The sequence below is a fragment of the Oncorhynchus nerka genome, linkage group LG16 (assembly GCF_034236695.1).
Source record: "Oncorhynchus nerka isolate Pitt River linkage group LG16, Oner_Uvic_2.0, whole genome shotgun sequence".
NCBI lineage: Eukaryota > Metazoa > Chordata > Actinopteri > Salmoniformes > Salmonidae > Oncorhynchus > Oncorhynchus nerka.
Genome location: NC_088411.1, coordinates 19,098,890 through 19,169,870, shown reverse-complemented (window position 1 = coordinate 19,169,870; position 70,981 = coordinate 19,098,890). Strand labels below are relative to the sequence as shown.

The following is a 70,981-nucleotide window of genomic DNA, read 5'->3' as shown; positions in this document are numbered from 1 at the left end:
AGACTCATATTAGTCAGTGGTCCTCTTCTCACTGTCCCCAGAGACTCATTTTTAGAGTCAGTGGTCCCCTTCTCTCCCCAGAGACTCATTTTTAGAGTCAGTGGTCCCCTTCTCTCCCCAGAGACTCATTTCTAGAGTCAGTGGTCCCCTTCTCTCCCCAGAGAGACGGATTTTGGAGGCGGATATAAAGGCTTTGAGAAACCCATCAGTGTACAGTGAACACATGCAGTTTTGTCTTGAAGTGGAACAATGGAAGACAACATTTTTTTTTATGTATCCCCCAGAAAATCTTGAAATCATGTTTAAAAAAATTTGGTCAGTGATATTAATTTGTCTATTGCATAGCACCATATTTCCTCATCACCGCCATCTTCTTGCCGTTTGATTTCTTACAGAGCAACCAGCTCTATTCATACACTGGAAGATTGTCTACATTCCAGTTAGTGCTACGTATGTTTAGTTTGTATAAAATAAAGCTTAAATCAGGAAATACATTGAATTATATCTACTTTACCAAACTTCTCATTTCAAAAGACATAGCCTAATTATGTACAGGTGCAATCATAATATACAATTCTTATTGGCATTTGCAACAAACTGATTTTGAGCACTGATTGCCTGGAACTAAAGATTATACTAACCCTCAGAATTTGTCTTACTCATTTCCAAAACGCCAGACTTTTTACTCCTTCCAACTCAACCGTTTTGTAAAATGCCAAACAAGGCAAGTGAATCTGTTACTATGTAGACTATTAAATACAAATAAATAAATGCAATTTAGCAGCACTTTTACCCAGAGCAACTTTCATGTTTGTACTGGTTCCCCATGAGAATCAACCCCACAACCCTGGTGTTGCACACATTTACACAGTAGGAAACAGCAACTTAGAGTCCCACCATGCTCTGCCCTCCATCCTGTCCCTTCTGCAAACTGAGAGTTGTTTCACTGTCTTGTGATTATGTCCCTCTGTGTATAAACTGGTTTGTTAAAATTGCATGGGTGATGATAGCACCTTGACTAGGCATGTAATAACTGACCAATGGAAACACAGAATCCTCTCAGAGTTTGCATTTATCAAAGATGACGCATATATTTGACAATATTTTGGTATCTAATACAGTGAACAGGAACTACTAATAGCACTTGTTATACAGTGGCAAGCTACATAAAGTGTCAGAAAAGAACAACGATCCCTGTGCAAGTCTTAAGTGCATCTCAATACAATGTGATTTTACAGTGATGTCCACTAAGGATGTGGCTATCATTAGGATAGCATGAGTTAAAAAAAAAACATTTAATTAACCAGACAGTTTCTGACAAAGAATCGGAACAGCACTTATGAAATGTCTACATTGTCTGTCATTGTATTCTTAAAGCACATCAATATCATAGCACCGTACAGTATATAGCTGAGTTTTGGTATAGCCTCAGTAGATTATCACTAGCTACTACATTATTCATTAACAACTCATTCTTCGTACCCAATTACTTTCGTTTTTAAACTTCAGGATCGGGCAAAACACTTTGAAGACGTACAGTACAATTGAGAAAGAGAGTTCCGGAAATTATAGTGCAACTTGGACCTTACGTGAGCACCAAAAACCATCAGGTGTTTTTTTCTGGTAAAATATTCAGAAACTTTTAATAATGACAAAGTTCTAGGCCAAACATTTCATAGCTACAGCTGTTCATAGCTGTAGCTGATGTTTATTGTATAGCTGCACTGAACAAAAGCGATAACAAGCTCTCCCTTTTTAAAATTCACACCTTGCCTTGCAAGGTAACTCATTACCAAGAGTAGGAAACAGTGGCATTTCTAGGCACACAAAGATGGTAAAAAGTTCCCGTTTTGACCATCAGGCTCAGACAAGTCACTTTAAAAGGATGTGCAACTTTTGATTTAACAGTGCAGAGGTACCATTGAAAAGAGCTAGTCCACAGAAATATTTTCCAGAGGTCCTTGGTTTCTCAGTGTACAGTAAAGTTGCCCTTAGATGCTAAGCAACTGGCTCAGGTATACCTGGGAGATAGAGGCAGAATTATGTACAATAGACTGAACGTTAGGCACTGTTGTTTCCATGCATAAGAGCTGGTGTATCTTGCCTTTCTTTAGCTGTGCCAACGTCCATAGATAACGATGAGCCCTTTGAGAAGGTTATCAATTCATCTTAACTTCTACCAGATTTAACACATCAGTTCCCAGGCACACTTTTAAAGTCTTTCAAATAGTTTAGAGTAAGGTGTTTTGCTTGCTTAGTAGCTTGCACATACAGTATGTCCCAGCTCCAATTCGGGAGAAAAATAGCTTGTTCAGCACAAACCCATTTTTCTACGTTTATTTGCGAAAGTAATGCTACTTCAGCTGCCAAGACTTTCCCCTGTTCTCACTCAGATCCTCTTTGGTTTTCTGGATGCAGGTAAAGATCTCCTTGAAGAGGGCCTTGTACTCAGGTTGGTGGAGTTCATCCTCCTGGCCCTGGTGGAGGGAGGCTGGGTTTCGTGGGCGGACCAAGGGGGCTCCGCTGGGCCTTTGGACCTCCTTTTGGCTGTGCTGCTGGCTTGGGTCCGGCTCCCCCTGGTGGCAGCGCCGCAGCAGCGCGTCATATTTGACCTGCAGGGCGCTGTACTGAGCGTCAACCTCGTTGAGAAGGGAGATCCCACGCTGCTTCACCACCTCCGAATGGCGGATGCACGAACGCTCGTGGTCATGACTCTCGTATACGTCTGACCCCTCACCCCGCAGCGACCTAAGCTGCTTCTCGCTGTTGCAGTGCTTTAGGACATCACAACCTTTCACCTTGCTGACCTCCATCAGGCTGACCTCCATCAGGTCTCCCTCACTCTCTCCATCCTCCCCCATCCCCCTCTCCTGGTTCAGGTGGAAGAATAGGGCATTGGGCAGCATGCCCAGGCTGACCCTTGACCTCAAAGCTTTGTTGCCGTAGTCGGCTCTCCACAGCTGACGAAGCTCCTCAGCCTCACACTCCAGCTCCACTAGTCTGGCCTGGACAGAGAGAGAGAGAGACAGAGAGAGAAGGCGGAAGAGAGAAAGAGACCGGATTCAGTAATGTCACATGGAACTCTGGACTTTTCCATTTCCCTACAAACTATTTGAATTTGAAGCACGCATCTGCTTCAAAATAATTCTGTGTGTGTTGCTTCTCTTCCTCACCTGGCACCCCTCCATCATTCCCAGGCGCTGCTCCAGTGCCACATTCTCATTGGCTAGGTGGTCTGCATCTCGCTCTGCCCCCTCCCTCCGAGCACGTTCATTGGCCAACTGTGTCTGTAGGGAGCGGAGCGATCTCCGTAGCGACTCCTGCTCCTCCTCCCGCCACGAGACGTCAGAGGGAGACCAGGGGTCATCCGAATGGTCTCCAGAGTAGACACTTGAGTACCATGGAGGGGTCAGAGAGAATCTAACCAATCAAACTTTAAAAAGGATGGGAAACAGCTTTTGTTCTAGTCCAGACCAGCACTTACACCTAATTAGTGTAATAAAGTCACTGATAAGATGCCAATAAAACTAATCAGGGAGTGATCTTTAGTGAAGGCAGAGATGAGTGGCCTTACGGGTGGAAAATGATCTAAAATCAAATCAAATCAAAATCAAATCCTGTGGGTGACAACTGTGACCAGTGCTCAGTGAGCTCAGTAGGGAGAGAGTACTATAATCTGCTTGGCATGTGTGTTTATCAGTGACCTATGAGTTTAGGCCTGGATTAAAGGAGAGGAGCCCATCCCTAACTCCATAACACGGTCTGAACTGCTATGGCATCAGAGGACAGGAATAGGGCTAGAGTACTAGCAGCAGCACTAGTCCCCTTCAACAGCTGCAGTGTACGGCAAGAGAGAGGTAAGAGAGCGAGAGAGAGAGCCAAACCGCAATGCTAGGGCAGGGCCAAGAGACTTGTTGAAACATAGTGGTATTGAATGAACGCAATCTAAAGTGGGGCACAGGGCCTTAGGCCATCAAGAATAGAACAAACTAATGGCAAATTCAGTGGGGCTACGTCTTATCACAAAACAATTTCTACCTGCAGCATAAAAACAATTATTAATGCACAAGCTATTCAGCTGTAAATATCTCAAATGTTAATACATTCAGGTCCTTTAGCCATTTTGCCACAACTTTAGAAGTATGGCTTTTTTATTGTGGTTTTGGAGCATTACTGTGGCATAGATACTTTTGTACCCGTTTCCTCCAGCATCTTCACCAGGTCCTTTGCTGTTGTTCTGGGATTGATTTGCACTTTTCGCACCAAAGTATGTTCATCTCTAGGAGACAGAACGCGTCTCCTTCCTGAGCGGTATGACAGCTGCGTGGTCCCATGATGTTTATACTTGTGTACTATTGTTTGTACAGATGAACGTGGTACATTTGGAAATTGCTCCCAAGGATGAACAAGACTTGTGGAGGTCTACAATTTATTTTCTGAGGTCTTGGCTGATTTCTTTTGATTTTCCCATGATGTCAAGCAAAGAGGCACGGAGTTTGAAGGTAGGCCTTGAAATAAATCCACAGGTACACCTCCAATTGACTCAAATGATGTCAATTAGCCTATCAGAAGCTTCTAAAGCCATGACATCATTTTCTGGAATTGTCCAAGCTGTTTAAAGGCACAGTCAACTTAGTGTATGTAAACTTCTGACCCACTGGAATTGTGATACAGTGAATCATAAGTGAAATAATCTGTTTGTAAACAATTGTTGGAAAAATTACTTGTGTCATGCACAAAGTAGATGTCCTAACCAACTTGCCAAAACTATAGTTTGTTAACAAGAAATGTGTGGAGTGGTTGAAAAACTAGTTTTAATGACTCCAACCTAAGTGTATGTAAACTTCTGACTTCAACTGTATATACACAACAGTATGTGGACACCCCTTTAAATGAGAGGATTTGGCTATTTCAGCCACACCCGTTGCTGACAGGTGTATAAAATCGAGCACCCAGACATGCAATCTCCATAGAGAAACATTGGCAGTAGAATGGACCATACTGAAGAGCTCAGTGACTTTCAACATGGCAGTCATAGGATGCCACCTTTCCAACAAGTCAGTTTGTCAAATTTCTGCCCTGCTAGAGCTGCCCCGGTCAACTGTAACTGCTGTTATTGTGAAGTGGAAATGTCTAGGAGCAACAACGGCTCAGCTGCGAAGTGGTAGGCCACACAAGCTCAAAGATTGGGAACGCCGAGTGTGTGTATTTCATGTATGAGTATTGTGATCTCACCTGTGTGCGCGTTGCAACTCATTCAGGCAGGACACACTCTGCACCCCGTAGGGCCGCCATGATTCTGCAAGGGGTTTCCTATGGGGATTAGCAGGGGCAGTCTTCAGATCCTCTACCTGACGTTGCAGATCCTCCACCTGGGTCTGCAGAGCCTCGATCATCTCTGTGAGCCTGGAGAGAGACTGACTAATCAAGTTGCTTTTGCCCTCACACATTTAGCTCTCCTCTCACCAACTCAAGTCGTTCACCATTTCATCTGTATTCTCTGCAGAAAGACTCAGGCTGTGTCCCGATTCTCCACCCAGTCATTGATTTAGATGCATATGATTGGTATAAGCATTGGCTGAAGGGAGTTTCCACCACTGTTAAGATTAATTTGAGAAATTGTGCGAGAAGGGTGAAGAATTGGGACGCAGCCTCAGGTTTCAACCCACCCCTGGATCTTGTGCTGGGCGGTCCTGTTGTCCTGTACCAGGCGGGTGTTGCTCTGCTCCTGTTCTCTGGAGGACTGATCTAACTGCTCGTACACCTTAGCATGCTGATCATTCACCTGTCTCAGGAGGTCCACCTGCTTAGTCAGGTACTGGAGGGAGGGAGGGAGGGAGGGAGGGAGGGGATGGAGGAGAGAACCAGGACTCAGTATCATCACATAACCGGCCACCTTCAAATTCACAATTAATTTCTACTTTGAATCCAGATTACATATTGGTGTAAAGTACTTAAGTAGAAATACTTTAAAGTACTATGTAGTAGTTTTTGGTAGTGTCTGTACTTTACTATTTCAATTTTTGACAACTCATACTCCACTACAGCCCTTTGCTGTCCGTAAAAAAAAAGGTGCCGTCTTGTTGGCTTTAATATAAGGAACTTCATGTATAGCATTTGCTTTTATTCAATTATGACAATTTAGTACTTTTTACACCACCGTACATTTAACTATACTGAACAAAAATATAAAATGCAACATGAAACAATTTCAAAGATTTTACTGAGTTACAGTTAATTTAAGGAAATCAGTCATTTGAAATAAATAAATTAGGCCCTAATCTATGGATTTCACATGACTGGGAATACAGATATGTATCTATTGGTCACAGATACCTTAAAAAAAGGTAGGGGGGTGTGGATCAGAAACCCTGTCAGTATCTGGTGTGACCACCATTTTCCTCATGCAGTGCAACACATCTCCTTTGCATAGAGTTGATCAGGCTGTTACTGTGGCCTGTTGTCCCACTCCTCTTCAATGGCTGTGAGCATTTGCTGAATATTGGTGTACACATCGATCCAGAGGGTGACATGGGTGACATTTCTGGTGAGTATGCAGGCCATGGAAGAACTGGGACATGTTCAGCTCCAGGAATTGTGTACAGATCCTTGCACCATTTTTTTACCCTTAATTTTAACAGGTAAGTTGACTGAGAACACACACTCATTTACAGCAACAACCTGGGGAATAGTTGCAGGGGAGAGGAAGGGGGATGAATCAGCCAATTGTAAGCTGGGGATGATTAGGTGACATGATGGTATGAGAGCCAGACTGGGGATTTAGCCAGGACACCAGGGTTAAAACCCCTACTCTTACAATAAGTGCCATGGGATATTTTAGTGACCACAGAGTCAGGACACCAATTTAACATCCCATCCAAAAGACACCCTACACAGGGCATTGTGATATTTTTTTTAGACCAGAGGAATGGGTGCCTCCTACTGGCCCTCCTACACCACTTCCAACCGCATCTGATCTCCCATCCAGGGACCAACCATGCTTAGCTTCAGACGCAAGCCAACAGTGGGATGCAGGGTGGTATGCTGCTAGCATGGGACTGTGCAGGTGATGGCGGCGGATGAATGGCACGACAATGGGCCTCACGATCTCGTCACTGTACCTCTGTGTATTCAAATTGCCTTTGATAAAATGCAATTGTGTTCATTGTCCACAGTTTATGCCTGCCCATACCTGAACCCCACCGCCACCATGGGGCACTCTGTTCACAACGTTGACATCAGCAAACCACTCGCCCACACAGCGCCATACACGTGGTCTGCGGTTGCGAGGCCGGTTGGACATACTACCAAATTCTCTAAAATAACGTTTGGGGCAGCTTATGGTAGAGAACTTAACATTAAATACTTTGGCAACAACTCTGGTGGACACTCCTGCAGTCAGCATGCCAACTACACACTCAAACCTTGAGACATCTGTGGCATTGTGCTGTGTGACAAAACTAGACATTTTAGAGTGGCCTTTTATTGTACACAGCATAAGGTGCACCTGTGTAATGATCATGCTGTTTAATATGCCACACCTGTCAGGTGGATGGATTATCTTGTCAAAAGAGAAATGCTCACTAACAGGGATGTAAACAAATTTGTGCACAAAATTAGAGAAATAAATTGGGTTTTGTGCGTATGGAACATTTGACACATTTTTATTTCAGCTCATGCAACCAACACTTTACATGTTGCGTTTATAGTTTGTTCAGTGTAGATACTTTTAGACGTTTTAGTCAAGTAGTATTTTACTGGGGGAATTTCACTTGAGTCATTTTCTATTAAGGCATATTTACTTTTACTCAAGTATGACAAGTGAGTACTTTTTCTACCACTGAGATTACACCATTGTACTTGTTCACGTCAATACGATTGGTTTTAAGCCACTACATACAAGGCATACACATTATTTAATTTGGCTGCTTGTTCAACCATGAATGAGATCAATCAAACTTGGCAGAATCAATGACCACTACCTCCTGGCTGGGAGACTATCATTGCTTTGATAGCAGCATGTCTGTAATGGCGTTTGAGTGGTCTGAAGGAGTGTCTGTAATGGCGTTTGAGTGGTCTGAAGGAGTGTCTGTAATGGCGTTTGAGTGGTCTGAAGGAGTGTCTGTAATGGCATTTGAGTGGTCTGAAGGAGTGTCTGTAATGGCGTTTGAGTGGTCTAAAGGAGTGTCTGTAATGGCGTTTGAGTGGTCTGAAGGAGTGTCTAATGGCGTTTGAGTGGTCTGAAGGAGTGTCTGTAATGGCGTTTGAGTGGTCTGAATGAGTGTCTGTAATGGCGTTTGAGTGGTCTGAATGAGTGTCTGTAATGGCGTTTGAGTGGTCTGAATGAGTGTCTGTAATGGCGTTTGAGTGGTCTGAATGAGTGTCTGTAATGGTGTTTGAGTGGTCTGAATGAGTGTCTGTAGGAGCGTAACAATTCTGGCGAGAGGCTGACTCCTGAGGAATGTAGAAAGGCACCAGCACAAGGTTAAGGTCAGGCTCTTATTAACACAGGTTGATTTAGACTGAAGAGCTAAATACACTAACAATGGTGCAGGGATAACATAACACTATCTCTCCTCAAACATCCTTTCTCTGCTTCTCCCTATACCCTTAGTCTTCTGTTTTTCTCTTATACATCTCTCTTTTCCTTTGAGAACAGTTTATCTAATCAGGGTAAAACAGGGAGAATGCCATAGATAATAACAGTTCAATATCTATGGAGAACGCTGTGAACCTTTAGTCAGCTCATGAAGTAAGATCAGCCACAAAACACCTACTAAAAACATAAATCCTGGCAATAAAACAAATATTGCTACAGTAGATAGGAGCTGTAAATTATCTTGCCACGCAATTCACTTAGATAACTTAGTATTTTGAATTCTGCATGTTAATATCATGAAAAATTGTGGTGATGATCTATTGTGTAACATAACATTATAGGCAAGGTAACATAATTCACAGCATCAGCTTTCCCCTGTACCGTTTCTACATGCAGTCAGGTCATGAAATGGATGGCACCTTCAGAGAGATTAATTCTGTCAGTCAGCCGTTTCAGAGACGGGGGAGGATTTAGGAGTCGCACATCCAGAGCTGACCCTGCTCAGGGAAATTAAATCCAGAGCTCATCTGGAAATTAGTGGCGGTTGCTGACCATACAATATAGATTCAGTATTGATACAAGAGAGAAAAAAACAAATATCACTGAATGTGATATTTAAATACAAACTCAATAATTGGCTTAATAGATTCTATAGCATGGAAAGGCTATTTAATCTAACATTATTTTGAGTCACAACAAAACAATGGCGGCAATGTTGGTTCAAAGGTATGTCCCAAAAAATTAAAGAGGACAACTGATATGGGCAGTCTATCTTTCCTAGTCAAATCAAATGTATTTATATAGCCCTTCTTACATCAGCTGATAATATCAAAGTGCTGTACAGAAACCCAGCCTAAAACCCCAAACAGCAAGCAATGCAGGTGTAGAACCATCTGAAACTTCATTAAACAAGGTGAAAAGCATTGAGGTATGCTGTTTTCAAAGGAGTAAGAGATCCCAATCGGTGCACTACCGTTTGATAATGGTTTTGTAAACACTTATCACCTGGGGATTTCTAGTATAGAAAAAGAAAGACAAGGATTGGAATATAGATTTTGTAGCCTTGTCTTGACAAAACGATTTCAGATGAAAAGTCTGCATTATAAAATAGCCATTATATTCTGTTACCTTTGTTTCTAGAGTCCTACCCTACATGGACCCATGGTAAACAACAGGTGCAACCGAGAGATTAAGTAATCAGTCCATCAGGGTCCAAACCTCTCATTTCAGCTTCAAAGGCAGTTAATGGTAGCCTGCCTTTTGGCAATATGGAACACTGATTTGATTAAGGAATTAAAGGAGCACAAATCTGAGGAAAGATCCTTTTGTTTTCAACATCTCTTGTTTTCAACAGGAACAGATTGTAGCCTAACGGACAGGCCTCAGGTGTGTCAACTAGTGCTCGATTACTTAGATAATGTGTGCTTGTGCTAGGATGGGAAAAAAACCTGCACACACTACGGGAAATGCCTATAGCTATAGTTTGGGACTGTGTGTCTGCTGACTCCTGATTGGTCAAACCCAGTTACCTCTACCCTCGTAGCTACAACCTGATTGGTTAAACCCTTACCTCTATCTCCTGTAGCTGTTCCTGATTGGTGGAGTACATCTGCTGCAGACCCTGCTCCAGCTCTCTGTTCCTGTCCAGCAGGGTCTTCCCCAGCTCAGCAGCTAGGTGCAGGTCTACATGGCAGAAAAGAGAGATCAGAGAATAGGATCGATAAATGATCACTGTGTGTCACCAACGAAATAATGGCTTGGGAAAAGACGCGGCCATTAGTGCGACAAGAGGTTGCAGAGGGCACCTATGGCTGTGTCTGTGCCTCAATGCTCAAGGTCAGGTACATGCATCTATCTTGCAGACATGGGTTAGTGTGTCAAATACACATTACTTGTGCTGCCCATGATTTACAATAGTTTGCCAACAATTGCCTAAAATGGAACTGATGGAATATAGACCCCAAAAAGGGATAAATCAAACACACATCAAATATATTGGAGATATGTAGGCTATTTGACCCATGTCAGGGAATATACAATCAGAAATGTAAGAAATATATACATCTACCTTCATCACTCTGGCCTAATTCAAGCGTTGTGAGACTGTCTCATGTACAGGATTTGTGATGTAGTGAGTTTATGAGCATGAAAACTGAATAGATGTTTCTAGAGCCATTTCCGTTTCCTTATTTCTATTCCAGCATTCATCAATAGCCAATGATAGATATTGAACAACGCAAATTCGTGGAATAAAACCTTAATATGCAGAGAAGTACATTTAAAAATGTGTAGAAAATCTAAGACAAAGGATTCATTTTTTCAAATGGTTGCCTACTAAATCCATGGCAATGGAATGATAGCCTCGGGGGTGATGGAAATTCTGCTTGAGACTACCTTGAAATATTTGTCCTTAGTCCGACAGTGTGTTCTGCCGCAGTAGGCTACCAAATGTGTCTCGTAGCATGTAGGCTACTACATTTGCTAGTGACATGACACCTGCTATATGAAAGTGGCGGTGCACCAGGCGCTCATTGTTTCAGCGCCTGCTTGAAAATAATTTTGTTTTACGCTGTGTCAAATTGTGGCCAATGCCTGGTTTATTGCTGCCGGCCACTTATACGCACAGCACAGGTCGACCCGCGCTTTCCCAGTCTCGGTCATTATTATAGATATAATAATATTTACCATGTTCAAGGTCCTGCTTGTCATACCAAGGTTCATCCTCCTGGATTTCGAATTCTTCCACCTCAATCATATCTGTAAGCATATTCGGCCACAATGAATCCCCGACTGATCAATGGGCTTTCATTGGAATAGGTAGGATACTAATTTCGCAGCCAATGCAACATGCCTTTGAGATATATTGATCCACCAAATGCGTTTCCCCTCATCAGCTGTCTAAAGCGTATGTCTATTCACCGGCTACAACCACAGTACGATGAAACTGCCTAAGCAGCGCACTCCACACACATATCTCCCTCCAGCAGCAACGTAGTTTACCACGTCAGTAAACGCGCACTGGTCTATTCTTCTTCTCCTTCTTTGATATCATGGCGTTCGCACATTTTGTTTGTGCATGCTGCCACCTACTGTGCGGTAGTGTGTGGTCTATCACGTTACATTACATGCTAAAAAAAAAGAAAGGGGGACTATCTCTACGCCTCTATACCACTATTTAAAAAAAATGTATAACACCATCCCATTCCACTACTTTGACCTTAATTGATAATACACCATAACAACAGACTATTTCGTTCAACACACCATGTAACTATTCTGCAGCAAAGCCTTGTGCACCAGTGGAGGCTGCTGAGGGGAGGACAGCTCATAATATTGGCTGGAATTGAGTGAATGGTATGGTATCAAACACATGTTTTTTATGTGTTTGATACCATTCCATTCACTCCATTCCAGTCATAACACTTTATTTTAGACATCATTATGAGCCGTCCTCCCCTCAGCATCTTCCACTGTCGTACACCTAAGTACTTCTCTGCAGCTGCCATCACAACATCTATTTTCTGTGACTTACATTACATTTATGCGGTACAATTGAAAACCAGGGCAATGAATGCTAAAAAGCCAACCTCACTGAAGCACAAATTCGTATCACTCTGTATTGGCTTACTACTCACCTTTGACCCCTCATCCTCTACTCTCTTCACTGCCTCAGCATACGACACCTTCTGTTCAACTCTGACCCTGGCAACCTTAACCTGTCTCTCTCACACTGGGCACTTCTGACATATCCTAACATGACTTTGTCAGGTAAAAACTCTTGCTTCAAAACTCAAAAGAACAGTGTCTTCTCAGTTTCACCACCGGGTCAATTTCAGTTGCTCCACCTCAACACTTAATACCACCCAAGCCATCACTCCTTTCAAAGGCGCCCTGCTCTGGAGAGCAAAGCAAGTCACAGGTCTTGTCCCAAGGCGTGTGAAACACAGAAAATCATCACTTCAGCAATTTAACAGTACCCAATTTATTTTGTATTTATTATGGATCCCCATTAGCTGCACTCTTCCTGGGGTCCGGCAAAATTAATGCAGTTATACAACTTTAAAAACATTACAATATATTCATTACAGAATTCACAACACTCTGTGTGCCCTCAGGCCCATACTCCACTACCACATATCTGTAAGGCAAAATCCATGTGTACGTGTGTGTATAGTGTGTATGTTATCATGTGTTTGTATGCATGTGTCTGTGCCTATGTTTGTGTTACTTCTACCCAGCCTGAGACATGTGGGTCAGCCAAAAGGAAGGGATCATCCTTTGCATGACCATCAGGGTGAGGCTCGGACTCTGAGATCTTCATCACTCTTGTCAGGTAAAATTTCTGAGCCATGGTTTGTATTCTTCCTCAACACACAATCTTCCCTCTGCACTCAGCTTTTCTCCTTCTTCCTTGCTGTCCATAACCACATCTACCCTGTCACAACGCTCAAAAATATTTTGTATTCACAATCATTCAATACATTTTATTTGTACTTGAAACAACAAAGCTAAGCCCTGTGCATGAGAACAGGCCCAGGGGTCTCATAGGCTGCGTTTAGACAGGCAGCCCAATTCTGATATTTTTTCCCACTAATTGTATTATTTATTTATTTAAATAAATCACTTTAGATATTTTTCAGAGCTGATCTGATTGGTCAAAAGAACAATTAGTCAATAAAATATCAGAATTGCCCATCTAAAATCAGCCATAGGGACCATTATTAAAAATGAAACATTATTGGGTATGATTGGCAGAAAACCCCTTCCACTGTAGAATGCACTACAGCATACATAGACTAGTCTAGTATCTATCTGACAGTATGAAAATGTTAGAGCCTTATCTTAGAAAACCCCTGAACATTATGAACTTTGAGCTCCACCTCTGTGTTGTGATGCTGCTGAGCATCACCATTCATAAACAGATGCTGCCCTCATGTTTTTTGTCCAATTTTGTGACATACAAAACTGAAAATATACATTTCACCATACATTTCAGAAAGCACAACTTATGTTGACTGACAAAAACAATGTACATTCCAAAAGCATGGCCCTATCTACTTTTAATCAGAGTGAAGTGTGAATGGATGCTTGAGAAAGATGACCAACTCCCTCTAGCGGCGAGTACAGATCTGCACCAAAATACACATGGTTTTATTTGAATGAGGATAGATAAAAAGCCGTTGACTAAACTATCCAATCTATTGCATCAATGTTAATAGCTTGCATTATTTCCAACTCTTGTCCCTAAAAGCATCTCAGGGATACATATTCCCAGACAGGTCATGTTTCTTAGATCCTTAATTTTTAAGACAACATTTCAGAAAAGATCCAGAATAAGTTCACAACATAAGAGGGACAAAATGTTTCATTACTAACATCTATACAGAAGGAAAAAAATATACAAAGAAACAAAATAAAATAATCCCTGGACTTGAACTTGTTCAGTGTTCTTTCCTGTCATGTGCTTTCAACAGATCTGCCCGACTGAAAGCTTTCTCACATTTCAAACATTTGTGGGGCTTCTCTCCAGTGTGAATCATCATGTGCCTTTTCCGTTTCCTAGAGTCATCAAATTTTCTTCCACAGACAGAACAAGGATATGGCTTCTCCCCTGTATGAGTTCGCATGTGTTGAGTGAGATAACAGTTTTGAGTAAAACCCTTCCCACAGACTTTACACTTGAATGGCCGCTCCCCAGTATGGTATCTCATGTGTACCTTCACTTCAGATTTTGATTTGAAACTTTTGCCGCACTCCAATTCGGTGCATTTAAAAGGCCTCTCCTGAGTGTGAATCAGGTCATGCCTTGTCAATGAGGACATGTTCAGAAACAGCTTACCGCAGTATGTGCACGGGAAACGCACCCCAGCATGATGTCTCGCCACATGGACTTGTAACGTCCTTTGTAATGCGTAAGATTTGTCACACTGGGAGCAGGAGAAGTGTTTATCTTCAGGTTTTCTGTGAACACACAGCATGTGCATTTTCAGTTTTGCATTGCTGATAAATCCCTTTCCACACTCCCAGCAAAGGCATCGTTTCTCTCCTGTATGTATTCTCTCGTGTTCGACAAGAACCGCTGATAAGTTAAACTTCCGCGGACAGTGGGAGCACTGGTATGGGAGATCTCCGGTGTGAGTCCTCTCGTGTCTGATGAGAGCTGCTAAATCAGTGTAGCTTTTATCACAGGAGGTGCAGAGGAATGGCCCGCTGAATTTATGGGCATCCAGATAGTGTTTCTTAAGGGGCTTGACCCCATTGAAGCTGTTTTCACACATGGTGCATTTCAAAGGCTTGTGCGACAGCTTGTGCCTGTCTAGCTTTACTGGGTCTGCAAACATCCTACTGCACTCAGTGCAGTGGAGGGGGCTGTGGGTGAGTGCATGTACCTGGGCCTGGGCCTCTTCAGGATCAGCTCGCAGCACCTTGCACACAGTCTTTACAATGTGCTTCCTCATATCATAAATGTTCTTGAACGTCTGCCCACAATGAGGACATTTGTGAGGGCGCAGATCTGAGTGGGACCTCATGTGAACTTTCATGCTGTAAGATTTTGGCAAACGTTTTTTGCAAATGCAGCACACTTTTGACTGTTTGTGTTTTTCGGTCTTGCTAGGTTCGCCAGATGGGTCGTAAGATGGGTCCTGGGGAGTACTGGTGGAGGATGAGTCACTGTCCTCGGGTGTTGCCTCAAGAGTAACACCACTGGACTGCTCCGTGTCTCCTCCCTCAGGTTTCTGGATTGTGTCCTTCTCATCACTAGCTGGAGATCTGCTACGCCTTTTCTTGGAGTCTTTTTCACATTTTAGTCTCGGTTTCTCCAAGCTTTGTGGGTCCTTGTAACTCATATCACACATATTCGACCTGCCTTTGAGCTGCTTGGATGTTTCACCTTTAGGTTCTGACACAACTACTTTACACACATTTTGCCGATGTCTCCTCAGATCAAAATGGTACAGGAAGCGTTTCTTACACTGTAGACACTGAAATGGGCGCTCACCTGTGTGGATTTTCTGGTGTCGCTTCATGTCAGCACCTCGACTGAAAGTCTTCCCACAAATTGGGCATTTTTTGAATGCATTTTCTTCTGAAAGTTCTGTTTTGGTTTGTTGCCGTTCTCGTGCTAGCAATGTCTTCATCTTACGCCCCCTGTTTTGTCTAACTGGTCTAGATGGTAATATCAGGTTAGTAGTATCAATTCTTTGTAGCTCCACTGAAGGCTTGTGAAGCATTGAGGATATGATCTTATCAGATACGTCTATGCTTTTCATTTGTTCTCCATGACTTCCACTGTCTTTATGAGTCTTTATTTGGGGCTTTCTGACGCTTGAATCTTCATAAGGCTGTGCCACCCCATCTTCCCCGATAACCATCACCGTTCTGTACCTGGGGTTCACTTCTTCAACAATACCTTCCGTCTCATCTTGTACTTGTCCAATCCCCAGAACATTCTCTTCTTCATTACAGTCATGAACCTCCATGTCCTCATATTCCACAGGGTCCGTAAACTCTATAGATTGTTTGTTGTTTTTCTCACATTCCACCCTCTTCTCGCTTTTTATTACATCCATACTTGTCCCGGGTTCCATCTCTGTGTACTCTGTCAGTGTTGCAGAGTCCACCTCCAACTCTTTGGTAAATGTATCCATGAAGACATTCAAGGATAATGTCTGTGTTTCTGACTCTGTCTGTTCAGTTGCAATCACCACCCTTTCTACTGGAGGGAGACAGAGAGCTGAAAGAATGCAGTCCCCATCAGAAGAAGACAGAGTATCTAGAAAGGGAAGCGAGAAATTAAAGACAATGGTTAAAAAGTGAATAAATGTCAACGTCCCCTACAGAAAATTGGCCAATATCTACATGCGTCCTATGATAGATGTCTACCATGGTTGTCCAGCTGGCTGAGGTCTCTGTGGTACTGAAACAGGGTTTTCAGCTGCTGAGGGTGAGACACAGACTGAACACATTCCTCCAGAACAGAGGGGACATCGCTGAGCAGGGACGCAGCCTGACACGGAGGGAAAATGGATACGATTTAGGGGTGATTCAAAATATACTCTATGAATGAACCTTTGTGAATAGTGATCCTTCACTGAATTGATGAAGGTACTCTTCTAATTTCAGTACCTGTTGAAAGTTTGATACTGGAAGTAGCTTCTCAAGTCTTGAAAGAAACTGACACATGAGTTTCTCTATTGCTGCATCATACTTGGGACCAAATTCCACAGGAAAAACATCCTGAGAATAAGAAATTATTATAAAATAAATCATATCTGATATAAGAACATTTGGCACCTGCAACTCACATGGACACATACAGCTGTAATCAGAATAAAAGGAGGCCTTAAAAAAAAGGTCAACATTGTTTATAAATAAGAAAGATTGCAAGTGTGCACTTCTGGGTAGTAGTATACCTACACAGCTATTCCAAAGCCACACTGACCTGGAAGAAGTGTTCCATCTCATTTGGGTCATTCAGCAAGTTTTGCATCAGCCCCAGAAAGTTAGATTCAGATAAATCTTCATCATCAGTCTGCAAGAAAGAAAACACTTTTGTTATAATGATCATTATCAAATCAGTTGTGTGGGACTGACTGACTGGTTGATGTAAACCTTTGCTGAGTCTCTGACCTTAAGAGCTCACCTGTGTCCCCCAGAGAGGTGTGAGGGTCTGTATCCTGTCCAGGTGTGGCTGAATGGTCTGGAGGTCTGTGATCGGCTTCGAGCGACACAACTCCAGGACCAGCTGAAAGCAGAGCAAACCTGTCAGGAGACTTATGAGACCATAAACATGACTAATTATGATCATATCTCCACCCTTAATGATGAGCACTAGCTCCACCCCTCTCTCACCCGTGCTCGAAGACCCAGAATAAGTTGGGCCCTCTGTCGGATGTTCAGAAGCTCTGGAACCATCTCTGTGACCATGGTAACAAACTCCTCCAGCATCCCATAATCCATCACGTGTCTCTGCTGGATCGTTTGCCAGATGGCTGCTGAGACCAGCCGCAGTGGCGGGACCATGAGGCGCAGAGAGGGGAGAGGAAGAGGGGGACCTGAAACAGAGAATTTGACATAGGTTGTTCACAAATCAAGCACCCATTATTGCACGGCACATCAAACTTTAGCGTGTGGAACTACTATGTGTGTCATTGTCAAGAATGTTGTGTGAGTGAGAAGACCTTGTCCATCCAGAAACAACCCCTAGCCCTTCCCTTGGAGTCACAGTGTTCCTTTTGATTATCTTTGGGGAGTTGATCAAAGCGTGGATCTAAAATAATGGGGACAGGTTGTAGGGTTGTTTCTGGAAGGCCCTAGAGAAGCAGTGAAACGACTGCAAAGCAGCAAATAAATTAGCTTGTTAGCTAGCAAGCTAAAACGTCAAGGAAGTTTAATTATTCTACTGCATTATTCAATAAAATGCCGGGCATGAAATCAGAGAGGTTCAGAGAGGTTTAGAAATGCTGCACAACTTCAATAATTCCAAATAAAAGACCCGCAAAACATATTATAGACGTTCTGGAACGAGTCCAGTTCCCGCACAAAACAGTAGGAAGTTAGCCATACATAGCTAGCTAGCTAAGTATGGCTAACTATGCCCTAGCTCTAGTATCGTATACATAGCTAGCTATACATGTTACCTTTCCCCCCAGACATTTGTTTTTGCATGTCTCTCCACTGCAGTCACACTAGACACACGAAAATGCCAATCGTTTTTGCCAATGTGTGCCACCCAATGACTGCATATAAGAAGGCGTCACCAGCGAGGAAGAGGCGAAGCGAGAGGGTTTACGCCGCCCAAAATCAGTCCACGAAAATAAAGGCCAGGAAGTGAGGCACTTTGTATGGAGGTCAAAGTGGATAACAGAAAATGTAATTGCTCATTTGCTACGTCAGGCTTATTTGGTTGAATAGACGTTTCGTAATGGTTAGGTTGTTACGAATGCACGGATATAAGGCAACGCACGCGGCATTTCTGCAACTTTGATAACAATTACTTTATATCGGAGTAGTGTATGCGCTTCACACGCGTATCTGCATTCTCATTGGCTAGAATGGTCCCGCCTGATCTCGCCTCCTCCCACCTGCCGTCCATTTTTGAGGATATGCAGTTCCACTGTTGGAGTGGTCACTTGATAATCTTGTCAATATATGAAATAATCTTCGGTGCCACTGTGTGTGAGTACTGCGGGGACCTATTTAAATGTAACACACGAGGTACCGGTAAACGTGTAAAACGGGCTTGTTTGACATTGCAGGCGACTGACTGATCTACAAACCATCATAAATAACAACTCGTTATTATTTGTAGATCAGTCAGTCACCATTTACCCACAATGCATCATGGATTTCCAACACGACCAGTTATAACTAAAGCGCCTCTGTGGCATAACCAGTTGGGTACAATCATTCCAAACACTTAAAAGACACACCCTCAAATTAAATCGACACTTCTGATGACGTTTCATAACGTCTGACGAGTATACACTTGCAAGGCGAGGGGGGAAGGATTTTTTTAAATTACATTTTTATTTTATTTATTTATAAAAAATAAAAAAAAATTGGGGGGGGTCCACAGGACTCTTCCTCTTTCTTATTGGACAACACACTTCCAACACGCTTAGAACATGTTTCATGTAAAAACAGGAACATTTAAACAAAGCAAGGGAACGTCAGGGAGAACCGTTAATAAACCAGGACTAAGGTATTACCCTAGGAGAACCAACTGTGGAGGAGGGAGGCACAGAAACACACAACTCACTATGGGGCGGGTCGCACTTTGCTTCCTACACAATCATGAAATGCTGTTTAATTAAAACAAGATTTTAGTGTGTTCATCTTGCCTGCAGACACTTTGTTGATATGGCCACTGCAGATCTGCATCATATTATTCAGCTTGACTTTGTGCTAAAAATCTGTACGGACAGTAGATAGTATACTTATAAAATCACTGCTAAAAATATTCCACTGTTAACAATACGCCTTGGAGGGGGACCACGAACACTGGGGCAGGCTGGGGGGAAGGGTTGGGGACGGAGGTTAGGGGTCAGGGGTTGGCAGTGTTGCTACTCAGACTAGCTTCCTCCTTCTCCACCCCCTCCATCTGGTTGGACTTGGCGCCTCCGTTCTCAGAGTGGTTCTCCTCAGCGGCCGGCCTCTGCGTTCAGCGGCCCTTCTTAGTTTTCTTCTCCTCCTTGTCGTTCACAGCCTTCTCTTTCTTTGCTGGTTTCTCCTTCTTGGCCTTGGGTTCAGTCTTGGCTGGGGCTGGTTTTGCTGATAACCGGGCGGATCTCATTTTATTTGATTGTACACTCACAAACTCGATCAAAAACGAGGGCTGAGGGGCTTACGTTGCAAACTTCCCTTGTTTGGCTAATTGTTTGGACCTACGTCCAAGATGGGGAAGAAGATTCCCCCAAGGGCATAAGGTGAGGATATGTGGACGAGGGTGGGTCTTTAATGAGTTTGAAACGCAGCCTTGGTGTTGTCGTATAAATAGTTGCTCAATAATATTTCTCAGATACCGGAACTTGTGAATTCAAATAGACTTTATTACAAAGTAACAAGCTGAGCTGGTCCATGGATCAACTGACTTTCCAGCAACAGCACACACTCTTTATACAGTTTTCATCCTTAAGTCACACAGATAGTCACTCCTCTTCATGTTAATTATTCATCCCCTTGGGTATTTAGCCACTATTATCTTTTTTGCCTTATCACTTATTTCTGCTTGGTTTACATTTATTGGCACAGACCTTTGGGCATAGATTCTACTGGTGGCGTAACCATAGCGATGATACAAAAATAAACAAACATGCACACTCCTAATGTAGGTGCATGTCTAATGGTGATTTTAGTAATATACAACCCTATGCTCCTAATGCACGTCTAATGAACCTTACGGGTTCATTAATGCACGTCTAATGACCCAGCTTCCGGGTTGGAGCGAGCGGTCGCATCCGAGCGCTTCGGTCTGCAGGTAGTATAACTTTTCATTACATTTCATTACATTTCATTATAGTACAACGGTTTGATTTGTCTAATCTTAGCAATTTCTTCTTAGCTAGCTACATAGCCGTCTTTGTATCAAAGATAATTGCGTAATTATCGTATTTCGTCGTCCTAACGTAGTCTACACTGCTATCTGCCCAGCAGCTAGCCAGCTAGCAAACGTCCACCGTCTTCCGAATAGCAGCACTGTAAAAACTATTACACTCAACTGAACGACTTGATTAGTGTAGTGTTAGCTAGCTACATAGTTGTCTTTGCTGTCTTCGTATCCAAGATAATTGTGTAGTTTAGAGTGTGTAGTCTTAGAGTGATTATCTTAATTTACCGAAGTTAGCTAGCCAGCTATTTGTCGTCCTTAACGTAGGAGACACTGCTAGCTAGCCAACAGCTAGCCAACGTCTACCGAATAGAACTTCCTCACCCAACAACCCGGTCGCATTCGCTCCACAGGTAGTATCACATTTTCATTTCATTACAGTACAACGGTTTGATTTGTTTGATCGTAGCTAGCTACATAGCTAGCTACATAGCCGTCTTTGCATCAAAGATAATTGTGTAGTCTAGAGCGATTTTCTAGGTTAGCTAGCCAGCTATTGTCGTTCTTTTAACGCAACGTAACGTAATCAACACTGCTAGCTAGTCAGCTAGCCCCCGAATTAGTAGCACTGTTGAAACTATCACACTCAACGGAACGACTTGATTAGTGTAGTGCCAACAACGCAGCCACTGCCAGCTAGCCTACAAAGTCAACAACGCAGCCACTGCCAGCTAGCCTACTTCAGCAGTACTGTATCATTTTAATCATTTTAGTCAATAAGATTCTTGCTACGTAAGCTTAACTTTCTGAACATTCGAGACGTGTAGTCCACTTGTCATTCCAATCTCCTTTGCATTAGCGTAGCCTCTTCTGTAGCCTGTCAACTATGTGTCTGTCTATCCCTGTTCTCTCCTCTCTGCACAGACCATACAAACGCTCCACACCGCGTGGCCGCGGCCACCCTAATCTGGTGGTCCCAGCGCGCACGACCCACGTGGAGTTCCAGGTCTCCGGTAGCCTCTGGAACTGCCGATCTGCGGCCAACAAGGCAGAGTTCATCTCAGCCTATGCCTCCCTCCAGTCCCTCGACTTCTTGGCACTGACGGAAACATGGATCACCACAGATAACACTGCTACTCCTACTGCTCTCTCTTCGTCCGCCCACGTGTTCTCGCACACCCCGAGAGCTTCTGGTCAGCGGGGTGGTGGCACCGGGATCCTCATCTCTCCCAAGTGGTCATTCTCTCTTTCTCCCCTTACCCATCTGTCTATCGCCTCCTTTGAATTCCATGCTGTCACAGTTACCAGCCCTTTCAAGCTTAACATCCTTATCATTTATCGCCCTCCAGGTTCCCTCGGAGAGTTCATCAATGAGCTTGATGCCTTGATAAGCTCCTTTCCTGAGGACGGCTCACCTCTCACAGTTCTGGGCGACTTTAACCTCCCCACGTCTACCTTTGACTCATTCCTCTCTGCCTCCTTCTTTCCACTCCTCTCCTCTTTTGACCTCACCCTCTCACCTTCCCCCCCTACTCACAAGGCAGGCAATTCGCTCGACCTCATCTTTACTAGATGCTGTTCTTCCACTAACCTCACTGCAACTCCCCTCCAAGTCTCCGACCACTACCTTGTATCCTTTTCCCTCTCGCTCTCATCCAACACTTCCCACACTGCCCCTACTCAGATGGTATCGCGCCGTCCCAACCTTCGCTCTCTCTCCCCCGCTACTCTCTCCTCTTCCATCCTATCATCTCTTCCCTCTGCTCAAACCTTCTCCAACCTATCTCCTGATTCTGCCTCCTCAACCCTCCTCTCCTCCCTTTCTGCATCCTTTGACTCTCTATGTCACCTATCCTCCAGGCCGGCTCGGTTCTCCCCTCCCGCTCTGTGGCTCGACGACTCATTGCGAGCTCACAGAACAGGGCTCCGGGCAGCCGAGCGGAAATGGAGGAAAACTCGCCTCCCTGCGGACCTGGCATCCTTTCACTCCCTCCTCTCTACATTTTCCTCTTCTGTCTCTGCTGCTAAAGCCACTTTCTACCACTCTAAATTCCAAGCATCTGCCTCTAACCCTAGGAAGCTCTTTGCCACCTTCTCCTCCCTCCTGAATCCTCCTCCCTCTCCCCCCCCTCCTCCCTCTCTGCAGATGACTTCGTCAACCATTTTGAAAAGAAGGTCGACGACATCCGATCCTCGTTTGCTAAGTCAAACGACACCGCTGGTTCTGCTCACACTGCCCTACCCTGTGCTCTGACCTCTTTCTCCCTCTCTCTCCAGATGAAATCTCGCGTCTTGTGACGGCCGGCCGCCCAACAACCTGCCCGCTTGACCCTATCCCCTCCTCTCTTCTCCAGACCATTTCCGGTGACCTTCTCCCTTACCTCACCTCGCTCATCAACTCATCCCTGACCGCTGGCTACGTCCCTTCCGTCTTCAAGAGAGCGAGAGTTGCACCCCTTCTGAAAAAACCTACACTCGATCCCTCCGATGTCAACAACTACAGACCAGTATCCCTTCTTTCTTTTCTCTCCAAAACTCTTGAACGTGCCGTCCTTGGCCAGCTCTCCCGCTATCTCTCTCAGAATGACCTTCTTGATCCAAATCAGTCAGGTTTCAAGACTAGTCATTCAACTGAGACTGCTCTTCTCTGTATCACGGAGGTGCTCCGCACTGCTAAAGCTAACTCTCTCTCCTCTGCTCTCATCCTTCTAGACCTATCGGCTGCCTTCGATACTGTGAACCATCAGATCCTCCTCTCCACCCTCTCCGAGTTGGGCATCTCCGGCGCGGCCCACGCTTGATTGCGTCCTACCTGACAGGTCGCTCCTACCAGGTGGCGTGGCGAGAATCTGTCTCCTCACCACGCGCTCTCACCACTGGCGTCCCCAGGGCTCTGTTCTAGGCCCTCTCCTATTCTCGCTATACACCAAATCACTTGGCTCTGTCATAACCTCACATGGTCTCTCCTATCATTGCTATGCAGACGACACACAATTAATCTTCTCCTTTCCCCCTTCTGATGACCAGGTGGCGAATCGCATCTCTGCATGTCTGGCAGACATATCAGTGTGGATGACGGATCACCACCTCAAGCTGAACCTCGGCAAGACGGAGCTGCTCTTCTTCCCGGGAAGGACTGCCCGTTCCATGATCTCGCCATCACGGTTGACAACTCCATTGTGTCCTCCTCCCAGAGCGCTAAGAACCTTGGCGTGATCCTGGACAACACCCTGTCGTTCTCAACTAACATCAAGGCGGTGGCCCGTTCCTGTAGGTTCATGCTCTACAATATCCGCAGAGTACGACCCTGCCTCACACAGGAAGCGGCGCAGGTCCTAATCCAGGCACTTGTCATCTCCCGTCTGGATTACTGCAACTCGCTGTTGGCTGGGCTCCCTGCCTGTGCCATTAAACCCCTACAACTCATCCAGAACGCCGCAGCCCGTCTGGTGTTCAACCTTCCCAAGTTCTCTCACGTCACCCCGCTCCTCCGCTCTCTCCACTGGCTTCCAGTTGAAGCTCGCATCCGCTACAAGACCATGGTGCTTGCCTACGGAGCTGTGAGGGGAACGGCACCTCAGTACCTCCAGGCTCTGATCAGGCCCTACACCCAAACAAGGGCACTGCGTTCATCCACCTCTGGCCTGCTCGCCTCCCTACCACTGAGGAAGTACAGTTCCCGCGCAGCCCAGTCAAAACTGTTCGCTGCTCTGGCCCCCCAATGGTGGAACAAACTCCCTCACGACGCCAGGACAGCGGAGTCAATCACCACCTTCCGGAGACACCTGAAACCCCACCTCTTTCAGGAATACCTAGGATAGGATAAAGTAATCCTTCTCACCCCCCTTAAAAGATTTAGATGCACTATTGTAAAGTGGCTGTTCCACTAGATGTCTTAAGGTGAACGCACCAATTTGTAAGTCGCTCTGGATAAGAGCGTCTGCTAAATGACTTAAATGTTAAATGTAAATGTACTAGGTAATGGCTTCCCTTAGCCTAACAACCTATTGATTAATTGTTTCCCTTAGCCTAATGACCCAGACACATATGGCTTCCCTTAACCTAATGACCTATTGATTAATGGCTTCAGAGTCCACATCTAATGGCCCAGACACATATGGCTTGTATTGATTATGCTTACTACTCTAAGATGTATAATGTGCACATACTGGAAAATTCCCCCAAAATCCCTCCTTTGGGACTTACTGTGTCCCAAATCATACATTTTGTTCCAGTACAAGTGAGAAGGGAATCATCTTCTATGTTGCTCTCACCTTATCAACCATTGCTTCACTTTCTCATTCATACTGGGGAGGCAGGACCAAACATCTCCTTTCACATATAGCTAGAATGAAGTAAAAGAGGGCCTCCCGGGTGGTGCAGTGGTCTAAGGCACTGCATCGCAGTGTTAGGTGTGCCACCAGAGATTCCGGGTTCGAGCCCAGGCTCTGTTGCAGCCAGCCGCAACCGGGAGGTCCATGGGGCAACGCACAATTGGCCTAGCATCGGGAGGGCCTGGCCGGTAGGGATATCCTTGTCTCATTGCACACTAGTGACTCCTGTGGTGGGCTGGGCACAGTGCATGCTGGCCATGTGCACAGTGTTTCCTCTTCTGGGTTGGATGCGTGCGGTTGGGTTGTGTTTCAGAGGACGCATGGCTTTTGACCTCCGGGAGTTGTAGCGTTGAGACAAAAACCTCTTATCACAAAAAATGGGGTAGGTGAATTTATTTTTTAAAAGAAGTAAAAGATCCATCTTCAAGTCAATTGTCCTCAATTGTCCTTTAACATAGTGTAAAAGCATATGCATTTCTTTGCCTTGCCCGAGATCATCTCAGTTATGTAGAATACAAGAAAAATAAAGAACATAAACTAGAACCTTATAAATCCTTATAACATCAATATGCCACCTAAACACATGGCCCTCCCTCACAGACACCTCTCTAACAATTGTTTTGTCATAAGTGAAAAACCTGTTAGATGATTAAGGGCATGGTCTGTGGACACTTGTAACCGGAACACCCTCTATGTTACATATTAATATGTCTCGGGGGAACACATATTCAGAAGGTCTAACATCATTTATCCTTTAGCAACTGTTATATTGAGTATATGGTTATATACTTATACACTGTGTACATGATTATATTATTTCATGCTATGTGAATCCATTAAACACATTACTTATCCCAAAATAAGGGGCAGTCACCCGTTTGACACATAGCACAGAAAATTGGGTTCGCATGATGAAAATGTCCAAGTCTCTGATCATCTAGTTTACACTATTTGCACAACCCTCTTTTTGGGCATGGTTTGTGTACACGAGGACGTAAATCATCACCACCATAGTCCGGGACTGGGTATAGGTCAGGAAGATCCCTGTCCAGTTCCCAGCAACCTTTGTTGATCCTGATAGTCATGGCAAGCCCATCCCCCTCCTGGTCTTACTCCATATAGATATTCTGGATTTCCAAAAGGACAGTCCAATGGTCCTCCTTTAGCATTGCATGGTCTATCCGTATATTGTCCAGGAGCATCAGGCACAGGATTCACTAAAACAGGTGGGTCATAAACACCCATTCCCACAGCCATTTGTTTTAATGCAGTTTGTACCAGGAGAGACTTTATCAATTGTAAGACACAACAAAAAACTATTCCATGACCACCAGTGCAACACCTATCATGATAGCAATTTTTGTAAGCATTCCTCCCCATTTTCCCAAAGTTAAATCCAACCAGTTCCAAGCGTGGATATCAAATCCAGCATTGTCCTTTGCTTCTTGCCGTTATCCTTTTAGTTTGGTCATAGCTTCCGTAAATGATCCATCTGCGCCGTGTTGTTGGGAATGAAGGTGCAACATTCTTCTCCGAATGTTAAACAAACTCCACCTTTCTCTGCTAAGAGCCCATTCAAAGCCTGCCTGTTCTGCCATGTCCTTTTGCTAGTGGCCTGTACTTGTTCTCCCGAAGCTGTCAATGCAGAGTCGGTATAGTTAATGAATCTTTGTTGGTTATAGTAAATGTAATTTATCCATTCTAGGTTTTTGTTTGGTGATATACAAAGAAATATTGATTCAAATCCTGACTTAACCTCATCTCTTGCTTTGTATTCTTTGGGGATTCCTCTAGGTTGTCCTATTGCATCTGAATAGACATTGGGGACTTATATTCTCACCTTACTCTGTTTTGTAGTTTGTTGCTTAGTATTACTAGGATTCCTTTCAGTAACATTTATCTGTTGAATCAACCTAACTCTTGCACAAAGGCCTGTCCATCCTTTTGGTAATGTTTCCCTTAATCTTTTCCCTCCACATATCCAGAAGAAATCTGCCACTACCACGGTCTGTTCTTCATATGGTGCAATTTATGGTAGTGCTAGAGTTTGCTTTTGACAACTATCGTGAGTAATTACTTTTCCCACCCAACTTCCAGTTGCTTGATACGTAGCCCTTTTTGGTGTGTCTGCATTCCAATTGGTGTCATTAGTTAAGTGCCGTGTGGTCTCACATGTGCCTCTAAACTACCCCATCACATGTGCCTCTAAACTACCCCAACTACCCCATGTTAAAAAATTCATACGGTTGGTTATAATCTATTCAATATTTATATGGGGTCTCTAACTTCTGTGCTTCCACCCGTACATCCATTTTTTATTAAAGTCAGCACAAGCCCTATAATTATAAGGATTAGGTCCCACCATTCATTATTTCAGTGGAAAGGGCTCACACAATAAGCAATTTGTCAGTCTAAATTTGGATGCTGTATATTGAGCCCATTCATACCATTCATTTTTTGCTACTTTCTTCAAAGATGTGTCCTTGTATAGTTCTGGGGTTGAATCATCAATTGGGGTTACAGTCTCCTTTTCTTGACTTAAACTACTGGGATTGGTTAGAAGGTTCCAAATGTTTTGGAGGAACCCAACTGATTCTGATGTTTCTGGCTTTTTTGTAATGGTAGTGGACGGTAAGCTGGGTTGATACTGCTGTTGTTTTTTCTGCAGTCGTTACTGCTGTTGTTTTTTCTGCAGACGTTACTGCTGTTGTTTTTTCTGCAGTCGTTACTGCAGTTGTTTTTGTTGCAGTCGTATCCCTTCAGACCATTTAGAGCTAACTATTTCTATTATATATTCCTCACCTTCATTTTGGTCATGCTTTTCCATGGTAATCAGCCAATTAGCTTCTCCTTTGTTTTTTCTTAAGTTGCATCCTTTTAAGTCCCAGATGGCTTCTCCCTTCATCTGATGATGGGACCATCCACAGTCGTATTTCTGGCAGAGGTCTGGTTCTCTTAATTGAGAGGGACCTCTGAACTTCTGCTTTCATTATTGTTTGGGATGGAATGGGGATGCTGATCCTATTTTTTTCTAAATAAGATTTCGTAGAAACTTGTTTTCTTACCCTACTTTTGGCATACTTTATGGTTGTAGGTGGGTTTGTTACCATGTTTCCTAGGTTTGCTGCTGTTGCTGTCAAGGCTATTTCACCACTCTTCAGTTGTTTTGGTTTCCAATGTCTGTCAGGGCGACCATGTGAGGGCAGAGAAGTCGATGGTAGGGAAGTCTCCTTCCCATTCTCCTGTCGTTGTTTCCCCGTTCCCTTGGACAGCGCCTCCGTCAGGGGTATCTGCCAGAGTAGATAGGTCATCAGGAGCAACAGGCATGTCCCTCCTCCCCATCCCTGGACTCTCTGGATCTTCAGGTGAGTGTATCTGTTGACTATTGGGGGTTGCACCTTAGACCTCTTCTCCTTCTGTTTCCCCCAGGCTCATGCCTGGTTTATTAGCATCCTCTCCTTCCGTTCCCTCCGGACTCCTGCCTGGAGTATCAGCATCCTCTCCTTCCGTTCCCTCCGGACTCCTGCCTGAGGTATCAGCATCCTCTCCTTCTGTTCCCTCTGGGCTCAATGGTCGCTCGATCACCCTCGGAGCTTTGGTGCAGTGGTTTAGATGGCACCACATGGTGCTTCCTTCCACCTGGATGGCTGTTCGTGTAGCTCGGACCACCTCGTAGGGACCCTCTCGCCTTGGCTCGTTGCACTTCCTCTGGAACACTCGGAGGTAGATCCGATCTCCTGGTATGATCCTGGTTCAGGTTCTTGCCCTTTTTCCTGGAGATAGATAACTTTGTGTATGGCAGCTAGTTGTCTCATACAGTGGGGCAAAAAAGTATTTAGTCAGCCACCAATTGTGCAAGTTCTCCCACTTAAAAAGATGAGAGAGGCCTGTCATTTTCATCATAGGTACACTTCCACTATGACAGACAAAACAAGGAAAAAAAAATTTGATCGACCAACTCTCAATCTCCTCCCAGGTTGTTACCCATTCATCCTTCTCCCGGGTCCATTTCTCCATTAAGCGCTGTTCCTCCCAATCACACTGCTTGGTCCTTTTAAGGTGGGTTATTCTGTCACGTTCGTTGTACGGAGGAGACCAAGGTGCAGCGTGATATGAATACATACTTTTAATGAAGATGAAGAACACTTAATAAACTATACAAAACAACAAACCGAACGTGAAGCTATGATAATACTAGTGCAGACACTAGTAAAATATAGTGCAGACACAGGCAACTAACATAGACATAGACAATAACCCACGAAATACACAAAGAAGATGGCTGCCTAAATATGGTTCCCAATCAGAGACAACGATAAACACCTGCCTCTAATTGAGAACCAATCTAGGCAACCATAGACATATATAAACACCTAGATAATAAACAATCCCACAAACCTACAAAACCCCTAGACAGTACAAAAACACATACATCTCCCATGTCACACCCTGACCTAACCAAAACAATAAAGAAAACAAAGAATACTCAGGTCATGGCGTGACAATCCAAGGGTAGCGCATGTTCAATTAAGTACATATAACCATTGAGGAAGTTTAAAACTAAGGATTGGAGGGAGTACAATGAAATTATCATTATTATTAGGTTTCGTTAGTAGTCAACGTTTGGGTTTCTGAATCGGTGTAGTATAATGAAATGCTGACCAAGTGGTTGTGGTTTTTTTTCTGGGAAAAGGAGTGCTTCAATGTCTCTCTTTGGAAATGTTTTCTGGGGGCAGGAATCTTGAAGGGAGCGAGTGAGATAGAGGCATATTTCTACCAAATTGAAAAGGCCTGGAAATGTTTTGTTTGTTTAGAACCTGGGGGTTGCCTTTGGGTTTGAGGAGATTTCCATTTTTCGTAGAGACAAGATATCTTAAAGGGGAATTTTAGAAGTTTTATTTTCTGAGTTTTAATTAAACACATAAATTCTTTAGATAAGGGAATGTTCTGGGAACCTGGGATACAACATGTAGAAAATGTTTGATGTTTTTTCTTTAATTTATCTAATATAGTAAGAATTACTCATCAAAGGTTAGTGATTAATTTGATCTCAATTTCTGCTTTTTGTGTCTCCTCTCTTTGGCTGGAAAAAATGGCTGTGTTTTTCTGTGTCTTGGTGGTGACTTAACATAATCGTTTGTGGTGCTTTCGCTGTAAATCCTTTTTGAAATCAGACACTGTGGCTGGATTAATGAGACTTTTATCTTTAAAATGGTGTAAAATACTTGTATGCTTGAGGAATTTTAATTATGAGATTTTTGTTGTTTTGAATTTGGCACCCTGCACTTTCACTGGCTGTTGCAGAGCGGAACCCCAGTCCTAGACAGGTTTAACATAAAACCTCAATAATGTTCCAACCGGAGAATTCCTTTGTCTTCAGAAAAGCACTGGAACGAGAGGTAACTCTGTCGGGAGTGCACGTCATGAGACCCAGGCACTCTGCCAGACCACTGACTCAAAGAGGTCTCAAAGGATTCTCCTTCATAGTAGAATCCTCATTCACGTTTCTAAAGACGGTTGACATCTAATGGAAGCCGTAGGAATTGCAACTTTATCCATATCTCAATGTGTATTCGGTAGGCCAAGCTTTGATAAACTACAAACCTCAGATGTCCCACTTTCTGGTTGGATTTTTCTCAGGTTTTCACCTGAGTTCTGTTATACTCACAGTCATCATTCAAACAGTTTTAGAAACTTCAGAGTGTATTTTTTTATCCAGTACTACTAATAATATGCATATATTAGCATCTGGGACTGAGTAGGAGGCAGTTCACTCTGGGAACGCTCTTCGTCCAAAAGTGAAAATGCTGCCCCCTATCCCAATTAAGTTAATTATGTTAAGTATTTAGGACATATTCTGAGCCAACAGGACAGGGACATATGACATCTGTGGTGATCCAGGATCATTGAGAGCATCGAGATAACCTTAATCAAACTATGTAATAACCTTAGAGATTACTACCATAGACATGTTGATTTTTCAAAAGAAATCCATGAGTACAGACAGGGCGACAGTGAGACATTTAGTCACTATTTGAAAACAACCTATATTTGATACTGACGGTTATAAGAAAGAGCGGCAGACAGATAGTAGAAAAGGCAGATGGAGAAGGGCTCCCCCGCCCTATGCGGAAGCCTAAGGTGACCTTGATGGTTTGGGAGTATTAGGAGGGGGGGCAGGAAGTGAGCAGGATAGAGAGAGAGCAGAAGGAATTTGAGGAGAATGAGAGGGAGAGACTGGGAGTGAGGAGCGTTACGAAGGTTAGAATCTCATAATAAGCCAGGATTTGAGAGAAGATATGTGTGTCTGTCACAGTCCCCAATTTACCATAAGGTGTATTTTTATCCGTTTTTTAAATCTAATTTTACTGGTTACTTGATGTGTAATAGAGTTACATTTACATTTACATTTAAGTCATTTAGCAGACGCTCTTATCCAGAGCGACTTACAAATTGGTGCTTTCACCTTATGACATCCAGTGGAACAGCCACTTTACAATAGTGCATCTAGGTCTTTTAAGGGGGAGGGAGGGGGGGAGAAGGATTACTTTATCCTATCCTAGGTATTCCTTAAAGAGGTGGGGTTTCAGGTGTCTCCGGAAGGTGGTGATTGACTCCGCTGTCCTGGCGTCGTGAGGGAGTTTGTTCCACCATTGGGGGGCCAGAGCAGCGAACAGTTTTGACTGGGCTGAGCGGGAACTGTACTTCCTCAGTGGTAGGGAGGCGAGCAGGCCAGAGGTGGATGAACGCAGTGCCCTTGTTTGGGTGTAGGGCCTGATCAGAGCCTGGAGGTACTGAGGTGCCGTTCCCCTCACAGCTCCGTAGGCAAGCACCATGGTCTTGTAGCGGATGCGAGCTTCAACTGGAAGCCAGTGGAGAGAGCGGAGGAGCGGGGTGACGTGAGAGAACTTGGGAAGGTTGAACACCAGACGGGCTGCGGCGTTCTGGATGAGTTGTAGGGGTTTAATGGCACAGGCAGGGAGCCCAGCCAACAGCGAGTTGCAGTAATCCAGACGGGAGATGACAAGTGCCTGGATTAGGACCTGCGCCGCTTCCTGTGTGAGGCAGGGTCGTACTCTGCGGATGTTGTAGAGCATGAACCTACAGGAACGGGCCACCGCCTTGATGTTATTTGAGAACGACAGGGTGTTGTCCAGGATCACGCCAAGGTTCTTAGCGCTCTGGGACGAGGACACAATGGAGTTGTCAACCGTGATGGCGAGATCATGGAACGGGCAGTCCTTCCCGGGAGGAAGAGCAGCTCCGTCTTGCCGAGGTTCAGCTTGAGGTGATGATCCGTCATCCACACTGATATGTCTGCCAGACATGCAGAGATGCGATTCGCCACCTGGTCGTCAGAAGGGGGAAAGGAGAAGATTAATTGTGTGTCGTCTGCATAGCAATGATAGGAGAGACCATGTGAGGTTATGACAGAGCCAAGTGACTTGGTGTATAGCGAGAATAGGAGAGGGCCTAGAACAGAGCCCTGGGGACACCAGTGGTGAGAGCACGTGGTGAGGAGACGGATTCTCGCCACGCCACCTGGTAGGAGCGACCTGTCAGGTAGGACGCAATCCAAGCGTGGGCCGCGCCGGAGATGCCCAACTCGGAGAGGGTGGAGAGGAGGATCTGATGGTTCACAGTATCGAAGGCAGCCGATAGGTCTAGAAGGATGAGAGCAGAGGAGAGAGAGTTAGCTTTAGCAGTGCGGAGCGCCTCCGTGATACAGAGAAGAGCAGTCTCAGTTGAATGACTAGTCTTGAAACCTGACTGATTTGGATCAAGAAGGTCATTCTGAGAGAGATAGCGGGAGAGCTGGCCAAGGACGGCACGTTCAAGAGTTTTGGAGAGAAAAGAAAGAAGGGATACTGGTCTGTAGTTGTTGACATCGGAGGGATCGAGTGTAGGTTTTTTCAGAAGGGGTGCAACTCTCGCTCTCTTGAAGACAGGAGGGACGTAGCCAGCGGTCAGGGATGAGTTGATGAGCGAGGTGAGGTAAGGAGAAGGTCACCGGAGATGGTCTGGAGAAGAGAGGAGGGGATAGGGTCAAGCGGGCAGGTTGTTGGGCGGCCGGCCGTCACAAGACGCGAGATGTCATCTGGAGAGAGAGGGGAGAAAGAGGTCAGAGCACAGGGTAGGGCAGTGTGAGCAGAACCAGCGGTGTCGTTTGACTTAGCAACGAGGATCGGATGTCGTCGACCTTCTTTTCAAAATGGTTGACGAAGTCATCTGCAGAGAGGGAGGGGGAGGGGAGGAGGATTCAAGAGGGAGGAGAAGGTGGCAAAGAGCTTCCTAGGGTTAGAGGCAGATGCTTGGAATTTAGAGTGGTAGAAAGTGGCTTTAGCAGCAGAGACAGAGGAGGAAAATGTAGAGAGGAGGGAGTGAAAGGATGCCAGGTCCGCAGGGAGGCGAGTTTTCCTCCATTTCCGCTCGGCTGCCCGGAGCCCTGTTCTGTGAGCTCGCAATGAGTCGTCGAGCCACGGAGCGGGAGGGGAGGACCGAGCCGGCCTGGAGGATAGGGGACATAGAGAGTCAAAGGATGCAGAAAGGGAGGAGAGGAGGGTTGAGGAGGCAGAATCAGGAGATAGGTTGGAGAAGGTTTGAGCAGAGGGAAGAGATGATAGGATGGAAGAGGAGAGAGTAGCGGGGAGAGAGAGCGAAGGTTGGGACGGCGCGATACCATCCGAGTAGGGGCAGTGTGGGAAGTGTTGGATGAGAGCGAGAGGGGAAAAGGATACAAGGTAGTGGTCGGAGACTTGGAGGGGAGTTGCAATGAGGTTAGTGGAGGAACAGCATCTAGTAAAGATGAGGTCGGCGTATTGCCTGCCTTGTGAGTAGGGGGAAGGTGAGAGGGTGAGGTCAAAAGAGGAGAGGAGTGGAAAGAAGGAGGCAGAGAGGAATGAGTCAAAGGTAGACGTGGGGAGGTTAAAGTCGCCCAGAACTGTGAGAGGTGAGCCGTCCTCAGGAAAGGAGCTTATCAAGGCATCAAGCTCATTGATGAACTCTCCGAGGGAACCTGGAGGGCGATAAATGATAAGGATGTTAAGCTTGAAAGGGCTAGTAACTGTGACAGCATGGAATTCAAAGGAGGCGATAGACAGATGGGTAAGGGGAGAAAGAGAGAATGACCACTTGGGAGAGATGAGGATCCCGGTGCCACCACCCCGCTGACCAGAAGCTCTCGGGGTGTGCGAGAGCACGTGGGCGGACGAAGAGAGAGCAGTAGGAGTAGCGGTGTTGTCTGTGGTGATCCATGTTTCCGTCAGAGCCAAGAAGTCGAGGGACTGGAGGGAGGCATAGGCTGAGATGAACTCTGCCTTGTTGGCCGCAGATCGGCAGTTCCAGAGGCTACCGGAGACCTGGAACTCCACGTGGGTCATGCGCGCTGGGACCACCAGATTAGGGTGGCCGCGGCCATGCGGTGTGGAGCGTTTGTATGGTCTGTGCAGAGAGGAGAGAACAGGGATAGACAGACACATAGTTGACAGGCTAGAGAAGAGGCTACGCTAATGCAGAGGAGATTGGAATGACAAGTGGACTACACGTCTCGAATGTTCAGAAAGTTAAGCTTACGTAGCAAGAATCTAATTGACTAAAATGATTAAAATGATACAGTACTGCTGGGGTAGGCTAGCTGCGTTGTTGACACTACCCTAATCAAGTCGTACCGTTGAGTGTGAAGTTTCTACAATGCTGCTTTTCGGGAGCTAGCTGGCTAGCTAGCAGTGTTGGTTACGTTACGTTGCGTTAGGAGAACGACAATAGCTGGCTAGCTAACCTAGAAAATCGCTCTAGACTACACAATTATCTTTGAAACAAAGACGGCTATGTAGCTAGCTATGTAGCTAGCTACGATCAAACAAATCACACCGTTGGGACTGTAATGAAATGAAATGAAAATGTGATACTACCTGTGGAGCGAAGCGGAATGCGACCGGAATGCGAAAGTTCTATTCAGTAGACGTTGGCTGGCTATTGGCTAGCTAGGAGTGTCTCCTACGTTAAGGACGACAAAATAGCTGGCTAGCTAACCTCGGTGAATTAAGATAATCACTCTAAGACTACACACTCTAAACTACACAATTATCTTGGATACGAAGACAGCAAAGACAACTATGTAGCTAGCTAATACTACACTAATCAAGTCGTTCAGTTGAGTGTGATAGTTACTACAGTGCTACGGTAGCCGGTGAACGTATGCTAGCTGGCTAGCTGCTAGGCAGATAGGAGGACGACGAAATACGATAATAACGCAATTATCACTCTAAGACTCCATACTCTAAACTACACAATTATCTTGGATACGAAGACAGCAAAGACAACTATGTAGCTAGCTAACACTACACTAATCAAGTCGTTCAGTTGAGTGTGATAGTTACTACAGTGCTACGGTAGACGGTGAACGTGTTGGGCAGATAGGAGACGACGAAATACGATAATTACGCAATTATCTTTGATACAACGACGACTATGTAGCTAGCTAAGAAGAAATTGCTAAGATTAGACAAATCAGACCGTTGTACTATAATGAAATGTAATGAAATGTAATGAAAAAGTTATACAACCTGCAGACCGAAGCGCGGATGCGACCGGCTCGCTCCAACCCGGAGTTCCATGTAGTCTTGGCTCTACAGTGCCTTGCGAAAGTATTCGGCCCCCTTGAACTTTGCGACCTTTTGCCACATTTCAGGCTTCAAACATAAAGATATAAAACTGTATTTTTTTGTGAAGAATCAACAACAAGTGGGACACAATCATGAAGTGGAACGACATTTATTGGATATTTCAAACTTTTTTAACAAATCAAAAACTGAAAAATTGGGCGTGCAAAATTATTCAGCCCGCTTAAGTTAATACTTTGTAGCGCCACCTTTTGCTGCGATTACAGCTGTAAGTCGCTTGGGGTATGTCTCTATCAGTTTTGCACATCGAGAGACTGACATTTTTTCCCATTCCTCCTTGCAAAACAGCTCGAGCTCAGTGAGGTTGAATGGAGAGCATTTGTGAACAGCAGTTTTCAGTTCTTTCCACAGATTCTCGATTGGATTCAGGTCTGGACTTTGACTTGGCCATTCTAACACCTGGATATGTTTATTTTTGAACCATTCCATTGTAGATTTTGCTTTATGTTTTGGATCATTGTCTTGTTGGAAGACAAATCTCCGTCCCAGTCTCAGGTCTTTTGCAGACTCCATCAGGTTTTCTTCCAGAATGGTCCTGTATTTGGCTCCATCCATCTTCCCATCAATTTTAACCATCTTCCCTGTCCCTGCTGAAGAAAAGCAGGCCCAAACCATGATGCTGCCACCACCATGTTTGACAGTGGGGATGGTGTGTTCAGGGTGATGAGCTGTGTTGCTTTTACGCCAAACATAACGTTTTGCATTGTTGCCAAAAAGTTCAATTTTGGTTTCATCTGACCAGAGCACCTTCTTCCACATGTTTGGTGTGTCTCCCAGGTGGCTTGTGGCAAACTTTAAACAACACTTTTTATGGATATCTTTAAGAAATGGCTTTCTTCTTGCCACTCTTCCATAAAGGCCAGATTTGTGCAATATCCAAATCCAGATAGCAGATGTTCTGAAAGAGCTGCAAAACCTGGACCCGTACAAATCAGCTGGGCTTGACAATCTGGACCCTCTATTTCTGAAACTATCTGCCGCCATTGTCGCAACCCCTATTACCAGCCTGTTCAACCTCTCTTTCATATCGTCTGAGATCCCCAAGGATTGGAAAGCTGCCGCAGTCATCCCCCTCTTCAAAGGGGGAGACACCCTGGACCCAAACTGCTATAGACCTATATCCATCCTGCCCTGCCTATCTAAGGTCTTCGAAAGCCAAGTCAACAAACAGGTCACTGACCATCTCGAATCCCACCATACCTTCTCCGCTGTGCAATCTGGTTTCCGAGCCGGTCACGGGTGCACCTCAGCCACACTCAAGGTACTAAACGATATCATAACCGCCATCGATAAAAGACAGTACTGTGCAGCCGTCTTCATCGACCTCGCCAAGGCTTTCGACTCTGTCAATCACCATATTCTTATCGGCAGACTTAATAGCCTCGGTTTTTCGGATGACTGCCTTGCCTGGTTCACCAATTACTTTGCAGACAGAGTTCAGTGTGTCAAATCGGAGGGCATGCTGTCCGGTCCTCTGGCAGTCTCTATGGGGGTGCCACAGGGTTCAATTCTCGGGCCGACTCTTTTCTCTGTATATATCAATGATGTTGCTCTTGCTGCGGGCGATTCCCTGATCCACCTCTACGCAGACGACACCATTCTATATACTTTCGGCCCGTCATTGGACACTGTGCTATCTAACCTCCAAACGAGCTTCAATGCCATACAGCACTCCTTCCGTGGCCTCCAACTGCTCTTAAACGCGAGTAAAACCAAATGCATGCTTTTCAACCGATCGCTGCCTGCACCCGCATGCCCGACTAAAATCACCACCCTGGATGGTTCCGACCTTGAATATGTGGACACCTATAAGTACCTAGGTGTCTGGCTAGACTGCAAACTCTCCTTCCAGACCCATATCAAACATCTCCAATCGAAAATCAAATCAAGAGTCGGCTTTCTATTCCGCAACAAAGCCTCCTTCACTCACGCCGCCAAGCTTACCCTAGTAAAACTGACTATCCTACCGATCCTCGACTTCGGCGATGTCATCTACAAAATGCCTTCCAACACTCTACTCAGCAAACTGGATGCAGTCTATCACAGTGCCATCCGTTTTGTCACCAAAGCACCTTATACCACCCACCACTGCGACTTGTATGCTCTAGTCGGCTGGCCCTCGCTACATATTCGTCGCCAGACCCACTGGCTCCAGGTCATCTACAAGTCCATGCTAGGTAAAGCTCCGCCTTATCTCAGTTCACTGGTCACGATGGCAACACCCATCCGTAGCACGCGCTCCAGCAGGTGTATCTCACTGATCATCCATAAAGCCAACACCTCATTTGGCCGCCTTTCGTTCCAGTACTCTGCTGCCTGTGACTGGAACGAACTGCAAAAATCGCTGAAGTTGGAGACTTTTATCTCCCTCACCAACTTCAAACATCAGCTATCGGAGCAGCTAACCGATCGCTGCAGCTGTACATAGTCTATTGGTAAATAGCCCACCCATTTTCACCTACCTCATTCCCATACTGTTTTTATACTGTTTTTTTATTTATTTACTTTTCTGCTCTTTTGCACACCAATATCTCTACCTGTACATGACCATCTGATCATTTATCACTCCAGTGTTAATCTGCAAAATTGTATTATTCGCCTACCTCCTCATGCCTTTTGCACACATTGTATATAGACTGCCCATTTTTTTCTACTGTGTTATTGACTTGTTAATTGTTTACTCCATGTGTAACTCTGTGTTGTCTGTTCACACTGCTATGCTTTATCTTGGCCAAGACGCAGTTGCAAATGAGAACTTGTTCTCAACTAGCCTACCTGGTTAAATAAAGGTGAAATAAAAAATAAATTAAAAAATATACGACTGATTGTTGTCCTATGGACAGAGTCTCCCACCTCAGCTGTAGATCTCTGCAGTTCATCCAGAGTGATCATGGGCCTCTTGGCTGCATCTCTGATCAATCTTCTCCTTGTATGAGCTGAAAGTTTAGAGGGACGGCCAGGTCTTGGTAGATTTTCAGTGGTCTGATACTCCTTCCATTTCAATATTATCGCTTGCACAGTGCTCCTTGGGATATTTAAAGCTTGGGAAATCTTTTTGTATCCAAATCCGGCTTTAAACTTCTTCACAACAGTATCTCGGACCTGCCTGGTGTGTTCCTTGTTCTTCATGATGCTCTCTGCGCTTTTAACGGACCACAGTGCAGGTGCATTTATACGGAGACTTGATTACACACAGGTGGATTGTATTTATCATCATTAGTCATTTAGGTCAACATTGGATCATTCAGAGATCCTCACTGAACTTCTGGAGAGAGTTTGCTGCACTGAAAGTAAAGGGGCTGAATAATTTTGCACGCCCAATTTTTCAGTTTTTGATTTGTTAAAAAAGTTTGAAATATCCAATAAATGTCGTTCCACTTCATGATTGTGTCCTACTTGTTGTTGATTCTTCACAAAAAATACAGTTTTATATCTTTATGTTTGAAGCCTGAAATGTGGCAAAAGGTCGCAAAGTTCAAGGGGGCCGAATACTTTCGCAAGGCACTGTATGTAGTACTGTGTGCCTTCCATAGTCTGTTCTGGACCTGGGGACTGTGAAGAGACTTCTGTCAGCATGTCTTGTGGGGTATGCATTGGTGTCCGAGTGCCAGTAGTTCAAACAGACAGCTCGGTGCATTCAACATGTCAATAACCGCTCAGAAATACAAGTAGGGACGAAGTCAATTTCTCCTCTTTGATCCAGGAGAGATTGACATGCATATTATTAACATTAGCTCTCTGTGTACATCCAAGGGCCAGCCATGCTGCCCTGTTCTGAGCCAATGGCAATTCCCTCTATGTGGCACCTGACCACACGACTGAATAGTAGTCCAGGTGCGACAAAACAAGGGCTTGTAGGACCTGCCTTGTTGATAGTGCCATTAAGGCAGAGCAATGCTTTATTATGGACAGATTTCTACCCATCTTATCTACTGTTGTATCAATACGTTTTGACGATGACAGTTTACAATCCAGGATTACTCCAAGCAGTTTAGTCACCTCAACTTGCTCAATTTCCACATTATTCGTTACAAGATGTAGTTGAGGTTTAGTAAATGATTCGTCCCAAATACAATGCTTTAAGTTTATGAAATATTTAGGACTAATTTATTCCCTGCCACTCACTCTGAAACTAACTGCAGCTCTTTTTTAAGTGTTGCAGTCATTTCAGTCAATGAAGTAGCTGACGTGTATAGTGTTGAGTCATCCTCATACATAGACACACTGGCTTTACTCAAAGTGGCATGTCGTTAGTAAAGATTGAAAAAAGCTGCCCTGGGGAATTCCTGCTTCTACCTGGATTATGTTGGAGAGGCTTCCATTAAAGAACAACCTCTTTGTTATGTTAGACAGGTAACTCTTCATCCACAATATAGCAGGTGGTGTAAAACCCTAAAACATACATTTGTTATAGTAGCAGACTATGATCGATAATGTCAAAAGCTGCACTGAAGTCTAACTAAACAGCCCCCACAATCTTTTTGTCATCAATTTCTCTCAGCCAATCATCAGCCAATTATGTAAGCGCTGTGCTTGTTGTATGTCCTTCCCTATAAGCATGCTAAAAGTAGCATTGTATCTGGTCAACAACAACAAAAATCCCAAAAGTTTACTAAGAGTTGGTAACAGGCTGATTGGTTGGCTGTTCGAGCCAGTAAAGGGGCATTATTACTCTCAGGTAGAAGGATAACCTTTGCTCCCCTCCAGCCCTGAGGGCACACACTTTCTAGTAGCCTTAAATTGAAGATATGGCAAATAGGCAATATCGTCTGCTATTATCCTCAGTAATTTTCCATATCACTGTGCAAATTGTCTGTTCTTTGTTGAAGTATATTGCTTTAAATGTATTGTCTTATTCTGGGTTGATACTTAATATCTCCAGCAATAACACATTGTGAAACTGTACATATAAATAGTTGGATCTCCATGGATTCAGTCAAAAACGTTCTACCTGTTGTATTTTCAACTGGGCAGTATCGTTCTGTTACAATGACACTGGTATCTGGATTGATTATTGATAGCAATACGAGACCTTATCAGTGAATACCTCCAAACTGAAGTATTATGGGCAGCAAAACTCGTTAACGTTAAATAATGTGCCACTCACTGTGTATTTTACTTAAAAAATAATATCCCCTCAACAACAAATACATTTATTTTTTCTGCGACATGTCATTCTTGATATTCATAGTCAATAGTAATATTTTGTATCTTTTAGAAAGCGCAATATACGTTTGAGATGACGTGTAATGTAGTATCAGATTAGGATGTCATTTGAATGAAGGATATTTGATGTGTGTCATGTACAATGTGCATTTGACTGACTGGTGATTATTTCACTTTCATATGAATATATTCTGCAAAGTTGTTGTTTATTCCACTAACAAATTCTCAAATTAGTCTATGGGTTAGTTTTTATAAATATAGTAGTTGAAAATATAAAATATTTCCGTGATCACGGGCGTGTCCAACCTCTCTTTAGGTGAACGTAAATTTTTTCCCGGCTTGCATTGGGCGCGACTATCCTTGGCCACGTCTCCGGGCCACGTCGCGCATTACTCGCCATTTTCCCATCCAGACCGTGGAAAACGTCGATTTAGGTGCCTGACAGACCTTATTGTAAGGTTTTAAACCTGCAAGTAACGGAGGCTTGAAGGTCGTATTTGATTTGACCCGCATAGGTTCGTTCTAGCGAAGGCACAGCCGCCTGCAGCACCCAGCAGAATCATGAACATTTTCAGACTCACTGGTGATCTCTCACATTTAGCAGCCATCATCATCCTGCTGCTAAAAATATGGAAAACCAGGTCCTGTGCTGGTGAGTAAGATTCCCATTTGGATTATTTGCAAGCTGCATACATCTCCAATTGCCATCTCAATTCCAATGCAATGTACCTAGCTATTAAACTAGCAACGTTTCTTTGTAGTGGATTTTTGTTGACAAACTAACTGCTACTAGGCAACTAACGTTAGTTTGAGGCTTCATCAAATCAGATTGTTAGCATTGATGCTAGCACGGCCTAGTAAACAGGACAGTGTTGGGAAAGGACAAAGTCCAGCAAATCAAATACACCCAAATGAAATGCATGCAATGTCCGTTGCAAAGTAACGTTAGTTGACTTGTGTTGAGTACCCCACTCATTTATTAGCTAGCGATATCAGGTCAACATCTGCGCACGTCAGTTTACAGGGCCCACTAAACGCTTTTCAGTGTGTGTGGTATGTCATGCCTCATCATCCCTGTTGTAGTACAGAAACCTTTGATCTTAGTCCGCTAATTCACCCCCCCAGCGTCGCTACCCTGGTCTGTCCTTTGACGTGGTAGCGCTGTCACTTAACGCGGATAATATTGTTAAAAATATAAAATTGCTGTCAAATGCACAGCTGATACAGGACTTTGTTACTTTAACTTATACAGAATTAAAGTAGTCAATTTCCAATGTCCCCTGGGAATTACAAGGCTTGTTGCAGTCTTGTGTAAGGCCACAAGACTTCTAAACAAGACTGCTATAACAAGCTAATCAAATGGCTGGCTACCTGGACTACCTGCATTGACCTTTTTTTGCACTGACTCTACCCACACACTCAGACATACTTACACTGACACCCCAACACACATGCGTACAAACACACTATCACACTCACCACATCTGCTGCTGCTAGTGTTTTATCTATCCTGTTGCCTAGTCACTTTACCCCTACTTATATATACAGTACATAGGTACCTCAATTAACTCGTACCCCTCCCTGCACATGAACTCGGTACTGGTACTCCCTGTAAATAGTCATGATATTTTCTACTCCCTATATATAGCCATGTTTTATTTGTTATTCACTGTGTATTTATTCCTTGTGTCATTACTTAAATTTATTAAATCTTTAACTCTGCATTTTAAAAAAAATAGACCTGTAAGTAAGCATTTAACTGTTAGTCTACACCTGTTGTCTATTAACCATGTGAAAAATAAAATTGGATTTGAAACAGGTTTGGGGTTGAAGGTTAGGTTTAAGATGATCTGACTTGTCAAAGGAGGCACTGATACCTGTCACGATCAACAACTTCAGTAGGCAGGTAGCTTCTCACACAAGAGATTGGATTTGACACATTCTAGCTAGGCAAAAATCAGTTTGTGCTCAGGTACTGGGCCTGTCATTAGAAACATAATCTCATCACTGCAAGCACCGAAGTTTAATTCAGTTTTTAATATACTCTAGTCTAGCAATGTTATTCATGTATTTTGAGCTTCTTGACTACAAGAGGGTGCTACCACTTGCCAGTGTTTGCAGGTTGGCCTTCTGAGGCGGAGCAGCTGTAAGTCTATCTATGTCTCTGTTTAAAATTCTTTGGATTTTTATCAAATGCTTTGGATTTTTATCACAGTTGTCTCTACCTGGCCATGCTAGAGAGGAAAGAAGCTCTCAAAACATAACTGAGATTGTAGCCACTGACCATAGCCATACACTATCTTTGTGTATTGTTCAGGCATAGGAAGGTTGAGGGATGGATCTTCTTTCAGGACAGTCTGAAATAGTAGGTTTTTGCCATGGCAAGCCCAGGATTGTACATCAGGTGGTCTAAGCATTTGTATGTGATAATGCTGTACTAAGCCTACTTCTTATCAGACACTCAGTTGGTTGTGTGTTTGCAATTCACCTGTATGGAGTCCGACTAGCTTTTACCTCATCAAAGATGCTAAGTGGATTTGATCTGTCATGTTTTCATTCCTGCAGTTAGAATCAGAAATTGATGTACGCAAGCATCACAAACAAAGGTCACCTTATATTCATTTGATGTTGCTGCTTGTGGAATAAGTCACAGCCATAATACCTGTAATGTCAGGAATTGCCATAGCAGTACCTTCAAGTTGATGACATTGACAAGTGTAAGATGGAACACAAAACATTGTGTAGTTGAGTCTGCAGGTCCTAACTGGGTTAGCCAGTGAAATGGGACAAAATTAGCTTTCCGGGTTTCGATTTCTACCAAGGGGCCACCAAAGTCCTTGTTCAAAAACACTTCTTTCCTTTCTGCCTCCCTGAGAATTAACACTGATCTGACCTGACTGGATAGGTGAAAGCAAGGATTTAACTTCATAGCCTCACACCAACCCTGTCCAGTGAGATCAGTGGTTACTCTAAGGAAGGATGCAAGGTTAACATCTCAATTCTTTCACAATTCAGATGAGGTTAATGAGACCGAATGAGGGCTTTTGAGATGTACTCGTGGTGGGCTGTTGTGAGTTTAGAAGAGGAGACAGACATCTGACGTCTCATACACTTGGTTGGTGTTTTGTCTCTCTTGACAGGTATCTCTGGGAAAAGTCAGATCTTGTTCGCCTTGGTGTTCACCAGTCGCTACTTGGACCTGCTCACCTCCTTCATCTCCCTCTACAACACTACCATGAAGGTGAGACAAACACAAACAATGTACCTTGTGAAGGTAACAGGCTAATCCTCTTAGAGATCTTTTTTCAAGCAACACACCCTGCCCATTCTCTATAGTAGTGAGATCTACTCACGAGTCAATATTGAAGTACTGTTAAGTTGACACACCCTTGTATACCCAAGGTTCATTGGTGTATGAGTGGGTACATCAAGAGTGTGTACCTCTAATTATGGAAACCACTAGTACGTTGAAAACACAAGCAGCTAATTTGCTCACTTTTCTAATCGGGTTCTGAGGTTGCCGTGTGCTTAACCTAATTGGATGTATACACACATCTTCCAAATAACAGTGAAAGGGATCAAGTTAGTGATTGGTGTATTGTATCGTTTAAGGTAATCTACATTGGCTGTGCGTACGCCACCGTGTACCTGATCTACGCTAAGTTCAAGGCCACCTATGACGGTAACCACGACACCTTCAGAGTGGAGTTCCTGGTCGTCCCAGTAGGAGGGCTGGCGTTCCTTGTCAACCACGACTTCTCTCCCCTCGAGGTAAGGACACACACCCTCTTTGTCTCTCATTAAGATGAATGCATACTGCATTATACAGCAACCGATATAGAGGCATTTTTTGGGTTAAAAGCAAACGTCACATTCAAGTGATGCGTGCGCATTCTCGCAACAAAACGCCCTGTCGCAGTTAGCATACACTGTCGGTACCTTCAAACTTAGCAGTGAGTGATGACCATGAAAACACAGAAGACTGACTAGCTATGCTCAACAAGTATATTGTTCTTCTATCTCCATTTGTGATATTTTACCATGCCTCGCTGGCTTGATCGTATTTACTTTCATGTAAACAAACCGCTTTCTGATTCGGAACTGCGCACGCAACTTTTCACGACACAGCCAGGAAATGGGTCTACACAGCCACACACTCCACCTCTCACTATCTCCTCTCCCTCTAGATCCTGTGGACGTTCTCTATCTACCTGGAGTCGGTGGCCATCTTACCCCAGCTCTTCATGATCAGTAAGACGGGCGAGGCGGAGACCATCACCACCCACTACCTGTTCTTCCTGGGCCTGTACCGGGCTCTCTACCTCATCAACTGGATCTGGCGCTTCTACTTCGAGGGATTCTTCGACATGATCGCCATCGTGGCCGGTGTTGTTCAGACAATCCTGTATTGCGACTTCTTCTATCTGTATGTGACAAAAGGTGAGTCGAGCTGCAGTCTTCAGACTTAAGTTTGGAGCAGTGTTTCCGCAGCAGTCATTTAACTGTTGTGCTGCGCCACGGCAAAATTGCCACCACTCCAAAAAAAACATGGAAACATATTTTGGTCGGCACAATTTGAAGGTGTTAGAACGATCTCCATTTACTTTTCCTCTGCAAACAAAACAAGTAATTAATAGAAAAAACACAACCTCGTAGTAGAATATTTTATCTACCTAGTTGGCTTGTGTGTTCTATACAAGATAAATATTCCTCTCCAGGTGCATTCAAGTTGACGTGGCGCAGCACACCTCATCCCCATATTGTTTTTATTTACTTTGCTGCTCTTTTGCACACCAATATCACTACTTACACACCATCTGCTCATCTAGCACTCGTGTTAATCTGCTAAATTGTAATTACTTTGCTACTATGGCCTATTTATTGCCTTACCTCATGCCATTTGCACACACTGTAGACTTTCTTTTTTTCCCCAAATGTGTTATTGACTGTACGCTTGTTTATTCCATGTAACTCTGTTGTTTTTGTCGCACTGCTTTGCTTTATCTTGGCCAGGTCGCAGTGGTAAATGAGAACTTGTTCTCAACTAGCTTACCTGGTTAAATAAAAAATGTATTCTGACAGCAGTCAATGCACAACTATTCTTGCAATCGCAAGGAAAACAGCAACTTTAATGGCCTTTGATAAGAGGGCGATCCCAGCTTTCCATTCCTACTTTATTTATTTCTCAACTCACAAATGTGTGGACTGAACCATTTTTAAACCAAGTTTTTAGCAGGGTCATGGTTAAACATGCTCTGCAATTCACTGAGTGAATAGTGGGGCTAAACCTAACACTGGTCAATTGTAGGGTAACTAGGGGTAAAATGCCACCCTACACCATTTTTTTGTGACTTAAAAAAAAGTTGTGCAATAAGTGCCAACCAGGGAAAGTGTTGAGGGAATAGTGACATGAAGTGGTTTCTGTGGGAGGTACAGACATGGTCATGTTATGCTGGGTGCCAGGTTACCCCTCTGCCAATAACGGCACATTTTCAGTTTTCCCCTCCCCACTCTGACCATTCCAAGACAGTCCTTGAGAAATTGCCTTTTGTGAAGATATTTTTTAATTGAAAACAATCCCAGTAAGGTACATGTTATCCCAAAATGGTTTAATATTGAGATAGAAATGGCTGCATTGGACCTTTAAACTTCAGTATATACTGTATATACACTGTAAACACTCAGTAAAAAAAGATGGTGGCCAGTATGTTGCAATAAACTTTAGTGAACTATTAACAGAAAATATTTACAAAATAGCTACATATAGGAGCAGATCATCATTGTACATGAGAACGCACAACTGCAACGCATTTCGAATTCTTGTGCACCATTATGCACGATACTTGAATGTATTCTTTTGCCAATATTATCTGTTAATAGTTCACTAAAGTTTATTGCAACGTAATGGCCGCCTACTCGTCTTCTTTCTCAAGTTCATTCTTGAATATACCTGCCCACATCTCCACTGTAAAACACTCACCGGGAACTTCTGGTATTTGTCACAATGTGCTAAGGTCATCTGTTTAACCGGTGCGTTGAACCTAAAAAAATCTCTCCTCTGTTTCAGTACTGAAAGGAAAGAAGCTGAGTCTGCCAGCCTAAGTGCCAAAGATCACCGATTTGGCAGACTCGCTGGGGGAGTGGCACATGACAGTTGCCCCCCTCCCATCCCCCCCGCCAGTGTAAGATGCCTGAGACAGAGAGCGAGCCGCTTAGTTTGTCCTGTTTTTTGACCACTATCAGCAACACCTGTTCAGGAGGGTGCAAATGTCAGAGCACTCAGATAGAAATGTATTGTATAGAGCTAGGGAATTGTCAGCTCTATTAATTATATTTCCATCTGCAACACTTCACCTTGTTGAATGCAACCCAGAACAAACCCGAAAAGGCCATCCCGAAGCCTTCGGACTTCTGTTTGATGCATCTTGCCTGACCTTTTTTTATTATTCTGTATAAAGGAAGAAAAGTTTTCTAAATAAAAATGTGTACTCTGATTTGACACATTAGTGAATGAGCTGAAAACATAAATTGCCTGTGATTTGGCACTGTAAAATATTGGAGCGGACTTCGTGGTGGGATAGTATTGACTAAAACCGTTTAAGAGTATTTGCAACCTCAAATGTACTTTTTTTTCTCCTTCCTTAATCCAGAAAGAGGGGGAGTGTTATTCCCTTGGCTTTGGTTGGCAAACATTTTTTGTCATTTTTTTTCGCTTTCTGACCCAGTGTACATTCCTGTATAAAGACAGCCAGTTACTGTTCATTCATGCCCTGGTCAATACTTAATATCCCCCAAAAAGATTAAACTAATCAATTTATAGTTTGAATTGACCTGTAACTGTCACCTGCTATTTGAAATCTCACTTACACCCCCAAAGAGTTTCACTGAAATACAGTATCGATAAACTGCCTTATCTTCATTGCTGTAAATGGCTTTCTTCATTTAAATTTACACCATCAAATCACCTGTATCTATATTTTACTACCCGAGTATCATTTCAAAATAAGTCCATTCATTGGCAATATATAGGCTACCAACTCAGACATCAGCTCCTGAAACCAATCATGTTTTATGCAGATTCATATGTTTCTTAATGTCCATAGATTAGTCTACATGATGTGCATATTGTTGAGCTCACTTTAGATCTTTGACACATTATGGGCATTGCATTGTAACCAGACATTTGCCTTTACTTATTTGGCCTCACATGCAGATCATTCCTATTTTATTTTTACTGAGTTCTTTTGCATGCTGTTGCCACCACAAATAAAGATTTTACAGAAAACACTTGACTGAATGAGAAGAGGTGGGTGTTGATTGTACTTTATTAATCCCCGAAGGAGAAAGTAGTCATTCAGCCATAGCAACAAACAAAACGTGCATGGTAAGGTTGCTAGGCATGGTGAGTTTAGGCTGTCATTTGTTACTGGCTACATAAGCAGTTAATTTACAATTGCAAAACACAAATCAGCATTTATAGAACATTGAGAACAAAGGATCTTTAACTAAAAAGCTGGATGGCATTTATCTTGATGAGTCCGCAAACGGTCTCTACGATTGAAAGCTTTCCCACAATCCGTACATTGGTAAGGCTTCTCTCCTGTGTGCGTTTTCATGTGTCTGCTCAACTGATGGGAGGTGCTGAAGGACTTGTTGCAGGTGAGACACGAATACGGTTTCTCCCCGGTATGACTTCGCCGGTGTATGGTGAGATAATGGGCTTGAACAAAACCCTTCCCACAGTCCTTGCACTTGAATGGCCGGTCTCCAGTATGGTATCTCATGTGTATCCTCAGTTCAGATGCAGATTTGAAAACTCTGGTACATTCCTTATATGTACAGGAATAAGGGTTCTCCCCTGTGTGAATCAATACGTGTCTCGCCAATGGGGCAGGGCTATAGAATCCCTTACCGCAGTAGGAGCACGGGTAACGCACCCCTTTGTGATATACATTCTCATGCATCTTCATTTGACCTTTGTCCCTGAAAGCTTTGTTACACTGGGAACAAGGGAAACGTTTCACCTGAGGAGTGTGAACACGATTCATGTGTGTTTTCAGAATCCCCTTGGATTGGAAGCTCTTTCCACACTCCCAGCAAAGGCACGGTTTCTCTCCTGTGTGCGTTCTCTGGTGTGTCACAAGAGCAGTTTCAAAATGGAACTTCTTGGGACAGTGGGAGCACTTATATGGAAGATCCCCGGTGTGTGTCCTCTCGTGTCGGACGAAGACAGATAACTCGGCATAGCTTCTCTCACAGTAGGTGCAGCGGAACGGCCCGCTGAACTGATGGTCATCCACGTAGTGTCTGGAGAGGTATCTTATCACATTGAAGCTCTTCTCACACATGGTGCATTGAACCGGTTTGTGCTCTACCTTGTGAATTGCAAGCGTTTCTTGGTCTGGGAACATCCTTCGGCAATAGGCGCAGCGGAGCGGGTTGTGGATGCGTTTGTGTGCTGTCAGTGTGGATTTTAGCCCAAATTCCTTCCCACATTCATTACACTTGTGGATTTTCTTTTCCCCTAATTCAACAGGTTCACCCTTCCTCACTTTGCAGAACAGTCTCATGTGCCTCCTCAATACAAAGTCGAACTTATATTTCGACCCACAACGGGGGCAAGCGTGTGGGCGCTCATCTGAGTGAGAGAGAATGTGATATCTCAGGTATCCCGATATAAATTTATGGCAAATAGGACACCTTGCACAGCGTTTGGATGATCCTATAGGTGTGTTTGGTTCCGGGGTGGAAGATGGGTGTTTGGTTGCATTGGTGGAGGACGACTCACTGTCCTCAGGTGTTTCCTCAATAGGAAAGACACATCTTTCAATATGTTCCTGGAAGCTTCTCAAGGTCTTGTAAATCTTCTTACAGGTGGGACATCGATAGGGCCAGTCACCAGTGTGGGTCACCATGTGTTTCCTCAGAACTGCAGGACGCTGTACAACCTTACCGCACACCTTGCATGTCCTACGCTCCAGAGACCGTTTTGCTCTCGCTGATGACCCCTCCACAGAATGCATGTAGGTGAAGGCAGAATTCTGTTTGCTCAGAGTTGCAGAGAGTTGTATGATTCCTGCTTCACATGTCATGCTCTGCTGGTGTGTACTGCCTGATGGCCCTGGGTCTGTCTGCCCCGTAGCTGGAGGACCACGGCTCTCTCCAAGCTCCCCTTGTTGACGACTCAGAAAAAGACAAGCCTCTTCATGAGCCTTCACACTGTAATCATGCTTGAAGGTCCTCTCACAGTTACTACATTGATGGATTCCTTTCTTCGGATGGGACTCCATGTGGGTCTTCAGTTCGGAAGAGTTAGGGAAGATGTGTTCGCACACTCTGCACTTTTTGGGCTCAGTGTGGATAATCTGATGCCGCGTCATGCTTGAACCTGTTGCAAAAGTCTTCCCACAAACAGGACATGTCTTGCAGACAATGCGTTTGAGTTTTTTTTCATTTGGGCCTGCTTTTTGTCCTTGCGGACGTGGTAAAATTTTCTTCAACATCAGACCCTTGTATTGCATCACTGATATGGATGACTCATTGTCCTCAGGTGTTTCCTCAATAGGAAAGACACATCTTTCAGTATGTTCTTGGAAGCTTCCCAAGGCCTTGTAAATCTTCTTGCAGGTAGGACATTGATAGGGCCAGTCACCAGTGTGAGTCAACATGTGTTTCCTCAAGACTGCAGGACGCTGTACGACCTTACCGCACAACTTGCATGTCCTACGCTCCAAGGACCTTTTGGCTCTTGGGACCTGTTGATTTGATTTAGGGGTCTGTGTCATGTTAGCGATGACAATCCCTTGTAGGTCCACCGAGGGTTTTTCTATCATGGAGAATCTGATTTCTTTAGACATGCCTATGTTTCTCTTTTGTTCAGGTTTGGGCTTTTTTCTGAATTTTTCATAATGGGTTTCTTCTTGCGTTTTGATTAGTTTAAAAGGCTTCTCTATACCATCTTCCCCTATACCCATCACTGTTTCGTACTCTGGTTCCACCTTGTCTGTCTCTGGGTCAGCAAACTCTGCATCATCCTCCACCTCCTCATCACTAACAGAGGATGTTTTGTTTTTCTCACATTCCCCTGATCTGCTATCCACCCCTTCTCTTTCTTTTACATCCATACGTGTTCCTTCTTTTTTCACCTCTGTTGTAATTACCACCCTTTCCACAGGAGGAAGACCGAGAGCTGAGAGAATGCAGTCCCCATCGGTGGAAGATGGAGAGTCTGAAAAGGGGAACCAAAATGCAACACAGACTTAAATTTGCAATGGGGAGTCCAAAACAAATCCATGATATAGCATGAAAATGATGGGTGCAAGATGCCTACCATGGTTGTCCAGCTGGCAGAGATCTCTGTGGTATTGAAGCAGGGTTTTCAGCTGCTGAGGGTGAGATATGGACTCAACACATTCCTCCAGAACAGAGGGGACGTCACTGAGCAGCAAGGCAGCCTGACACAATAAGGAATACAGAGTTAGAAGGAATATACAGTACCAGTCAAAAGTTTGGACACACCTACTCATTCAAGGGTTTTTCTTTATTTTTACTATTTTCTACATTGTAGAATAATAGTGAAGACATCAAAACTATGAAATAACACATGGAATCATGTAGTAACCTAAAAAAAGTGTTAAACAAATCAAAATATATTTTATATTTCAGATTCTTCAAAGTAGCCACCCTTTGCCTTGACATCTTCGCACACTCTTGGCATTCTCTCAATCAGCTTCATGAGGTAGTCACCTGGAATGCATTTCAATTAACTGTTGTGCTTTTTAAAAAGTTAATTTGTGGAATTTCTTTCCTTCTTAATGCATTTGAGCCAATCTGTTGTGTTGTGACAAGGTAGTGGTGGTATACAGAAGTCCAGATCCTCTCTGGCTGGGCCACTCAAAGAGTTCAGAGACTTGTCCAGAAGCCACTCCTGCATAGTCTTGGATGTGTGCTCTGCTCCGTTTATCCTTCCCTCGATCCTGACTTGTCTCCTGTCCCTGCAGCTGAAAAACATCCCCACAGCATGATGCTGCCACCACCATGCTTCACCGTAGGGATGGTGCCAGGTTTCTTCCAGACATGAGACTTGGCATTCAGGCCAAAGAGTTCAATCTAGGTTTCATCAGATCAAAGAATCTTGTTTCTCATGGTCTGAGAGTCTTTAGGTGCCTTTTGGCATTCTCCAAGCGGGCTGTCATGTGCCTTTTACTGAAGAGTGGCTTCCGTCTGGCCATTCTACCATAGGGCATACAATTGGCCCAGCGTCGTCCAGGTTAGGGTAGGCCTTCATTGTAAATAAGAATATGTTCTTAACTAACTTGCCTAGTTAAATAGGAGGTTAAATAAAAAATAAAAAGTTGTAGAAACATCTCAAGGATGATCAATAGAAACAAGATGCACCTGAGCTCAATTTGAGTGTCATAGCAAAAAGGGTCTGAATACCTTTGCAAATAAGGTATCGTTTTTAAAATTATTTTTAATACATTTGCAAAAAAAATAATTGAAAAACCTGTTTTCGCTTTGTCATTATGGGGTATTGTGGGTATATTGCTAAGGAAAATATTGAAAGAGTCAAGGGGTCTGAATACCTTCCGAAAGTACTGTATATACTTGTATTTCTACTAGTACCTGTTGGAAGTTTGACACAGGAAGTAGCTTCTCCAGTCTCGATAGGAATTGCCACATGAGTTTCTGTATGCCTACGTCATAACTTGGACCAAATTCTACAGGAAAAACATCCTAAAACAGAGTAAAGGAATATAAGCTATGAAAACATCTTAGAAGAGTATTATTGAATTTCTGGAAATACACAGCAGTGGAAATACACATAATGGAAGTGACCCACAACTCCATAGCCAAATCAATTCCATAGCCAAATACTTACTGACCTGGAAGAAATGTTCCCTCTCGCCTGGGTCTTTCAGAAGGGTTTGAACCAGCCCCAGGAAATTGGATTCAGATAACCCTACCTCTGCATCAGCCTTAAACACAGAATATTATTATTTTTGGTTTTTAAACAACTAATTGACCATCCTCGGTTCAATTATTTGAATTCATTTTGTTATTTTTTCCCCTTCTGTGAGCTCAATGAACACATTGCACAGTTTCTCTAGAAAAATAAAATCTAGACGGAACTGTGCGATGTAGTAGGGAGTTGTAGATTCCAACAGGCCAATATTCTGCATAGTTGAACACAAACAAACATAGTAATTAACTACAATGACCATAATTCATTGCGCATCTACTTGTCCAGTCTGTGTATCTTTTATGCCTGCTACGAAGAGAGAAAAATGCGTGACCTTGAGGTGATATAGAGAGCAGCTGTTGCTTCGTGAGGTATCGCTACCTGAAAATACATGATCTAAGTGATGGATAGTTGTTATTCAGCCTCATGTATTTAGAAAAATAGTGATTTTAATGTGAATAAATTATGGTTAACTTCTTAAGGTATAAGGGGCAGCATTTTCACTTTTGGATAAATAGCGTGCCCAATTTCAACTTCCTGCTACTCATGCCAAGAATATAAGATATGCATATTATTAGTAGATTTGGATAGAAAACACTCATGTCTGGGAGTATAACAGAACTTATGTAGCAGGCAAAACCCCGGGGACTAACCGTTCAGAATTCTTTTTTTTTTTTTAGGTCTCTGTCTGTTCAGTGAGTTCTCATTGGCAAACGATACTTCTTAGGAACTTGTTTTCAGTTCCTACCGCTTCCACTGGATGTCACCAGTCTTTGGAATTTGGTTGAGGTTATTCATTTGTGCAATGAAGAAGTATGGCCATCTAGGAACTGCGTAACACTGTTGAGAGTTACGCAAGACTTAAAGTAGCTCGGTTTGTTGTCTTCCTGTATTGAACACAGATAGACCAGACTTCAATTTGATCGATTATTAACGTTTAAAAATACCTAAAGTTGTATTACAAAAGTAGTTTGAAATATTTTGGCAAAGTTTATAGGCAACTTTTGAAATATTTTGTAGTGATGTTGCGTATTTTGGAAGCTGTTTTTTTCTGGATCAAACGCGCAAATAAATTGATATTTTGGATATATATGGACGGAATTAATCGAACAAAAGGACCAATTGTGATGTTTAAGGGACATATTGGAGTGGCAACAAAAGAAGCTCGTCAAAGGCAAGGCACGTTTTATATTTTATTTCTGCGTTTTGTGTAGCGCCTGCAGGGTTGAAATATGCTACTCTTTGTTTACTGTTGTGCTATCATCAGAAAATAGCTTCTTATGCTTTCGCCGAAAAGCCTTTTTAAAATCTGACATGTTGGCTGGATTCACAACGAGTGTAGCTTTAATTGAGTATCTTATATTTGTGATTTAATGAAAGTTAGATTTTTTATACCATTTTTTATTTAATTTGCCGTGCTGCATTTTCCCTGGCTTTTGGCCAAGTGGGACACAAGCGTCCCCTATACCATAAGAAGTTAATAAGTGATAAGCATTAATGGGCAGTCACTACCATCATGGGACTTTTATTAATAGTTTTTCTGCGTTGTTACAGCATTCAACCCACATAATGTAAAAATATACACTGCTCAAAAAAATAAAAGGGAACACTAAAATAACACATCCTAGATCTGAATGAATGAAATATTCTTATTAAATACTTTTTTCTTTACATAGTTGAATGTGCTGACAACAAAATCACACAAAAATTATCAAAGGAAATCAAATTTATCAACCCATGGAGGTTTGGATTTGGAGTCGCACTCAAAATTAAAGTGGAAAACCACACTACAGGCTGATCCAACGCTGATGTAATGTCCTTAAAACAAGTCAAAATGAGGCTCAGTAGTGTGTGTGGCCTCCACGTGCCTGTATGACCTCCCTACAACGCCTGGGCATGCTCCTGATGAGGTGGCGGATTGTCTCCTGAGGGATCTCCTCCCAGACCTGGACTAAAGCATCCTCCAACTCCTGGACAGTCTGTGGTGCAACGTGGCATTGGTGGATGGAGCGAGACATGATGTCCCAGATGTGCTCAATTGGATTCAGGACTGGGGAACGGGCGGGCCAGTCCATAGCATCTATGCCTTCCTCTTGCAGGAACTGCTGACACACTCCAGCCACATGAGGTCTAGCATTGTCTTGCATTAGGAGGAACCCAGGGCCAACCGCACCAGCATATGGTCTCACAAGGGATCTGAGGATCTCATCTCGGTACCTAATGGCAGTCAGGCTACCTCTGGCGAGCACATGGAGGGCTGTGCGGCCCCCCAACGAAATGGCACCCCACACCATGACTGACCCACCGCCAAACCGGTCATGCTGGAGGATGTTGCAGGCAGCAGAACGTTCTCCACGGCGCCTCCAGACTCTGTCACGTCTGTCACATGTGCTCAGTGTGAACCTGCTTTCATCTGTGAAGAGCACAGGGCGCCAGTGGCAAATTTGCCAATCTTGGGGTTCTCTGGCAAATGCCAAATGTCCTGCACGGTGTTGGGCTGTAAGCAAAACCCCTACCTGTGGACGTCGGGCCCTCATACCACCCTCATGGAGTCTGTTTCTGACCGTTTGAGCAGACACATGCACATTTGTGGCCTGCTGGAGGTCATTTTGCAGGGCTCTGGCAGTGCTCCTCCTGCTCCTCCTTGCACAAAGGCGGAGGTAGCGGTCCTGCTGCTGGGTTGTTGCCCTCCTACGGCCTCCTCCACGTCTCCTGATGTACTGGCCTGTCTCCTGGTAGCGCCTCCATGCTCTGGACACTATGCTGACAGACACAGCAAACCTTCTTGCCACAGCTCGCATTGATGTTCCATCCTGGATGAGCTGCACTACCTGAGCCACTTGTGTGGGTTGTAGACTCAGTCTCATGCTACCACTAGAGTGAAAGCACCACCAGCATTCAAAAGTGACCAAAACATCAGCCAGGAAGCATAGGAACTGAGAAGTGGTCTGTGGTCACCACCTGCAGAACCACAACATTATTGGGGGTGTCTTGCTAATTGCCTATAATTTCCACCTGTTGTCTATTCCATTTGCACAACAGCATGTGAAATGTATTGTCAATCAGTGTTGCTTCCTAAGTGGACAGTTTGATTTCACAGAAGTGTGATTGACTTGGAGTTACATAGGGTTGTTTAAGTGTTCCCTTTATTTTTTGGAGCAGTGTATATAATACTCAAAACTGAAAACTGTGATTATTTCTGTAATAATCTAACAAACTACATAAAAACAGCAACCGCTCAGCACTACACTTAGTCTGCATATGTTTTTTCCATGTCATATCAGAAATACATGAATGTCTATCACTGACCGGTTTAGACATTAGCTGAGGCTCTGCCTTAAGGAGCTCACCTGTGTCCTCCAGAAAGGTGTAAGGGTCTGTATCCTGTCCAGGTGTGGCTGAATGGTCTGGAGGTCTGTAATCGGCTTCGAGCGACACAACTCCAGGACCAGCTGAAAGCAGAGCAAACCAATCCAGGACACGTATGAGACAATAAACACTACTAAATATGATCATATCCCATCTTAAACATCATAATGAGCACTAGCTCCACCTCTCTCTCTCACCCGTGCTCGAAGACCCAGAATAAGTTGGGCCCTCTGACTGTCATTCAGAAGCTCTGGAACCATCTCTGTAACCATGGTAACAAACTCCTCCAGCATCCCATAATCCATCACGTGTCTCTGCTGGATCGTTTGCCAGATGGCTGCTGAGACCAGCCGCAGTGGAGGAATCATAAGCCGCAGAGAGGGGAGAGGAAGAGAGGGACCTGAAACACAGAAATTTACCAAACGATAAAACAATAAAGAAGTTTGAATGATGAGCAACAAGTAGTGAATTAATGAGTACTGACTAGTGAGTGATGAGTTAAACACTCACTACCAGTCAAAAGTTTTAGAACACCTACTCATTCAAGGGTTTTTCTTTATTTGTACTATTTTCTACATTGTAGAATAATAGTGAAGACATCAAAACTATGGAATCATGTAGTAACCAAACAAATCAAAATATATGTTATATTTCAGATTCTTCAAATAGCCACCCTTTACCTTGATGCCAGCTTTGCACAATCTTGGCATTCCCTCAACCAGCTTCATGAGGTAGTCACCTGGAATGTAATTTCAATTAACAGGTGTGCCTTCTTAAAAGTTAATTTGTGGAATTTCTTTCCTTCTTAATGCGTTTGAGCCAATCTGTTGTGTTGTGACAAGGTAGGGGGGTATATAGTAGATGGCCCTATTTGGTATAAGACCAAGTCCATATTATGCTCAGCTCAAATAAGCAAAGAGAAACGACAGTCCATCATTACTTTAAGAGATTAAGGTCAGTCAATACAGAAAATGAAGAACTTCGAATGATCAAGCTCTATGATGGAACTGGCTCTCATGAGCACCGCCATAGGGATGGAAGACCCAGAGTTACCTCTGCTGCAGAGGGTACGTTTATTAGAGAGTTACCAGCCTCAGAAATTGCAGCCTAAATAAATGCTTCAGAGTTCAGGTAACAGACATCTCAACATCAACTGTTCAGAGGACACCGTGTGAATCAGGCCTTTATGGTTGAATTGCTGTAAAGAAACCACTACTAAAGGACACCAATTATAAAAAGAGACTTGCTTGGGCCAAGAAACACAAGCAATGGACATTAGACCGGTGGAAATGTGTCCTTTGGTCTGGAGTCCAAATTGTAGACTTTTGGTTCCAACCGCCGTGTCTTTGGGAGACGCTGTGTGGGTGAACGGATGATCGCCGCATGTGTATTTCCCACTGTAAAGCATGGAGGAGGAGGTGTTATGCTGTGGGGGTGCTTTGCTGGTGACACTGTCTGTGATTTATTTAGAATTCTAGCCACAATTAACCAGAATGGCTACCACAGCATTCTGCAGCGATACACCATCCCATCTGGTTTGCACTTAGTGGGACAATCATTCGTTTTTCAACAGGACAAAGACCCAACACACCTCCAGGCTGTGTAAGGGCTATTTGACCAAGAAGAAGAGTGATGGTGTGCTGCATCAGATGACCTGGCCTCCACAATCCCCCGACCTCAACCAAATTGAGATGGTTTGGGATGAGTCGGACCACAGAGTGAAGGAAAAACAGCCAACAAGTGCTCAGCATGTGTGGGAATTCCTTCAAGACTGTTGGAAAAGCATTCCAGGTGAAGCTGGTTGAGAGAATGCCAAGAGTGTGCAAAGCTGTCATCATGGCAAAGTGGCTATTTGAAGAACCTCAAATATAATATATTTTGATTTGTTTAGCACCCTTTTGGTTACTACATGATTCCTTGTGTTATTTCATAGTTTTGATGTCTTCACTATTATTCTACAATGTAGAAAATAGTAAAAATAAAGAAAAACCATTGAATGAGTAGGTGTTCTAAAACTTCAATTAGTTAAAAATAATGTAATCATATGGGCAATGATCACATCAAATAGGTTAAAAAACGCTAGTGAAAATGATATAAAAGAGATATTAGCTTGCTAGCTAGCTAGGTCTAACAACGTGATCTGAAAAAAGAAAGAGGCCATTGAGTATCTTTGTTTAGTAATTACCTTATTGCTACCTTATTACCACTTATTACCACGATCAGACTTCACATTTATTTGGTTATCATCGATTAGGGCGTTTCCACGTCAGCATGACACGAAAATAGTTTGGGTATCGTAAGATTGTTTTGGCAATTCTCACATAGAAACTTAATTGGGAGGAAGAATGTTATAGAAATACAAAAAGCAAATGAAACAAACATTATTTTTTTTAAATCATGATGTAAGTGGCCATTTTAAGCTCCTTTTAGTCCCGACACAGGGGTTAAAGCAAAAAAAATCCAATGACAAACTTACGTCGATCTCAGATCGATAGTCTGGGGCCAAGTTAACCTCCCCTTTCATGTAAGAAGGTTTGACCAATTCCAGTCCCCTTGCTGAGGAGGTCCGGGGAGAATTTACAGTGGGGCAATGAAGTATTTAGTCAGCCACCAATTGTGCAAGTTCTCCCACTTAAAAATATGAGAGGCCTGTAATTTTCATCATAGGTACACTTCAACTATGACAGACAAAATGAGAAGAAAGAAAATCCAGAAAATCACATTGTAGGATTTTGAATTAATTTATTTGCAAATTATGGTGGAAAATAAGTATTTGGTCAATAACAAAAGTTTCTCAATACTTTGTTATATACCCATTGTTGGCAATGACAGAGGTCAAACGTTTTCTGTAAGTCTTCACAAGGTTTTCACACACTGTTGCTGGTATTTTGGCCCATTCCTCCATGCAGATCTCCTCTAGAGCAGTGATGTTTTGGGGCTGTTGCTGGGCAACACGGACTTTCAACTCCCACCAAAGATTTTCTATGGGGTTGCGATCTGGAGACTGGCTAGGCCACTCCAGGACCTTGAAATGCTTCTTACGAAGCCACTCCTTCGTTTCCTGGGCGGTGTGTTTGGGATCATTGTCATGCTGAAAGACCCAGCCAGGTTTCATCTTCAATGCCCTTGCTGATGGAAGGTGGTTTTCACTCAAAATCTCACGATACATGGCCCCATTCATTCTTTCCTTTACACGGATCAGTCGTCCTGGTCCCTTTGCAGAAAAACAGCCCCAAAGCATGTTGTTTCCACCCCCATGCTTCACAGTAAGAATGGTGTTCTTTGGATGCAACTCAGCATTCTTTGTCCTCCAAACACCACGAGTTGAGTTTTTACCAAAAAGTTATATTTTGGTTTCATCTGACCATATGACATTCTCCCAATCTTCTTCTGGATCCTCCAAATACTTTCTAGCAAACTTCAGACGGGCCTGGACATGTATGGCTTAAGCAGGGGGACACGTCTGGCACTGCAGGATTTGAGTCCCTGGCGGCGTAGTGTGTTACTGATGGTAGGCTTTGTTACTTTGGTCCAAGCTCTCTGCAGGTCATTCACTAGGTCCCCCCGTGTGGTTCTGGGATTTTTGCTCACCGTTCTTGTGATCATTTTGACCCCACGGGGTGAGATCTTGCGTGGAGCCCCAGATCGAGGGAGATTATCAGTGGTCTTGTATGTCTTCCATTTCCTAATAATTGCTCCCACAGTTGATTTCTTCAAACCAAGCTGCTTACCTATTGCAGATTAGGACATCTACTGTGTGCACGACAAGTAACTTTTCCAACAATTGTTTACAGACAGATTATTTCACTTATAATTCACTGTATCACAATTCCAGTGGGTCAGAAGTTTACATACACTAAGTTGACTGTGCCCTTAAACAGCTAGGAAAATTCCAGAAAATTATGTCATGTCTTTAAAAGCTTCTGATAAGCTAATTGGCATCATTTGAGTCAATTGCAGGTGTATCTGTGGATGTATTTCAAGGCATACCTTCAAAATCAGTGCCGCCTTGCTTGACATCATGGGAAAAATCTAAAGAAATCAGCCAAGACCTATGAAGAATAATTGTAGACCTCCACAAGTCTGGTTCATCCTTGGGAGCAATTTCCAAATGCTTGAAGGTACCACATTCATCTCTGCAAACAATAGTACACAAGTATAAACACCATGGGACCACGCAGCCGTCATACCGCTCAGGAAGGAGACGCGTTCTGTCTCCTAGAGATGAACGTACTTTGGTGCGAAAAGTGCAAATCAATACCAGAACAACAGCAAAGGACCTTGTGAGGATGCTGGAGGAAACAGGTACAAAAGTATCTATATCCACAGTAAAACAAGTCCTATATCGACATAACCTGAAAGGCCACTCAGCAAGGAAGAAGCCACTGCTCCAAAACCGCCATAAAAAAGCCAGACTACAGTTTGCAATTGCACATGGGGACAAAGATCGTACTTTTTGGAGAAATGTCCTCTGGTCTGATGAAACAAAAATATAACACTTTGGCCATAATGACCATTGTTGTGTTTGGAGGAAAAAGGGGGAGGCTTGCAAGCCAAAGAACACCATCACAACCGTGAAGCACGGGGGTGGCAGCATCATGTTGTGGGGGTGCTTTGCTGCAGGAGGGACTGGTGCACTTCACAAAATAGATGGCATCATGAGAAGGAAAATGATATGGATATATTTAAGCAACATCAGTCAGGAAATTAAAGTCCGGTCGTGAATGGGTCTTCCAAATGGACAATGACCCCAAGCATACTTCCAAAGTTGTGGCAAAATGGCTTAAGGACAACAGGTAAGTTATTGGAGTGGCCATCAAAGCCATGACCTCAGTCCTATAGAAAATCTGTGGGCAGAACTGAAAAAGTGTGTGCGAGCAAGGAGGCCTACAAACCTGACTCAGTTACACCAGCTCTGTCAGGAAGAATGGGCCAAAATTCACCTAACTCATTGTGGGAAGCTTGTGGAAGGCTACCCGAAACGTTTGACCCAAGTTAAACAATTTAAAGGCAATGCTACCAAATACTAATTGAGTGTATGTAAACTTCTGAACCACTGGGAATGTGTTATTATTCAGACATTTCACATTCTTAAAATAAAGTGGTGATACTAACTGACCTAAAACAGGACATTTTTACTAGGATTAAATGTCAGGAAATGTGAAAAACTGAGTTGAAATGTATTTGGCTAAGGTGTATGTAAACTATCGACTTCAACTACATTTGCCAACTGCTTTCAAAAGAATTGTTGTGCATTTGACAGCTTGTCAGAATACATGTTTCCCCTCCTATGGCCCTCGCAACTGGAATGCGCTTCGAGAGGAATATTTATCTCTCATAGAACACACAACAAGCCAACTAGGTAAAACTATTCTACTATAGGGTTGTCCGATTTTGTTTTAACAACACTGGAAAGTTACATCCTGAGTGAAAGTATATAGGCTTTGAATTACTTTGCCAGCAGTTGAGCAGTGCATTATAGACTATTTAGTTCCCTACATTTTAACATCAAAGTTTCATAAACAATCATGCATGTCAGTTCAGTGCACAGAGCAGATATTTTTGGGGGGAGAATACATTTATTTGGGAATATATTTCATAGCCTAATAAGGACAGAAGCATGTCTGTTCTATGTCATCTCCAAACCAGCCCCCCTGGAGATTTTTATTGCGGATCTACACGGATCACAAAAACGACCTCTCTAGAATCCATATGATGGAAATCCGTTGCAGTGACGGGGAACATTAGCCTCTGCCTATACATGCCTCCTGTAAGACCCTACGATCTGTGAAACGTACATGATACAGACATCATCTTGGTGTCATTATACTCCTTATAGTGTGCTCTAAAATATGTATGTCTACATTCTGAAAATGTGTTAAACATAAAAAAATATCAAAAGTACCTTTTTGATTTGGTTCAATTTTAGACATACTGTTTAAAACACTACACTCTATAAGTAGATAACATTTCCAGAGTGAGCTCACTGCTACGTTTTAAGTAATTATCAAATATATGAGCAACGCCAACACAGTGAATGGGAAATGGAGTCAAAGGGCACTCCCTCTGCTGGTGATGTGCTGAATGTGCAATCTAAAAGGAGGTCTGATTGGTTACATTTTTATGTATAAAATGGGTCATATTTTCAAAAGTACCAGATAGTACACTTTGGAAATTTGACAAATTTGAAGAGTATATTGTACATTTGAGATATTCATATTAATATGTTGGATAAGTTCTTAGTAAACAATTATTTCAGAATCTAGACTTACTCCATATTTGGGACCACACTATAATGAGTATAATGATACCAAGATATCTGTGTCATGTAGTTACTGTTCACGGATCATAGGATCTTACAGGAGGTATGTATAAGTCAACAATGGCCTATAATGTCCACTTTCTTCACAATTTGCAAGGACAAATTTTGTCCTACAAATGTAAAAAATAATCTAAAACATTCTTCCTCCCTATTGAGGTCTGTGACAACTGCTGGGGGGATCGTCTATTACAACGTTTACCTAGACATAGAACCTACCTTGTGACAAAGTTGGTTTAAAATGTGTTTTTGTTCCTATTCATCAACATTCGGTTTCAGGAAGTTAGCCACTTAGCTAGCTAGCTCGCCATGTTGTTGGTTACTGGAGGTCTATCCACTATAGCTATATACCTTCCTTAGATAAGTATGTTTTTACCTTTTGCTCCACGGATGTGTCTTTCCATCTTGAGTGTTCCTTGCAGTTACATCCGACGTTTGGTATGATAATGAGGTTAATAATATCCACGTTTACTCCAAGTTTGCAAAATACGAAATGTCTCGCTTTTACATCCGTGTGGAAGCTATTTAGACAGTGTAATAGTTCCGACACAAGTTCGCTGGAGCGGAAAACTTGAGCTACGGAATAATTTTAGAGTAGGACTGCCGACCAGCGTTTTCATTACTAATAATACGGGTGGTGCTACCCGGGATCCTTGCAACGTCCCTAACCCTAACCTTAAAAGCCAATTTATGCTTGAAATGAAAATGTGTTCGGCGGCTCCGTATGCATACAGATGCCAAATTGAGCTCCGTACCGCATCGCTGTGCGTCTCATAAATGTTGTAGGAATTTGACTTGAGGTGGGCGGGAGGTACTGTATAAACACCAACTCACTTCCTTGAAAACAGCTCTGCTCAACAGCTCTGCGCTGCAGTGGCGACCCGATTGAGAAAGGCCCCACCTGTTCTGAGTCCCACCCATTTTAGCTAAAAAATAATAATTAAAGTTGCTAATGTTCTCTAGTTGCTCAGTGTTCTTTCACTCATTGGGACACTACATCACAGCAAAATCTACAGGGAGAGCTTAAAAATTCAAGCCATATATTTACATTAGAAGTGCCCATCAAGGTAATTTGCCACAGATAAAATGTCAAATTGCTTTGATTGGACTGATCGTGTCAACATTATACTTTCAAAATCTTAGCTAGCAAGCAAGACAAGCAGTCATCATCAGGAATCAAGTTGACAATCTACTGGCAAATCCTTGGACATAAACATTACACAACAATTTGGAAATCGCAAATTCATCAATGAGTGGTTTGGAAGGAATCATTGGCTAACTGCAAGCGTTGCAAAGCAATCACTAGCCTGCTAGTCAGTGGAGTGGATGCATGGTCCAAGTCTGGGTTTAAGGGTCTCTTTTCCAAGCTTAAAAGGATAAACATTCACATGCCATGGGTCAGAAAAGTTTGACAACCATGCTGTCAATCCAGCATGACTTCTACCGCATTCAAAACAACTAGAAACTCTGAACTGGGAAACCTCAGACTTCAGTGAGCTCAAGACAACTGGGAACTCTGAAAAAAACTAGCTCTGGCTGTTATAATACTGTTATAACACGTTTTGAACTATCATCCAACTCGGAATTCCAAGTCAGAAACTCTGGCCTCTTTCTAGAGCTCCAACCGGAGATCACTGACGTCATGAGGCAACCTTGTTTTTTTCCTGAGTTCCCAGTTAATCCATAGAATGCCAGACTTTGATGACAAAGTTTGATGACAAATTTGCCCACAAGAAGGACCGCCGCGCCACCTTCCTTTTCAAGTGAGCACAGCACAAGTATTGTATGCTGCTACATATATTATGTAATATGCCAGGGAGATATGTATAGTGTAGCTAAGAAAGTAACACTAACTGTATGTTGTGAGTAAGCTGTTAGTAGCCCATGTGCCTCACCCTAATAATTTGGTCCCTTTCCCCCTCATAACTTAGCATACTGTTCTGACTTGGTGGTGCATATGTAACCTATAGCCTGTTTTAGAGAAATGCCATCATCAAATATTGTAAGTGCTTTGATTGTCTGCTCATCCTACAGTTCTGACTTGGTGTACAGGGAGAATACTGTAAGAACGGCCAATGTTCTGAATTCTGTCGCTGTACATTTCAAAAGTGCTTAACAAATAGTTACATTGACTACGTCCATCCTAGCTCGCTCATTAATTTCTTAATCGAAATTACAGATTGCCTCTTATCTGCTCGCTGTTCCCTTATGCCATAGTTTGTACATCTCAATTGTCAGTAGAAACCACATTTGTTTAAACAAGTCAGTCATATCAGCTATGTTTTTTATTTTAAAGGCAGTAAATTAGGCTGAATGAACTGTTTCGCTGCAAGACAAGGCTCTGCTGATAGCCAGGTGTAGCGGTGGTAACGATCCACTCCATAGCGCTGAAAAGAAAGCTCTGCTGTTGGGACAGCTTCATGTAGGCCCTAACAGTTGTGGGTGTCACAGATGACTAGGAGTGGAAGGTAGGAATCAGGTGCAGAGAGCAAAGGGTTCACGGAAAAATGCACTTTATTCCGGCACAAAATGGTCATGCCCAAAACACAGGGTAACATGGTCCGGAGCACAATAACACCTCCGATTCAAAATGTGAACACAAAATAATCCCGCACAAACAAGGGCGGGCTTCACAAGCATTTAAAAGGTAAGCAAATCAAGAAAACACAAATAGGAACAGGTGCAACTCATAAGACTAAACTAACAGAAAAGGGATCGGTGGCGGCTAGTAGGCCGGTGACGACGACCGCCGAGCACCGCCCGAACCGGCAGGGGAGCCAACTTCGACTGGAGTCGTGACAGTGGGCACCGTTTGTTACCGTTATAGTGCAGTTAATGTATTGTTTAGTGTTGTGTGGTGGCTTTGCTGGCATGCACCCCCAAAATATTTTGGGAGTTTGCCTCACCAAGATTTACATGCTGAAATCACCACTGCTGCAATGTTCCGCGAAGCAGACGTATGAATGCCCTGACTTCTGCAGAGGCCGTATCACCATCAGTGCTGCACGGCCAATGCAGAGGCCAAAAGGTACTATAAATGTATAGCTCAATGAGCTCTACCAGGGCGTTGGCTAAACGGGCTACAGTTTATATCAAAGTGACATCACACTCTCGCTCTGAACTCTGGGTTTTCTTGTTTGGGCAAAAATCCATCATCCATCCTCTCACCTGATGCTGACTAGGAGGGATGCAGTTATGACCGAAAGTGACATTTTCGTAGTAGGGTAGGAGAACTTACTCAGCAGGTTACTGTTAGGAAAAGGGTAGCTAAAATACTTTCACGGTCGTCATAAACAGGAGACCAAGGCGCAGCGTGGTAAGCGAACATAACTCTTTAATTAAAGAGAGAACACTGAACAGAACTCAAACAAACCGTGAAGCAATGTGGCTAGTGCAGAACAGGCAACTAAACATAGAATAACAACCCACAAAATATCCAAGGAATATGGCTACCTAAATATGGTCCCCAATCAGAGACAACGATAAACAGCTGCCTCTGATTGAGAACCAATCTAGGCAACCATAGACATATAAACACCTAGACTAGAAAAAACCTAGACATACAAAAACCCATAGACAATACAAAAATGAAACAAAACACCCTTGTCACACCCTGACCTAACCAAAATAATAAAGAAAACAAAGCTAAATTATATAATGAATGATAGTAAAAAGCTTAAATACAATTTTGGGCAAAAAGGCAAACTCGGCTCCATCATTCATTGAATCAAACCCACTGATATTGCCAACTTCTTGAATTATTTTATCATTGGCAAGATTAGCAAACATAGGCATGACATGCTAACAACAAATTCTGCACCTACACATCGATGTATAACTGACCAAATTATGAAAGAAGCATTGTAAAAGAAAAGTATCATTGTCTATCAACAATGACAAGACACCTGGGTCTGACAACTTGAATGGAAAATTACTAAGGATGATAGCAGACGATATTGCCACATCTTCAATATAAGCCTACAGGAAAATGTGTCCTTAGGTCTGGAGTGAAGCAAAAGTCATTCCGTTACCCAAGAATAGCAAAGCACCCTTTACTGGCTCAAACTGTTGGGATGGCACACCACAAATCAGTGAATTCCAAAAAGGGATGTAAAGAAACGTGTACAGGGTTGCGTTCTCAGCAGCAGCACCAACTGTCAGAAAAGGTACCTAAAATTGAAACGGGGTGGAATACCATCAAATCGTTTGATAAAGAAGAGGTAAATTATGAGAAACGAGGAGCCCGACCAAGGGGCCAAACACAACCAGAACCGCTTGAGCTGCCGATTGAACCACCAGATACAGCCATAAAAAGACCAGCCGACTGAAGGAGCAGTTGGGGGACCATAACTACACCCAATCATGGTAGCCCTTTTCCAACAACTTCTCATCTGCCTGGAGAGGAGGGTTGAAGACCTCAAGCAGGAGTTCCGGGGCCTATGACAATCTATCCTCACAACTCCTCACCAAGCGGAACTCGTCAGTGAGAGCACAAGATTGGGTCTGCCAACACCAGGACGTCAGAGGATCAACACAGCAGGGACTTCAACTCCACAACAGGGTCTCCAAGCAGTGATGAGGCCAGCACCAGGAGATCAGTCCAGCAGCACTAACGTCCACCCCCCAGCATTCCTGAGGAAGAAGCCGAAGATGCCTGCATACCAGCAGGGGGAGGACATTGAAAACTACCTGCTGAGGTTTGAGCGAATGGCCAAGACGTGGCGGTGTCCAGAGGTAGAGTGGGCCTGCAGGCTTGTCCCATTGCTCACGGGCAAGACCTTTAGAGGCTTACACAGCAATGGATGAGGGGTTGTCCAACGTCTACAAGGACCCGAAGAAAATGCTGCTGGTGAAGTTCCACATCTCCCTGGAGACCTACCGTCAATGCTTCATAGCTGCATCGACACCATCGGGTGAGTCGCTGAAGGAGACGTACCACAGTCTCAGGGGCCTCTACTGACAATGGGTTTGACCGTAGGAGAAGAACCAGACTAGAGATTGGTGAGGTTGTCATCCTCGAGAGACTTCTACAAGTTCTCCCACTCGACACTCAAACCTGGGTCCGAGAGCCACAAGCCCAAGGATGGGCTTATGGCGGACAAGCTGGCACTGCAGTACCTTAATGCACGTGAAAGGGGCCCACCATGAGTGGCAGCATCCACTCCAAGGAGTTTCAGAGACACAAGGGACATCAAAGATGGTGGAGGTAACTCTGGGGGGTATGTGTCTGTGAGGAGGGAGGTAAGGGATCATGCAGTTCGCTCTGATGGGAGGGGCCTAACCTGTTTTTACTGTCAGCAGCAATGGCACAAAACTTCAATGTGTCTACTTCATAAATCCAAGCTCTCAGGTTACAGTTATGTTCCCAGAGAGGGGGATGGTTTTCAGGATAGGCAGAGTGGGGAAGGGTCAGTCTTGGTACCTGTAAAAGTGAATGGTAAAAGTCTTACTGCAATGATTGACATCGCATTTCCCTGTCTTTGATCAGAAAATGCCATGTACCTGGTTATGGCATTGATTACGGTCACCAGACACTCATCCAGTGTGTCCACGGTGACCAATCGCAGCAGCCCACAGCTGAGCTCACAGGGCCAGAAGTACCTCCTCAAAGTTGAGGTAATGGAGAAGCTACCTTTTGAGATGATTAATGGGAGGGATGTGCCTGTATGGAAATATGGGGGGTCAGTTAAATGAGCAGTCAGTTTGCCAGTCTGATGTTCATGTGTCATGCTCAGTTGTCACTTGTTCCCAGGCCAAAGCTAATTTACAACCTCTGCTTGACTTGTGTGATAGTCTGTGCGAGGGGGGAACCAAAGGGCCCAGAAATTAACGCCACCATCGGTGTCTTGAGAAGTATGTGGGGACTCCTGTGCCTGTCAGTGATATGTCTGGGTTAGAGGTGCATTGGGATGTTCCACAAATTTTTTCTACACTTCAGAAGTCTGACGCAACCTTAAAACGTTTGTTTGACAAGGCCTTAGCTGGGGACAGCCAATCTTCATGTGGGGGGATTTACACAGTAGACAACCACATACTCTACCTTGGATCAGAAGCAGATGCAGGAAGTTAGTGGTGCCGTCCTCAAGGCCTAGGAAGCGAGGGAGGAACACTCCAAGGGAACGTCCTTCTTGGTCCGCAGAGTAGAAGAAGAGGCGGATTCGGAGAAGGTAACAGAGGCATGCAAGGGACGAGCAGAGGTCATACTGGCTCACCTGGAAGAAGGCAAACAAGATGAGCTGAAGCAGCTGTCTGGCAAGTATCAGAGGCCAGGAAGAACCAAGGTCCTGGAACATGTCATCCGTTTGAAGCCTGACCAGAACCCTGTGCGCCAGCATCCTTACCACAACACTTAACAAAGAGCTGCAGTCAGTTTCAGAATGGGTGGCAAGAAATAAGTTAATAAGTTATAAATATTTCAAAAACATTGTATTTGGGACCAATCATTCACAAAACCCTAAACCTCAACTAAATCTTGTAATGAATAATGTGGAAATTGAGCAAGTTTAGGAGACTAAACTGCTTGGAGTAACATTGTCTCACAACTTGATCTGTTTCACCGGTCTTGTGCTTGTCTCCACCCCCCTCCAGGTGTCGCTCATTTTCCCCATTATCCCCTGTGCATTTATACCTGTGTTTTCTGTTTGTCTGTTGCCAGTTCGTCTTGTCCCAAACAGCAAGCAATGTAGTTGTAGAAGCACGGTGGCTAGGAAAAACTCCCTAGCATTGCCAAAACCTGGGGCCTCCCGGGTGGCGCAGTGGTCTAGCTGTGCCACCAGAGACTCTGGGTTCGAGCCCAGGCTCTGTCGCAGCCGGGCCGCGACCGGCAGGTCCATGGGGCGACGCACAATTGGCCTAGCGTCGTCCGGGTTAGGGAGGGTTTGGCCGGTAGGGATATCCTTGTCTCATCGCCCACTAGACACTCCTGTGGCGGGCCGGGCACAGTGCACACTGACCAGGTCGCTAGGTGTACGGTGTTTCCTCCGACACATTGGTGAGGCTGGCTTCCGGGTTGGATGTGTAATGGATGTGAAATGGCTAGCTAGTTAGCGGTGGTGCGCGCTAATAGCATTTCAATTGGTGACGTCACTCGCTCTGAGACCTTGAAATAGTGGTTCTCCTTGCTCTGCAAGGGCCGTGGCATTTGTGGAGCAATGGGTAACGATGCTTCGTGGGTGTCAGTTGTTGATGTGTGCAGAGGGTCCCTGGTTCGAGCCCGGGTATGGGCGAGGGGACGGACTAAAGTTATACTGTTACAGATGTGCTCTGTGTTAAGAAGCAGTGCGGCTTGGTTGGGTTGTGTTTCGGAGGACGCATGGCTCTCGACCTTCGTCTCTCCCGAGCCCGTATGTGAGTTGTAGCGATGAGACAAGACAGTAACTACTAGAAAGGCCAAAGCCTAGGAAGAAACCTAGAGAGGGGTGGCCAGTCCTCTTCTGGTTGTGCCGGGTGGACATTATAACAGAACATGGCCAAGATGTTCAAATGTTCACAAATAATAATAATCACAACAAGTCAGCACCTCAGGAGTAAATGTCAGTTGGCTTTTCATAGCCGATCATTGAGAGTATCTAGGCGGGGCGGGGGGGCAACCCAGACAGGAAGACCACATCAGTAACTCAACCCACTCAAGTGACACACCCCTCCTATGGAAAGCATGGAAGAGCACCAGTAAGCCAGTGACTCAGCCCCTGTAATAGGGTTAGAGGCAGAGAATCCCAATGGAGAGAGGGGAACCGGCCAGGCAGAGACAGCAAGGGCGGTTTGTTGCTCCAGTGCCTTTCCGTTCACCTTCACACTCCTGGGCAAGACTACACTCAATCATATGACCTACTGAAGAGATGAGTCTTCAGTAAAGACGTAAAGGTTGAGACCGAGTCTGCGTCTCACATATGGGTAGGCAGACCATTCCATAAAAATGGAGCTCTATAGGAGAAAGCCCTGCCTCCAGCTGTTTGCTTAGAAATTCTAGGGACAATTAGGAGGCCTGCAGTAAGCGTACGTGTAGGTATGTACGGCAGGACCAAATCAGAAAGATAGGTAGGAGCAAGCCCATGTAATGCTTTCTAGGTTAGCAGTAAAACCTTGAAATCAGCCCTCGCCTTAACAGGAAGCCAGTGTAAGGAGGCTAGCACTGGGGTAATATGATCAAATTTTTTGGTGCTAGTCAGGATTTTAGCAGCCGTATTTAGCATTAACTGAAGTTTATTTAGTGCTTTATCTGGGTAGCCGGACAGTAGAGCATCGCAGTAGTCTAACCTAGAAGTAACAAAAGCATGGATTAATTTTTCTGCATAATAAATTTGCGTCAAATTGACATACCCAACAATGATATACGCCGCAGAGTTGATACTTGTGAAGCAGTTACAATGTCTACTATCAAGACTGTAAGGCATCATTTAAAAGGCAGGGAAGAAGGTCAAAGTAACCAGATAGAGCTGCACTGGAAGGACAGCAATTCCTTGTGTATGTCTGAACCCTCACATAAGTCAAGTCTCAACTAT

The 70,981-nt window shown here is 43.8% G+C and overlaps 4 protein-coding genes across 7 annotated transcripts; 1 reads left to right on the top strand and 3 right to left on the bottom strand.

Annotated features, from left to right (window-relative positions):
* Positions 1–1,054: 1,054 nt before the first annotated feature.
* Positions 1,055–11,609, bottom strand: LOC115144168 (cerebellar degeneration-related protein 2-like). The gene is made up of 6 exons (XM_029684974.2): positions 11,285–11,609; positions 10,170–10,282; positions 5,670–5,818; positions 5,236–5,406; positions 3,174–3,390; positions 1,055–3,005 (listed from the first exon to the last, which is right to left on the bottom strand). Exons 1-6 carry the CDS (start codon positions 11,364–11,366, stop codon positions 2,355–2,357), a joined length of 1,383 nt encoding a protein of 460 aa, XP_029540834.1. The 5' UTR covers positions 11,367–11,609; the 3' UTR covers positions 1,055–2,354.
* A 956-nt stretch (positions 11,610–12,565) lies between these two features.
* On the bottom strand, positions 12,566–18,389 carry LOC115144167 (zinc finger protein 420-like). Of its 2 annotated transcripts, XM_029684972.2 has the most exons (7): positions 18,241–18,389; positions 17,453–17,655; positions 17,244–17,345; positions 17,043–17,132; positions 16,727–16,837; positions 16,484–16,607; positions 12,566–16,373 (listed from the first exon to the last, which is right to left on the bottom strand). In XM_029684972.2, the coding sequence occupies exons 1-7, from the start codon at positions 18,266–18,268 to the stop codon at positions 14,041–14,043; spliced, it is 2,991 nt and encodes a 996-aa protein (XP_029540832.1). In that variant the 5' UTR covers positions 18,269–18,389; the 3' UTR covers positions 12,566–14,040. The 2 variants fall into 2 exon arrangements, with proteins under 2 accessions (XP_029540832.1, XP_029540833.1); XM_029684973.2 differs by lacking the exons at positions 17,453–17,655; positions 18,241–18,389 and having other exon boundaries at positions 17,231–17,310.
* Positions 18,390–41,169: 22,780 nt separating this feature from the next.
* Positions 41,170–48,133, top strand: LOC115144166 (ER lumen protein-retaining receptor 2). The gene is made up of 5 exons (XM_029684971.2): positions 41,170–41,482; positions 43,971–44,071; positions 44,443–44,601; positions 45,018–45,270; positions 46,898–48,133. Exons 1-5 carry the CDS (start codon positions 41,392–41,394, stop codon positions 46,930–46,932), a joined length of 639 nt encoding a protein of 212 aa, XP_029540831.1. The 5' UTR covers positions 41,170–41,391; the 3' UTR covers positions 46,933–48,133.
* Positions 48,134–48,137: 4 nt separating this feature from the next.
* On the bottom strand, positions 48,138–63,313 carry LOC115144165 (zinc finger protein 420-like). Of its 3 annotated transcripts, XM_065002480.1 has the most exons (8): positions 62,857–63,313; positions 56,842–56,900; positions 56,359–56,561; positions 56,143–56,244; positions 52,716–52,808; positions 52,456–52,566; positions 51,161–51,284; positions 48,138–51,058 (listed from the first exon to the last, which is right to left on the bottom strand). In XM_065002480.1, exons 3-8 carry the CDS (start codon positions 56,527–56,529, stop codon positions 48,336–48,338), a joined length of 3,324 nt encoding a protein of 1,107 aa, XP_064858552.1. In that variant the 5' UTR covers positions 56,530–56,561; positions 56,842–56,900; positions 62,857–63,313; the 3' UTR covers positions 48,138–48,335. The 3 variants fall into 3 exon arrangements, with proteins under 3 accessions (XP_064858552.1, XP_029540827.1, XP_029540828.1); XM_029684967.2 differs by lacking the exon at positions 56,842–56,900; XM_029684968.2 differs by lacking the exons at positions 56,143–56,244; positions 56,359–56,561; positions 56,842–56,900; positions 62,857–63,313 and having other exon boundaries at positions 52,712–52,793.
* Positions 63,314–70,981: the final 7,668 nt, after the last annotated feature.

Coding starts and splice junctions, on each gene's coding strand:
- LOC115144168 (XM_029684974.2), bottom strand. CDS start 11,366: ATGCTTACAGATATGATTGAGGTGGAAGAATTCGAAATCCAGGAGGAT. Junction 10,283..11,284: donor CAAGCAGGACCTTGAACATG/GTAAATATTATT, acceptor TCTGCCATGTAG/ACCTGCACCTAGCTGCTGAG. Junction 5,819..10,169: donor AACAGCTACAGGAGATAGAG/GTAAGGGTTTAA, acceptor CCCTCCCTCCAG/TACCTGACTAAGCAGGTGGA.
- LOC115144166 (XM_029684971.2), top strand. CDS start 41,392: ATGAACATTTTCAGACTCACTGGTGATCTCTCACATTTAGCAGCCATC. Junction 41,483..43,970: donor GAAAACCAGGTCCTGTGCTG/GTGAGTAAGATT, acceptor CTCTCTTGACAG/GTATCTCTGGGAAAAGTCAG. Junction 44,072..44,442: donor TCTACAACACTACCATGAAG/GTGAGACAAACA, acceptor GTATCGTTTAAG/GTAATCTACATTGGCTGTGC.
- LOC115144165 (XM_029684967.2), bottom strand. CDS start 62,884: ATGGAAAGACACATCCGTGGAGCAAAAG. Junction 56,245..56,358: donor TTCTGGGTCTTCGAGCACGG/GTGAGAGAGAGA, acceptor CTCTGCTTTCAG/CTGGTCCTGGAGTTGTGTCG. Junction 52,567..52,715: donor AGAGGGAACATTTCTTCCAG/GTCAGTAAGTAT, acceptor ACTCTGTTTTAG/GATGTTTTTCCTGTAGAATT.
- LOC115144167 (XM_029684972.2), bottom strand. CDS start 18,268: ATGCAAAAACAAATGTCTGGGGGGAAAG. Junction 17,656..18,240: donor ACAAATGTCTGGGGGGAAAG/GTAACATGTATA, acceptor TCTCTGTTTCAG/GTCCCCCTCTTCCTCTCCCC. Junction 17,133..17,243: donor CACCTCTCTGGGGGACACAG/GTGAGCTCTTAA, acceptor TCTTTCTTGCAG/ACTGATGATGAAGATTTATC.